Here is a 72,089-nt window from a genome sequence, read left to right as displayed (position 1 = left end):
TTTGCCATAGTACTGATGAAGAAATTTGTTCGTAAACACTTAGTTTAAGCCGTGGCACTGTAATGCAGTTTTATGCTGTTTTTGAGCTTCTCTCGCTGAGATAAGGCTGTTTTTGAAACATTGTGTTTCCTGTGAAATTGTCCACACAAAGTGACTTGAAACCACTTTGCCCATGTAGTTTATCCCCTTTGCCAAAGTTCTAAGTATGACACTTGTTTGTAAACACTTAGTTTAAGCCGTGGCGCTGCGATGCAGTTTTACATTAGGCTGAGAAAGTGAGACTTGAAACGCTGTTTTCTGTGTAATTGCAGATACAAAGTGAAGCCACTTTGTCCATGTAGTGTATCCCATTTGCTGATAAAGAAATTTGTTCGTAAACACTTAGTTTAAGCCGTGGCACTGTAATGCAGTTTTATGCTGTTTTTGAGCTTCTCTCGCTGAGATAAGGCTGTTTTTGAAACATTGTGTTTCCTGTGAAATTGTCCACACAAAGTGACTTGAAGCCACTTTGTCCAAGTAGTTTATCTCATTTGCCATAGTACTGATGAAGAAATTTGTTCGTAAACACTTAGTTTAAGCCGTGGAATTGTAATGCAGTTTTATGCTGTTTTTGAGCTTCTCTCGCTGAGATGAGGCTGTTTTTGAAACATTGATTTCCTGTGAAATTGTTCACACAAAGTGTCTTGAAGCCACTTTGTCCATGTATTTTATCCCATTTGCCATAGTACGTCTGAAAAAATTTGTTCGTAAACAATTAGCTTAAGCTGTGGCACTGTAATGCAGGTTTATGCTGTTTTTGAGCTTCTCTCGCTGAGATAAGGCTGTTTTTGAAACATTGTGTTTCCTGTGAAATTGTCCACACAAAGTGACGTGAAACCACTTTGTCCTTGTAGTTTATCCCATTTGCCATAGTACTGATGAAGAAATTTGTTCGTAAACACTTAATTTAAGCCGTGGCACTGTAATGCATTTTTATGCTGTTTTTGAGCTTCTCTCGCTGAGATAAGGCTGTTTTTGAAACATTGTGTTTCCTGTGAAATTGTCCACACAAAGTAACTTGAAACCACTTTGCCCATGTAGTTTATCCCATTTGCCAAAGTTCTGAGTATGACACTTGTTTGTAAACACTTAGTTTAAGCCGTGGCGCTGCGATGCAGTTTTACATTAGGCTGAGAAAGTGAGACTTGAAATGCTGTTTTCTGTGTAATTGCAGATACAAAGTGAAGCCACTTTGTCCATGTAGTGTATCCCATTTGCTGATAAAGAAATTTGTTCGTAAACACTTAGTTTAAGCCGTGGCACTGTAATGCAGTTTTATGCTGTATTTGAGCTTCTCTCGCTGAGATAAGGCTGTTTTTGAAACATTGATTTCCTGTGAAATTGTCCACACAAAGTGACTTGAAGACACTTTGTCCAAGTAGTTTATCTCATTTGCCATAGTACTGATGAAGAAATTTGTTCGTAAACACTTAGTTTAAGCCGTGGCACTGTAATGCAGTTTTATGCTGTATTTGAGCTTCTCTCGCTGAGATAAGGCTGTTTTTGAAACATTGTGTTTCCTGTGAAATTGTCCACACAAAGTGACTTGAAGCCACTTTGTCCAAGTAGTTTATCTCATTTGCCATAGTACTGATGAAGAAATTTGTTCGTAAACACTTAGTTTAAGCCGTGGCACTGTAATGCAGTTTTATGCTGTTTTTGAGCTTCTCTCGCTGAGATAAGGCTGTTTTTGAAACATTGTGTTTCCTGTGAAATTGTCCACACAAAGTGACGTGAAACCACTTTGTCATTGTATTTTATCCCATTTGCCATAGTACGTCTGAAAAAATTTGTTCGTAAACAATTAGCTTAAGCTGTGGCACTGTAATGCAGGTTTATGCTGTTTTTGAGCTTCTCTCGCTGAGATAAGGCTGTTTTTGAAACATTGTGTTTCCTGTGAAATTGTCCACACAAAGTGACTCGAAACCACTTTGCCCATGTAGTTTATCCCATTTGTCAAAGTTCAGAGTATGACACTTGTTTGTAAACACTTAGTTTAAGCCGTGGCGCTGCGATGCAGTTTTATATTAGGCTGAGAAAGTGAGACTTGAAATGCTGTTTTCTGTGTAATTGCAGATACAAAGTGAAGCCACTTTGGCCATGTAGTGTATCCCATTTGCTGATAAAGAAATTTGTTCGTAAACACTTAGTTTAAGCCGTGGCACTGTAATGCAGTTTTATGCTGTATTTGAGCTTCTCTCGCTGAGATAAGGCTGTTTTTGAAACATTGTGTTTCCTGTGAAATTATCCACACAAAGTGACTTGAAGCCACCTTGTCCAAGTAGTTTATCTCATTTGCCATAGTACTGATGAAGAAATTTGTTCGTAAACACTTAGTTTAAGCCGAGGCACTGTAATGCAGTTTTATGCTGTATTTGAGCTTCTCTCGCTGAGATAAGGCTGTTTTTGAAACATTGTGTTTCCTGTGAAATTGTCCACACAAAGTGACTTGAAGCCACTTTGTCCAAGTAGTTTATCTCATTTGACATAGTACTGATGAAGAAATTTGTTCGTAAACACTTAGTTTAAGCCGTGGCACTGTAATGCAGTTTTATGCTGTATTTGAGCTTCTCTCGCTGAGATAAGGCTGTTTTTGAAACATTGTGTTTCCATTGAAATTGTCCACACAAAGTGACTTGAAACCGCTTTGCCCATGTAGTGTATCCCATTTGCCAAAGTTCTGAGTATGAAACTTGCTTGTAAACACTTAGTTTAAGCTGTGGCGCTGTGATGCAGTTTTACATTAGGCTGAGACACAGACTTGAAATGCTGTTTTCTGTGTAATTGCAGATACAAAGTGAAGCCACTTTGGCCATGTAGTGTATCCCATTTGCTGTTGAAGAAATTTGTTCGTAAACACTTAGTTTAAGCCGTGGCACTGTAATGCAGTTTTATGCTGTATTTGAGCTTCTCTCGCTGAGATAAGGCTGTTTTTGAAACATTGTGTTTCCTGTGAAATTGTCCACACAAAGTGACTTGAAGCCACTTTGTCCAAGTAGTTTATCTCATTTGCCATAGTACTGATGAAGAAATTTGTTCGTAAACACTTAGTTTAAGCCGAGGCACTGTAATGCAGTTTTATGCTGTTTTTGAGCTTCTCTCGCTGAGATAAGGCTGTTTTTGAAACATTGTGTTTCCTGTGAAATTGTCCACACAAAGTGACGTGAAACCACTTTGTCCTTGTAGTTTATCCCATTTGCCATAGTACTGATGAAGAAATTTGTTCGTAAACACTTAATTTAAGCCGTGGCACTGTAATGCATTTTTATGCTGTTTTTGAGCTTCTCTCGCTGAGATAAGGCTGTTTTTCAAACATTGTGTTTCCTGTGAAATTGTCCACACAAAGTAACTTGAAACCACTTTGCCCATGTAGTTTATCCCATTTGCCAAAGTTCTGACTATGACACTTGTTTGTAAACACTTAGTTTAAGCCGTGGCGCTGCGATGCAGTTTTACATTAGGCTGAGAAAGTGAGACTTGAAATGCTGTTTTCTGTGTAATTGCAGATACAAAGTGAAGCCACTTTGTCCATGTAGTGTATCCCATTTGCTGATAAAGAAATTTGTTCGTAAACACTTAGTTTAAGCCGTGGCACTGTAATGCAGTTTTATGCTGTATTTGAGCTTCTCTCGCTGAGATAAGGCTGTTTTTGAAACATTAATTTCCTGTGAAATTGTCCACACAAAGTGACTTGAAGACACTTTGTCCAAGTAGTTTATCTCATTTGCCATAGTACTGATGAAGAAATTTGTTCGTAAACACTTAGTTTAAGCCGTGGCACTGTAATGCAGTTTTATGCTGTATTTGAGCTTCTCTCGCTGAGATAAGGCTGTTTTTGAAACATTGTGTTTCCTGTGAAATTGTCCACACAAAGTGACTTGAAGCCACTTTGTCCAAGTAGTTTATCTCATTTGCCATAGTACTGATGAAGAAATTTGTTCGTAAACACTTAGTTTAAGCCGTGGCACTGTAATGCAGTTTTATGCTGTATTTGAGCTTCTCTCGCTGAGATAAGGCTGTTTTTGAAACATTGTGTTTCCAATGAAATTGTCCACACAAAGTGACTTGAAACCGCTTTGCCCATGTAGTGTATCCCATTTGCCAAAGTTCTGAGTATGAAACTTGCTTGTAAACACTTAGTTTAAGCTGTGGCGCTGTGATGCAGTTTTACATTAGGCTGAGAAAGTGAGACTTGAAATGCTGTTTTCTGTGTAATTGCAGATACAAAGTGAAGCCACTTTGGCCATGTAGTGTATCCCATTTGCTGTTGAAGAAATTTGTTCGTAAACACTTAGTTTAAGCCGTGGCACTGTAATGCAGTTTTATGCTGTATTTGAGCTTCTCTCGCTGAGATAAGGCTGTTTTTGAAACATTGTGTTTCCTGTGAAATTGTCCACACAAAGTGACTTGAAGCCACTTTGTCCATGTATTTTATCCCATTTGCCATAGTACGTCTGAAAAAATTTGTTCGTAAACAATTAGCTTAAGCTGTGGCACTGTAATGCAGGTTTATGCTGTTTTTGAGCTTCTCTCGCTGAGATAAGGCTGTTTTTGAAACATTGTGTTTCCTGTGAAATTGTCCACACAAAGTGACTTGAAGCCACTTTGTCCATGTATTTTATCCCATTTGCCATAGTACGTCTGAAAAAATTTGTTCGTAAACAATTAGCTTCAGCTGTGGCACTGTAATGCAGGTTTATGCTGTTTTTGAGCTTCTCTCGCTGAGATAAGGCTGTTTTTGAAACATTGTGTTTCCTGTGAAATTGTCCACACAAAGTGACTTGAAGCCACTTTGTCCAAGTAGTTTATCTCATTTGCCATAGTACTGATGAAGAAATTTGTTCGTAAACACTTAGTTTAAGCCGTGGCACTGTAATGCAGTTTTATGCTGTTTTTGAGCTTCTCTCGCTGAGATAAGGCTGTTTTTGAAACATTGTGTTTCCTGTGAAATTGTCCACACAAAGTGACTTGAAACCACTTTGCCCATGTAGTTTATCCCATTTGCCATAGTACGTCTGAAAAAATTTGTTCGTAAACAATTAGCTTAAGCTGTGGCACTGTAATGCAGGTTTATGCTGTTTTTGAGCTTCTCTCGCTGAGATAAGGCTGTTTTTGAAACATTGTGTTTCCTGTGAAATTGTCCACACAAAGTGACTTGAAGCCACTTTGTCCATGTATTTTATCCCATTTGCCATAGTACGTCTGAAAAAATTTGTTCGTAAACAATTAGCTTCAGCTGTGGCACTGTAATGCAGGTTTATGCTGTTTTTGAGCTTCTCTCGCTGAGATAAGGCTGTTTTTGAAACATTGTGTTTCCTGTGAAATTGTCCACACAAAGTGACTTGAAGCCACTTTGTCCAAGTAGTTTATCTCATTTGCCATAGTACTGATGAAGAAATTTGTTCGTAAACACTTAGTTTAAGCCGTGGCACTGTAATGCAGTTTTATGCTGTTTTTGAGCTTCTCTCGCTGAGATAAGGCTGTTTTTGAAACATTGTGTTTCCTGTGAAATTGTCCACACAAAGTGACTTGAAACCACTTTGCCCATGTAGTTTATCCCCTTTGCCAAAGTTCTAAGTATGACACTTGTTTGTAAACACTTAGTTTAAGCCGTGGCGCTGCGATGCAGTTTTACATTAGGCTGAGAAAGTGAGACTTGAAATGCTGTTTTCTGTGTAATTGCAGATACAAAGTGAAGCCACTTTGTCCATGTAGTGTATCCCATTTGCTGATAAAGAAATTTGTTCGTAAACACTTAGTTTAAGCCGTGGCACTGTAATGCAGTTTTATGCTGTTTTTGAGCTTCTCTCGCTGAGATAAGGCTGTTTTTGAAACATTGTGTTTCCTGTGAAATTGTCCACACAAAGTGACGTGAAGCCACTTTGTCCAAGTAGTTTATCCCATTTGCCATAGTACTGATGAAGAAATTTGTTCGTAAACACTTAATTTAAGCCGTGGCACTGTAATGCATTTTTATGCTGTTTTTGAGCTTCTCTCGCTGAGATAAGGCTGTTTTTGAAACATTGTGTTTCCTGTGAAATTGTCCACACAAAGTAACTTGAAACCACTTTGCCCATGTAGTTTATCCCATTTGCCAAAGTTCTGAGTATGACACTTGTTTGTAAACACTTAGTTTAAGCCGTGGCGCTGCGATGCAGTTTTACATTAGGCTGAGAAAGTGAGACTTGAAATGCTGTTTTCTGTGTAATTGCAGATACAAAGTGAAGCCACTTTGTCCATGTAGTGTATCCCATTTGCTGATAAAGAAATTTGTTCGTAAACACTTAGTTTAAGCCGTGGCACTGTAATGCAGTTTTATGCTGTATTTGAGCTTCTCTCGCTGAGATAAGGCTGTTTTTGAAACATTGATTTCCTGTGAAATTGTCCACACAAAGTGACTTGAAGACACTTTGTCCAAGTAGTTTATCTCATTTGCCATAGTACTGATGAAGAAATTTGTTCGTAAACACTTAGTTTAAGCCGTGGCACTGTAATGCAGTTTTATGCTGTTTTTGAGCTTCTCTCGCTGAGATAAGGCTGTTTTTGAAACATTGATTTCCTGTGAAATTGTCCACACAAAGTGACTTGAAGCCACTTTGTCCATGTATTTTATCCCATTTGCCATAGTACGTCTGAAAAAATTTGTTCGTAAACAATTAGCTTAAGCTGTGGCACTGTAATGCAGGTTTATGCTGTTTTTGAGCTTCTCTCGCTGAGATAAGGCTGTTTTTGAAACATTGTGTTTCCTGTGAAATTGTCCACACAAAGTGACTTGAAACCACTTTGCCCATGTAGTTTATCCCATTTGTCAAAGTTCAGAGTATGACACTTGTTTGTAAACACTTAGTTTAAGCCGTGGCGCTGCGATGCAGTTTTACATTAGGCTGAGAAAGTGAGACTTGAAATGCTGTTTTCTGTCTAATTGCAGATACAAAGTGAAGCCACTTTGGCCATGTAGTGTATCCCATTTGCTGATGAAGAAATTTGTTCGTAAACACTTAGTTTAAGCCGTGGCACTGTAATGCAGTTTTATGCTGTATTTGAGCTTCTCTCGCTGAGATAAGGCTGTTTTTGAAACATTGTGTTTCCTGTGAAATTGTCCACACAAAGTGACTTGAAGCCACTTTGTCCAAGTAGTTTATCTCATTTGCCATAGTACTGCTGAAAAATGTGTTCGTAAACACTTAGTTTAAGCCGTGGCACTGCAATGCAGTTTTATGCTGTATTTGAGCTTCTCTCGCTGAGATAAGGCTGTTTTTGAAACATTGATTTCCTGTGAAATTGTCCACACAAAGTGACTTGAAGCCACTTTGTCCAAGTAGTTTATCTAATTTGCCATAGTACTGATGAAGAAATTTGTTCGTAAACACTTAGTTTAAGCCGTGGCACTGTAATGCAGTTTTATGCTGTATTTGAGCTTCTCTCGCTGAGATAAGGCTGTTTTTGAAACATTGTGTTTCCATTGAAATTGTCCACACAAAGTGACTTGAAACCGCTTTGCCCATGTAGTGTATCCCATTTGCCAAAGTTCTGAGTATGAAACTTGCTTGTAAACACTTAGTTTAAGCTGTGGCGCTGTGATGCAGTTTTACATTAGGCTGAGAAAGTGAGACTTGAAATGCTGTTTTCTGTGTAATTGCAGATACAAAGTGAAGCCACTTTGGCCATGTAGTGTATCCCATTTGCTGTTGAAGAAATTTGTTCGTAAACACTTAGTTTAAGCCGTGGCACTGTAATGCAGTTTTATGCTGTATTTGAGCTTCTCTCGCTGAGATAAGGCTGTTTTTGAAACATTGTGTTTCCTGTGAAATTGTCCACACAAAGTGACTTGAAGCCACTTTGTCCAAGTAGTTTATCTCATTTGCCATAGTACTGATGAAGAAATTTGTTCGTAAACACTTAGTTTAAGCCGTGGCACTGTAATGCAGTTTTATGCTGTTTTTGAGCTTCTCTCGCTGAGATAAGGCTGTTTTTGAAACATTGATTTCCTGTGAAATTGTCCACACAAAGTGACTTGAAGCCACTTTGTCCAAGTAGTTTATCTCATTTGCCATAGTACTGATGAAGAAATTTGTTCGTAAACACTTAGTTTAAGCCGTGGCACTGTAATGCAGTTTTATGCTGTATTTGAGCTTCTCTCGCTGAGATAAGGCTGTTTTTGAAACATTGTGTTTCCTGTGAAATTGTCCACACAAAGTGACTTGAAGCCACTTTGTCCAAGTAGTTTATCTCATTTGCCATAGTACTGATGAAGAAATTTGTTCGTAAACACTTAGTTTAAGCCGTGGCACTGTAATGCAGTTTTATGCTGTATTTGAGCTTCTCTCGCTGAGATAAGGCTGTTTTTGAAACATTGTGTTTCCATTGAAATTGTCCACAGAAAGTGACTTGAAACCGCTTTGCCCATGTAGTGTATCCCATTTGACAAAGTTCTGAGTATGAAACTTGCTTGTAAACACTTAGTTTAAGCTGTGGCGCTGTGATGCAGTTTTACATTAGGCTGACAAAGTGAGACTTGAAATGCTGTTTTCTGTGTAATTGCAGATACAAAGTGAAGCCACTTTGGCCATGTAGTGTATCCCATTTGCTGTTGAAGAAATTTGTTCGTAAACACTTAGTTTAAGCCGTGGCACTGTAATGCAGTTTTATGCTGTATTTGAGCTTCTCTCGCTGAGATAAGGCTGTTTTTGAAACATTGTGTTTCCTGTGAAATTGTCCACACAAAGTGACTTGAAGCCACTTTGTCCAAGTAGTTCATCTCATTTGCCATAGTACTGATGAAGAAATTTGTTCGTAAACACTTAGTTTAAGCCGTGGCACTGTAATGCAGTTTTATGCTGTTTTTGAGCTTCTCTCGCTGAGATAAGGCTGTTTTTGAAACATTGTGTTTCCTGTGAAATTGTCCACACAAAGTGACTTGAAGCCACTTTGTCCATGTATTTTATCCCATTTGCCATAGTACGTCTGAAAAAATTTGTTCGTAAACAATTAGCTTCAGCTGTGGCACTGTAATGCAGTTTTATGCTGTATTTGAGCTTCTCTCGCTGAGATAAGGCTGTTTTTGAAACATTGTGTTTCCTGTGAAATTGTCCACACAAAGTGACTTGAAGCCACTTTGTCCAAGTAGTTTATCTCATTTGCCATAGTACTGATGAAGAAATTTGTTCGTAAACACTTAGTTTAAGCCGTGGCACTGTAATGCAGTTTTATGCTGTTTTTGAGCTTCTCTCGCTGAGATAAGGCTGTTTTTGAAACATTGATTTCCTGTGAAATTGTCCACACAAAGTGACTTGAAGCCACTTTGTCCAAGTAGTTTATCTCATTTGCCATAGTACTGATGAAGAAATTTGTTCGTAAACACTTAGTTTAAGCCGTGGCACTGTAATGCAGTTTTATGCTGTATTTGAGCTTCTCTCGCTGAGATAAGGCTGTTTTTTAAACATTGTGTTTCCTGTGAAATTGTCCACACAAAGTGACTTGAAGCCACTTTGTCCAAGTAGTTTATCTCATTTGCCATAGTACTGATGAAGAAATTTGTTCGTAAACACTTAGTTTAAGCCGTGGCACTGTAATGCAGTTTTATGCTGTTTTTGAGCTTCTCTCGCTGAGATAAGGCTGTTTTTGAAACATTGATTTCCTGTGAAATTGTCCACACAAAGTGACTTGAAACCACTTTGCCCATGTAGTTTATCCCATTTGCCAAAGTTCTGAGTATGACACTTGTTTGTAAACACTTAGTTTAAGCCGTAGCGCTGTGATGCACTTTTACATTAGGCTGAGAAAGTGAGACTTGAAATGCTGTTTTCTGTGTAATTGCAGATACAAAGTGAAGCCACTTTGGCCATGTAGTGTATCCCATTTGCTGGTAAAGAAATTTGTTCGTAAACACTTAGTTTAAGCCGTGGCACTGTAATGCAGTTTTATGCTGTTTTTGAGCTTCTCTCGCTGAGATAAGGCTGTTTTTGAAACATTGTGTTTCCTGTGAAATTGTCCACACAAAGTGACGTGACACCACTTTGTCCTTGTAGTTTATCCCATTTGCCATAGTTCTGACGAAGAAATTTGTTCGTAAACACTTAATTTAAGCCGTGGCACTGTAATGCATTTTTATGCTGTTTTTGAGCTTCTCTCACTGAGATAAGGCTGTTTTTGAAACATTGTGTTTCCTGTGAAATTGTCCACACAAAGTGACTTGAAACCGCTTTGCCCATGTAGTGTATCCCATTTCCCATAGGTCTGAGTATGAAACTTGTTTGTAAACACTTAGTTTAAGCCGTGGCGCTGTGATGCAGTTTTACATTAGGCTGAGAAAGTGAGACTTGAAATGCTGTTTTCTGTGTAATTGCAGATACAAAGTGAAGCCACTTTGGCCATGTAGTGTATCCCATTTGCTGTTGAAGAAATTTGTTCGTAAACACTTAATTTAAGCCGTGGCACTGTAATGCAGTTTTATGCTGTATTTGAGCTTCTCTCGCTGAGATAAGGCTGTTTTTGAAACATTGTGTTTCCTGTGAAATTGTCCACACAAAGTGACTTGAGGCCACTTTGTCCAAGTAGTTTATCTCATTTGCCATAGTACTGATGAAGAAATTTGTTCGTAAACACTTAGTTTAAGCCGTGGCACTGTAATGCAGTTTTATGCTGTTTTTGAGCTTCTCTCGCTGAGATAAGGCTGTTTTTGAAACATTGTGTTTCCTGTGAAATTGTCCACACAAAGTGACTTGAAGCCACTTTGTCCATGTATTTTATCCCATTTGCCATAGTACGTCTGAAAAAATTTGTTCGTAAACAATTAGCTTCAGCTGTGGCACTGTAATGCAGTTTTATGCTGTATTTGAGCTTCTCTCGCTGAGATAAGGCTGTTTTTGAAACATTGTGTTTCCTGTGAAATTGTCCACACAAAGTGACTTGAAGCCACTTTGTCCATGTATTTTATCCCATTTGCCATAGTACGTCTGAAAAAATTTGTTCGTAAACAATTAGCTTCAGCTGTGTCACTGTAATGCAGGTTTATGCTGTTTTTGAGCTTCTCTCGCTGAGATAAGGCTGTTTTTGAAACATTGTGTTTCCTGTGAAATTGTCCACACAAAGTGACGTGAAACCACTTTGTCCTTGTAGTTTATCCCATTTGCCATAGTACTGATGAAGAAATTTGTTCGTAAACACTTAATTTAAGCCGTGGCACTGTAATGCATTTTTATGCTGTTTTTGAGCTTCTCTCGCTGAGATAAGGCTGTTTTTGAAACATTGTGTTTCCTGTGAAATTGTCCACACAAAGTGACTTGAAACCACTTTGCCCATGTAGTTTATCCCATTTGTCAAAGTTCTGAGTATGACACTTGTTTGTAAACACTTAGTTAAAGCCGTGGCGCTGCGATGCAGTTTTACATTAGGCTGAGAAAGTGAGACTTGAAATGCTGTTTTCTGTGTAATTGCAGATACAAAGTGAAGCCACTTTGGCCATGTATTTTATCCCATTTGCCATAGTACGTCTGAAAAAATTTGTTCGTAAACAATTAGCTCAAGCCGTGGCACTGCAATGCAGTTATATGCTGTTTTTGAGCTTCTCTCGCTGAGATAAGGCTGTTTTTGAAACATTGTGTTTCCTGTGAAATTGTCCACACAAAGTGACGTGACACCACTTTGTCCTTGTAGTTTATCCCATTTGCCATAGTTCTGATGAAGAAATTTGTTCGTAAACACTTAATTTAAGCCGTGGCACTGTAATGCATTTTTATGCTGTTTTTGAGCTTCTCTCACTGAGATAAGGCTGTTTTTGAAACATTGTGTTTCCTGTGAAATTGTCCACACAAAGTGACTTGAAACCGCTTTGCCCATGTAGTGTATCCCATTTCCCATAGGTCTGAGTATGAAACTTGTTTGTAAACACTTAGTTTAAGCCGTGGCGCTGTGATGCAGTTTTACATTAGGCTGAGAAAGTGAGACTTGAAATGCTGTTTTCTGTGTAATTGCAGATACAAAGTGAAGCCACTTTGGCCATGTAGTGTATCCCATTTGCTGATGAAGAAATTTGTTCGTAAACACTTAGTTTAAGCCGTGGCACTGTAATGCAGTTTTATGCTGTATTTGAGCTTCTCTCGCTGAGATAAGGCTGTTTTTGAAACATTGTGTTTCCTGTGAAATTGTCCACACAAAGTGACTTGAAGCCACTTTGTCCAAGTAGTTTATCTCATTTGCCATAGTACTGATGAAGAAATTTGTTCGTAAACACTTAGTTTAAGCCGTGGCACTGTAATGCAGTTTTATGCTGTTTTTGAGCTTCTCTCGCTGAGATATGGCTGTTTTTGAAACATTGATTTCCTGTGAAATTGTCCACACAAAGTGACTTGAAGCCACTTTGTCCAAGTAGTTTATCTCATTTGCCATAGTACTGCTGAAGAAATTTGTTCGTAAACACTTAGTTTAAGCCGTGGCACTGCAATGCAGTTTTATGCTGTATTTGAGCTTCTCTCAGTGAGATAAGGCTGTTTTTGAAACATTGTGTTTCCTGTGAAATTGTCCACACAAAGTGACTTGAAGCCACTTTGTCCAAGTAGTTTATCTCATTTGCCATAGTACTGATGAAGAAATTTGTTCGTAAACACTTAGTTTAAGCCGTGGCACTGTAATGCAGTTTTATGCTGTTTTTGAGCTTCTCTCGCTGAGATAAGGCTGTTTTTGAAACATTGATTTCCTGTGAAATTGTCCACACAAAGTGACTTGAAGCCACTTTGTCCATGTATTTTATCCCATTTGCCATAGTACGTCTGAAAAAATTTGTTCGTAAACAATTAGCTTAAGCTGTGGCACTGTAATGCAGGTTTATGCTGTTTTTGAGCTTCTCTCGCTGAGATAAGGCTGTTTTTGAAACATTGTCTTTCCTGTGAAATTGTCCACACAAAGTAACTTGAAACCACTTTGCCCATGTAGTTTATCCCATTTGCCAAAGTTCTGAGTATGACACTTGTTTGTAAACACTTAGTTTAAGCCGTGGCGCTGCGATGCAGTTTTACATTAGGCTGAGAAAGTGAGACTTGAAATGCTGTTTTCTGTGTAATTGCAGATACAAAGTGAAGCCACTTTGGCCATGTAGTGTATCCCATTTGCTGATGAAGAAATTTGTTCGTAAACACTTAATTTAAGCCGTGGCACTGTAATGCAGTTTTATGCTGTATTTGAGCTTCTCTCGCTGAGATAATGCTGTTTTTGAAACATTGTGTTTCCTGTGAAATTGTCCACACCAAGTGACTTGAAGCCACTTTGTCCAAGTAGTTTATCTCATTTGCCATAGTACTGATGAAGAAATTTGTTCGTAAACACTTCGTTTAAGCTGTGGCACTGTAATGCAGTTTTATGCTGTTTTTGAGCTTCTCTCGCTGAGATAAGGCTGTTTTTGAAACATTGATTTCCTGTGAAATTGTCCACACAAAGTGACTTGAAGCCACTTTGTCCATGTATTTTATCCCATTTGCCATAGTACGTCTGAAAAAATTTGTTCGTAAACAATTAGCTTAAGCCGTGGCACTGTAATGCAGTTTTATGCTGTTTTTGAGCTTCTCTCGCTGAGATAAGGCTGTTTTTGAAACATTGTGTTTCCTGTGAAATTGTCCACACAAAGTGACGTGAAACCACTTTGTCCTTGTAGTTTATCCCATTTGCCATAGTACTGATGAAGAAATTTGTTCGTAAACACTTAATTTAAGCCGTGGCATTGTAATGCATTTTTATGCTGTTTTTGAGCTTCTCTCGCTGAGATAAGGCTGTTTTTGAAACATTGTCTTTCCTGTGAAATTGTCCACACAAAGCAACTTGAAACCACTTTGTCCAAGTAGTTTATCTCATTTGCCATAGTACTGATGAAGAAATTTGTTCGTAAACACTTAGTTTAAGCCGTGGCACTGTAATGCAGTTTTATGCTGTTTTTGAGCTTATCTCGCTGAGATAAGGCTGTTTTTGAAACATTGATTTCCTGTGAAATTGTCCACACAAAGTGACTTGAAGCCACTTTGTCCATGTATTTTATCCCATTTGCCATAGTACGTCTGAAAAAATTTGTTCGTAAACACTTAGTTTAAGCCGTGGCACTGTAATGCATTTTTATGCTGTTTTTGAGCTTCTCTCGCTGAGATAAGGCTGTTTTTAAAACATTGATTTCCTGTGAAATTGTCCACACAAAGTGACTTGAAGCCACTTTGTCCAAGTAGTTTATCTCATTTGCCATAGTACTGATGAAGAAATTTGTTCGTAAACACTTAGTTTAAGCCGTGGCACTGTAATGCAGTTTTATGCTGTTTTTGAGCTTCTCTCGCTGAGATAAGGCTGTTTTTGAAACATTGATTTCCTGTGAAATTGTCCACACAAAGTGACTTGAAACCACTTTGCCCATGTAGTTTATCCCATTTGCCAAAGTTCTGAGTATGACACTTGTTTGTAAACACTTAGTTTAAGCCGTAGCGCTGTGATGCAGTTTTACATTAGGCTGAGAAAGTGAGACTTGAAATGCTGTTTTCTGTGTAATTGCAGATACAAAGTGAAGCCACTTTGGCCATGTAGTGTATCCCATTTGTTGATAAAGAAATTTGTTCGTAAACACTTAGTTTAAGCCGTGGCACTGTAATGCAGTTTTATGCTGTTTTTGAGCTTCTCTCGCTGAGATAAGGCTGTTTTTGAAACATTGTGTTTCCTGTGAAATTGTCCACACAAAGTGACGTGACACCACTTTGTCCAAGTAGTTTATCTCATTTGCCATAGTACTGATGAAGAAATTTGTTCGTAAACACTTAGTTTAAGCCGTGGCACTGTAATGCAGTTTTATGCTGTATTTGAGCTTCTCTCGCTGAGATAAGGCTGTTTTTGAAACATTGTGTTTCCTGTGAAATTGTCCACACAAAGTGACGTGAAACCACTTTGTCCTTGTAGTTTATCCCATTTGCCATAGTACTGATGAAGAAATTTGTTCGTAAACACTTAATTTAAGCCGTGGCACTGTATTGCATTTTTATGCTGTTTTTGAGCTTCTCTCACTGAGATAAGGCTGTTTTTGAAACATTGTGTTTCCTGTGAAATTGTCCACACAAAGTGACTTGAAACCACTTTGCCCATGTAGTGTATCCCATTTGCCAAAGTTCTGAGTATGAAACTTGTTTGTAAACACTTAGTTTAAGCCGTGGCGCTGTGATGCAGTTTTACATTAGGCTGAGAAAGTGAGACTTGAAATGCTGTTTTCTGTGTAATTGAAGATACAAAGTGAAGCCACTTTGGCCATGTAGTCTATCCCATTTGCTGATGAAGAAATTTGTTCGTAAACACTTAGTTTAAGCCGTGGCACTGTAATGCAGTTTTATGCTGTATTTGAGCTTCTCTCGCTGAGATAAGGCTGTTTTTGAAACATTGTGTTTCCTGTGAAATTGTCCACACAAAGTGACTTGAAGCCACTTTGTCCAAGTAGTTTATCTCATTTGCCATAGTACTGATGAAGAAATTTGTTCGTAAACACTTAGTTTAAGCCGTGGCACTGTAATGCAGTTTCATGCTGTTTTTGAGCTTCTCTCGCTGAGATAAGGCTGTTTTTGAAACATTGATTTCCTGTGAAATTGTCCACACAAAGTGACTTGAAGCCACTTTGTCCATGTATTTTATCCCATTTGCCATAGTACGTCTGAAAAAATTTGTTCGTAAACAATTAGCTTAAGCTGTGGCACTGTAATGCAGGTTTATGCTGTTTTTGAGCTTCTCTCACTGAGATAAGGCTGTTTTTGAAACATTGTCTTTCCTGTGAAATTGTCCACACAAAGTAACTTGAAACCACTTTGCCCATGTAGTTTATCCCATTTGCCAAAGTTCTGAGTATGAAACTTGCTTGTAAACACTTAGTTTAAGCCGTGGCGCTGTGATGCAGTTTTACATTAGGCTGAGAAAGTGAGACTTGAAATGCTGTTTTCTGTGTAATTGCAGATACAAAGTGAAGCCACTTTGGCCATGTAGTGTATCCCATTTGCTGTTGAAGAAATTTGTTCGTAAACACTTAGTTTAAGCCGTGGCACTGTAATGCAGTTTTATGCTGTATTTGAGCTTCTCTCGCTGAGATAAGGCTGTTTTTGAAACATTGTGTTTCATGTGAAATTGTCCACACAAAGTGACTTGAAGCCACTTTGTCCAAGTAGTTTATCTCATTTGCCATAGTACTGATGAAGAAATTTGTTCGTAAACACTTAGTTTAAGCCGTGGCACTGTAATGCAGTTTTATGCTGTTTTTGAGCTTCTCTCGCTGAGATAAGGCTGTTTTTGAAACATTGATTTCCTGTGAAATTGTCCACACAAAGTGACGTGAAACCACTTTGTCCTTGTAGTTTATCCCATTTGCCATAGTACTGATGAAGAAATTTGTTCGTAAACACTTAATTTAAGCCGTGGCACTGAAATGCATTTTTATGCTGTTTTTGAGCTTCTCTCGCTGAGATAAGGCTGTTTTTGAAACATTGTGTTTCCTGTGAAATTGTCCACACAAAGTGATTTGAAACCGCTTTGCCCATGTAGTGTATCCCATTTGCCAAAGTTCTGAGTATGAAACTTGCTTGTAAACACTTAGTTTAAGCCGTGGCGCTGTGATGCAGTTTTACATTAGGCTGAGAAAGTGAGACTTGAAATGCTGTTTTCTGTGTAATTGCAGATACAAAGTGAAGCCACTTTGGCCATGTAGTGTATCCCATTTGCTGATGAAGAAATTTGTTCGTAAACACTTAGTTTAAGCCGTGGCACTGTAATGCAGTTTTATGCTGTATTTGAGCTTCTCTCGCTGAGATAAGGCTGTTTTTGAAACATTGTGTTTCCTGTGAAATTGTCCACACAAAGTGACTTGAAGCCACTTTGTCCAAGTAGTTTATCTCATTTGCCATAGTACTGATGAAGAAATTTGTTCGTAAACACTTAGTTTAAGCCGTGGCACTGTAATGCAGTTTTATGCTGTATTTGAGCTTCTCTCGCTGAGATAAGGCTGTTTTTGAAACATTGTGTTTCATGTGAAATTGTCCACACAAAGTGACTTGAAGCCACTTTGTCCAAGTAGTTTATCTCATTTGCCATAGTACTGATGAAGAAATTTGTTCGTAAACACTTAGTTTAAGCCGTGGCACTGTAATGCAGTTTTATGCTGTTTTTGAGCTTCTCTTGCTGAGATAAGGCTGTTTTTGAAACATTGATTTCCTGTGAAATTGTCCACACAAAGTGACTTGAAGCCACTTTGTCCATGTATTTTATCCCATTTGCCATAGTACGTCTGAAAAAATTTGTTCGTAAACAATTAGCTTAAGCTGTGGCACTGTAATGCAGGTTTATGCTGTTTTTGAGCTTCTCTCGCTGAGATAAGGCTGTTTTTGAAACATTGTGTTTCCTGTGAAATTGTCCACACAAAGTGACGTGAAACCACTTTGTCCTTGTAGTTTATCCCATTTGCCATAGTACTGATGAAGAAATTTGTTCGTAAACACTTAATTTAAGCCGTGGCACTGTAATGCATTTTTATGCTGTTTTTGAGCTTCTCTCGCTGAGATAAGGCTGTTTTTGAAACATTGTGTTTCCTGTGAAATTGTCCACACAAAGTGACTTGAAGCCACTTTGTCCAAGTAGTTTATCTCATTTGCCATAGTACTGATGAAGAAATTTGTTCGTAAACACTTAGTTTAAGCCGTGGCACTGTAATGCAGTTTTATGCTGTTTTTGAGCTTCTCTCGCTGAGATAAGGCTGTTTTTGAAACATTGATTTCCTGTGAAATTGTCCACACAAAGTGACTTGAAGCCACTTTGTCCATGTATTTTATCCCATTTGCCATAGTACGTCTGAAAAAATTTGTTCGTAAACAATTAGCTTAAGCTGTGGCACTGTAATGCAGGTTTATGCTGTTTTTGAGCTTCTCTCGCTGAGATAAGGCTGTTTTTGAAACATTGTGTTTCCTGTGAAATTGTCCACACAAAGTGACGTGAAACCACTTTGTCCTTGTAGTTTATCCCATTTGCCATAGTACTGATGAAGAAATTTGTTCGTAAACACTTAATTTAAGCCGTGGCACTGAAATGCATTTTTATGCTGTTTTTGAGCTTCTCTCGCTGAGATAAGGCTGTTTTTGAAACATTGTGTTTCCTGTGAAATTGTCCACACAAAGTGACGTGAAACCACTTTGTCCTTGTAGTTTATCCCATTTGCCATAGTACTGATGAAGAAATTTGTTCGTAAACACTTAATTTAAGCCGTGGCACTGTAATGCATTTTTATGCTGTTTTTGAGCTTCTCTCGCTGAGATAAGGCTGTTTTTGAAACATTGTGTTTCCTGTGAAATTGTCCACACAAAGTGATTTGAAACCGCTTAGCCCATGTAGTGTATCCCATTTGCCAAAGTTCTGAGTATGAAACTTGCTTGTAAACACTTAGTTTAAGCCGTGGCGCTGTGATGCAGTTTTACATTAGGCTGAGAAAGTGAGACTTGAAATGCTGTTTTCTGTGTAATTGCAGATACAAAGTGAAGCCACTTTGGCCATGTAGTGTATCCCATTTGCTGATGAAGAAATTTGTTCGTAAACACTTAGTTTAAGCCGTGGCACTGTAATGCAGTTTTATGCTGTATTTGAGCTTCTCTCGCTGAGATAAGGCTGTTTTTGAAACATTGTGTTTCCTGTGAAATTGTCCACACAAAGTGACTTGAAGCCACTTTGTCCAAGTAGTTTATCTCATTTGCCATAGTACTGATGAAGAAATTTGTTCGTAAACACTTAGTTTAAGCCGTGGCACTGTAATGCAGTTTTATGCTGTATTTGAGCTTCTCTCGCTGAGATAAGGCTGTTTTTGAAACATTGTGTTTCATGTGAAATTGTCCACACAAAGTGACTTGAAGCCACTTTGTCCAAGTAGTTTATCTCATTTGCCATAGTACTGATGAAGAAATTTGTTCGTAAACACTTAGTTTAAGCCGTGGCACTGTAATGCAGTTTTATGCTGTTTTTGAGCTTCTCTTGCTGAGATAAGGCTGTTTTTGAAACATTGATTTCCTGTGAAATTGTCCACACAAAGTGACCTGAAGCCACTTTGTCCATGTATTTTATCCCATTTGCCATAGTACGTCTGAAAAAATTTGTTCGTAAACAATTAGCTTAAGCTGTGGCACTGTAATGCAGGTTTATGCTGTTTTTGAGCTTCTCTCGCTGAGATAAGGCTGTTTTTGAAACATTGTGTTTCCTGTGAAATTGTCCACACAAAGTGACGTGAAACCACTTTGTCCTTGTAGTTTATCCCATTTGCCATAGTACTGATGAAGAAATTTGTTCGTAAACACTTAATTTAAGCCGTGGCACTGTAATGCATTTTTATGCTGTTTTTGAGCTTCTCTCGCTGAGATAAGGCTGTTTTTGAAACATTGTGTTTCCTGTGAAATTGTCCACACGAAGTGACTTGAAACCGCTTTGCCCATGTAGTCTATCCCATTTGCCAAAGTTCTGAGTATGACACTTGTTTGTAAACACTTAGTTTAAGCCGTGGCGCTGTGATGCAGTTTTACATTAGGCTGAGAAAGTGAGACTTGAAATGCTGTTTTCTGTGTAATTGCAGATACAAAGTGAAGCCACTTTGGCCATGTAGTGTATCCCATTTGCTGTTGAAGAAATTTGTTCGTAAACACTTAGTTTAAGCCGTGGCACTGTAATGCAGTTTTATGCTGTATTTGAGCTTCTCTCGCTGAGATAAGGCTGTTTTTGAAACATTGTGTTTCCTGTGAAATTGTCCACACAAAGTGACGTGAAACCACTTTGTCCTTGTAGTTTATCCCATTTGCCATAGTACTGATGAAGAAATTTGTTCGTAAACACTTAATTTAAGCCGTGGCACTGTAATGCATTTTTATGCTGTTTTTGAGCTTCTCTCGCTGAGATAAGGCTGTTTTTGAAACATTGTGTTTCCTGTGAAATTGTCCACACAAAGTGACTTGAAGCCACTTTGTCCATGTATTTTATCCCATTTGCCATAGTACTGATGAAGAAATTTGTTCGTAAACACTTAGTTTAAGCCGTGGCACTGTAATGCAGTTTTATGCTGTTTTTGAGCTTCTCTCGCTGAGATAAGGCTGTTTTTGAAACATTGTGTTTCCTGTGAAATTGTCCACACAAAGTGACGTGAAACCACTTTGTCCATGTATTTTATCCCATTTGCCATAGTACGTCTGAAAAAATTTGTTCGTAAACAATTAGCTTAAGCTGTGGCACTGTAATGCAGGTTTATGCTGTTTTTGAGCTTCTCTCGCTGAGATAAGGCTGTTTTTGAAACATTGTGTTTCCTGTGAAATTGTCCACACAAAGTGACGTGAAACCACTTTGTCCAAGTAGTTTATCTCATTTGCCATAGTACTGATGAAGAAATTTGTTCGTAAACACTTAGTTTAAGCCATGGCACTGTAATGCAGTTTTATGCTGTTTTTGAGCTTCTCTCGCTGAGATAAGGCTGTTTTTGAAACATTGTGTTTCCTGTGAAATTGTCCACACAAAGTGACGTGAAACCACTTTGTCCTTGTAGTTTATCCCATTTGCCATAGTACTGATGAAGAAATTTGTTCGTAAACACTTAATTTAAGCCGTGGCACTGTAATGCATTTTTATGCTGTTTTTGAGCTTCTCTCGCTGAGATAAGGCTGTTTTTGAAACATTGTGTTTCCTGTGAAATTGTCCACACAAAGTGACTTGAAGCCACTTTGTCCATGTATTTTATCCCATTTGCCATAGTACTGATGAAGAAATTTGTTCGTAAACACTTAGTTTAAGCCGTGGCACTGTAATGCATTTTTATGCTGTTTTTGAGCTTCTCTCGCTGAGATAAGGCTGTTTTTGAAACATTGATTTCCTGTGAAATTGTCCACACAAAGTGACTTGAAGCCACTTTGTCCATGTATTTTATCCCATTTGCCATAGTACTGATGAAGAAATTTGTTCGTAAACACTTAGTTTAAGCCGTGGCACTGTAATGCAGTTTTATGCTGTTTTTGAGCTTCTCTCGCTGAGATAAGGCTGTTTTTGAAACATTGTGTTTCCTGTGAAATTGTCCACACAAAGTGACGTGAAACCACTTTGTCCATGTATTTTATCCCATTTGCCATAGTACGTCTGAAAAAATTTGTTCGTAAACAATTAGCTTAAGCTGTGGCACTGTAATGCAGGTTTATGCTGTTTTTGAGCTTCTCTCGCTGAGATAAGGCTGTTTTTGAAACATTGTGTTTCCTGTGAAATTGTCCACACAAAGTGACGTGAAACCACTTTGTCCAAGTAGTTTATCTCATTTGCCATAGTACTGATGAAGAAATTTGTTCGTAAACTTTTAGTTTAAGCCGTGGCACTGTAATGCAGTTTTATGCTGTATTTGAGCTTCTCTCGCTGAGATAAGGATGTTTTTGAAACATTGTGTTTCCTGTGAAATTGTCCACACAAAGTGACTGGAAGCCACTTTGTCCAAGTAGTTTATCTCATTTGCCATAGTACTGATGAAGAAATTTGTTCGTAAACACTTAGTTTAAGCCGTGGCACTGTAATGCAGTTTTATGCTGTATTTGAGCTTCTCTCGCTGAGATAAGGCTGTTTTTGAAACATTGTGTTTCCTGTGAAATTGTCCACACAAAGTGACGTGAAACCACTTTGTCCTTGTAGTTTATCCCATTTGCCATAGTACTGATGAAGAAATTTGTTCGTAAACACTTAATTTAAGCCGTGGCACTGTAATGCATTTTTATGCTGTTTTTGAGCTTCTCTCGCTGAGATAAGGCTGTTTTTGAAACATTGTGTTTCCTGTGAAATTGTCCACACAAAGTGACTTGAAGCCACTTTGTCCATGTCTTTTATCCCATTTGCCATAGTACGTCTGAAAAAATTTGTTCGTAAACAATTAGCTTAAGCCGTGGCACTGTAATGCAGTTTTATGCTGTTTTTGAGCTTCTCTCGCTGAGATAAGGCTGTTTTTGAAACATTGTGTTTCCTGTGAAATTGTCCACACAAAGTGACTTGAAACCACTTTGTCCTTGTAGTTTATCCCATTTGCCATAGTACTGATGAAGAAATTTGTTCGTAAACAATTAGCTTAAGCCGTGGCGCTGTGATGCAGTTTTACATTAGGCTGAGAAAGTGAGACTTGAAATGCTGTTTTCTGTGTAATTGCAGATACAAAGTGAAGCCACTTTGTCCATGTAGTGTATCCCATTTGCTGATAAATAAATTTGTTCGTAAACACTTAGTTTAAGCCGTGGCACTGTAATGCATTTTTATGCTGTTTTTGAGCTTCTCTCGCTGAGATAAGGCTGTTTTTGAAACATTGTGTTTCCTGTGAAATTGTCCACACAAAGTGACTTGAAGCCTCTTTGTCCAAGTAGTTTATCTCATTTGCCATAGTACTGATGAAGAAATTTGTTCGTAAACACTTAGTTTAAGCCGTGGCACTGTAATGCAGTTTTATGCTGTTTTTGAGCTTCTCTCGCTGAGATAAGGCTGTTTTTGAAACATTGATTTCCTGTGAAATTGTCCACACAAAGTGACTTGAAACCGCTTTGCCCATGTAGTGTATCCCATTTGCCAAAGTTCTGAGTATGAAACTTGTTTGTAAACACTTAGTTTAAGCCGTGGCGCTGTGATGCAGTTTTACATTAGGCTGAGAAAGTGAGACTTGAAATGCTGTTTTCTGTGTAATTGCAGATTCAAAGTGAAGCCACTTTGTCCATGTAGTGTATCCCATTTGCTGATGAAGAAATTTGTTCGTAAACACTTAGTTTAAGCCGTGGCACTGTAATGCAGTTTTATGCTGTTTTTGAGCTTCTCTCACTGAGATAAGGCTGTTTTTGAAACGTTGTTTTTTTTCTGTGAAATTGTCCACACAAAGTGACTAGAAGCCACTTTGGCCATGAAGTTTATCCCATTTGCCATCGTTCTGAGTATGTAACTTCTTTGTAAACACTTAGCCGTGGCGCTGTGATGTAGTTTTACATTAGGCTGAAAAAGTGAGACTTGAAAAGATGGTTTCTGTGAAATTGCAGACACAATGTGACTTGAAACCACTTTGGCCAGGTAGTTTATCCCATTTGCCATAGTATTGATGAAGAAATTTGTTCGTAAACACTTAGTTTTTAAGCCGTGGCTCTGTGATGCAGTTTTTCATTCGGCTGAGAAAGTGAGATTTGAAATACTGTTTTCTGTTAAATTGTAGAAAGAAAGTGACTTGAAGCCACTTTGGCCATGTAGTTTATCCCATTTGCCATAGTTCTGAGTAGGAAACTTGTTTGTAAACATTTAGTTTAAGCCGTGGCGCTGTGATGCAGTTTTTCATTCGGCTGAGAAAGTGAGATTTGAAATACTGTTTTCTGTGAAATTGTAGACAGAAAGTTACTTGAAACCACTTTGGCCATGTCGTTTATCCCATTTCCCATAGTATTGATGAAGAAATTTGTTCGTAAACACTTAGTCCAGTATTTGATTTTGAATTGTCCTGAGGTGTTTTCTTGTTCCATTTCAGTCTCTGTTCAGCTGGTTTTCCTGGTTTGCTGGCTCTTGTAAACTTATAGGGTGTGAAAATGTAATGCAATGCAATCACATTCAATCATGCCCTCAACTCTTCATTCACGTGATTCGCTGGATACAGAGAGACACCTACAGGTATACCCTTCTTGAAAAAAATGCATTTGTGTATTTGGTCACATCAGGGGACTCTGCACACATATGCAGGGATGTTCGGAAAATAAAACATTGTGTAAATGTAACAACATACAAAAATGTCATAGTTGTCAGCTAAGGGCTTTTTTGACGTCCCTTTACCTTTGTTTTCATGAGGGTGTGACAAATCTCCAGGCTCATTCCTGTCACATGCGGGGTTGAACAATTTATCTCATGAATATGAAGAGGTGATGGGATTAAATGTTTTCAGAACAACCTTGCATGGGGTAATTCTTTAATAGGGCTGAATGTCACCTGGGAATGCTTACAAGTAACTCAACCTTAAGTTCAGCGCAATGGGACACCTACCTAATTTGGAACAAGAAAAGCCACTCAGCTTTTGTGTAACTGCCTGTGTTTTTTTTGAAAATTCAATAACACAAACAAAAGGAATTTCACATGCTCCTTTGCGCCTGCTGAAACACCCACTGTGCATTGTTGGAACGAGATCAATAGATTAGAGTATAATTATTCTGGCTATTAAATATTTAATTTGTCAGCTGTCTTGGCACTGTGTCAGGAAATGTTTGACTGAATGACCCCTGGGCTCAGCAGGAGAGTGATTTGAAGGGAGGGTGTATAAATGTCCAGCCAACAACATGGGGCCACAGTCCACTAGCCTGAGGAGACTGTCACATACTACTCTTGCAGAGAAAAGGTAAGACGAAGGTACTTTAAGTACATATTCGTGGGAGATGGGAGATGTTACACAGCAAATTTCTGGAGTGAAATATCCTGGAGTTAAACAAAGAGTTTGATTTGGGGAGTTTATTTTCTAAGTCCAGCTTGTGTTCAGTGTTACTCTCTGGTGGGGTAATATTTTAGGGTTCATTCGCTGAGTGTTGAGGAGCATGATTCAACACTACTCCCGGTGTTGCTTTGTTGCTGTATTAGCATTTCCCAGCATGCCTTAGTTATTTCTTCATAACTTTTGAGAATAAAGCAACCAAATTAAATCTAAGTGATGGGCAGAAATTACATTTAGTTTTGTTAAAACATGCTGTTTATCAATATTTCAATGAAGACATAATAACAAATAAAAAGCGGGATATCATTCAAAACTATAAGTGTACGAGGTAGGAACGTAACATATCTTCCAATCACAGTCACATGACATTGGTCAGTTTGCAACTTCTTACACAGTTTTCATGCAACATTAATTGTGCAGACTACATATAATCACACTGTGTATAATTGTTAAATATACATTTGTGATGATTATGTCATCTTGTAGTCAGTATTACCTGAAACCTTTATAGTGTGATGAAATTTTAACCCCATGAATGTCAAATAATTCACTCTTCTAAATGTTGACTGTAAAAAAGTTCACATTCAAGCAGCTCAAGGTTAAAGTAAAATGTACTCTTCGTGAGAGTTGAGTTTTAACTCCCAAAGAGTTCAGGTTCAACAAAAGTGTTAAAATTCAACTCCAAGAAAAGAGTTACTTTCACTCTGCTTGAGAGTGTATCCGATGGTCTCATATGTACAAGCAAAAATAGTTGATTTGAACTCAGAGTTTATTCCAAAGAACTTTCCATTTACTGTGTAAATTGATGGGGAGGTCAGGATTACAGAAAACTTACTTCCCCAGACTAAATAAGACAACATATTCACAAGTTTATATATATTCAATTTTGTTTTTGTTTTTATTGTGTTTGGGGTACTCTGCACCCAACCACTGGACTCTTGTCATGGCCCTGGATGTGTTACTGTGGGAACATTCTGAGTAGTCAGATATACTAATGACCTATTTATACAAATATCTGCAGTATCACCCATTCAGTTTCTGACTCTCTTAACAGATGAATCCTGAAGTACTGCCTTCCATCCTGCTGGTCATTTGTACTGCCCATGCTTTCAAGTACACGGAGCTGGCTCAATACGTCAACAGCCACCAAGAAGAATATGTGGAGGTACAAAACATTCTACTCCTTACTTTAACAACCCTTAGCCCTGGAACTCACTCTCCTGTGCTGCGCAGGTGCCGCTCGGTTTCTTGTGTGTCCACACCGTCTACATGTCACCAGAGGTGCTGCGGCCGTAAATCCTATCATTGAATCAATAAGTATTATCTTGATAATGGCCATCAGTATTGAATTTTTGAGGTTTGACAAGTGAGGAGTTGCAACCAAAAAGGAAGCATGTGATTTCTGTTTACCCCTTGGGGATTAATAAAGTATCTATCTATCTATCTATCTATCTATCTATCTATCTATCTATCTATCTATCTATCTATCTATCTATCTATCTATCTATCTATCTATCTATCTATCTATCTATCTATCTATCTATCTATCTATCTATCTATCTATCTATCTATCTATTCAGAATGAGACAAACAGACACACAACCAACTTTATGTTTTAGCTACTAACTCAATAGATATTATTCATAACAGTCTCCATAGTCATAGCTCTCAATTCTTGAAGATTGTTGAGCCAGGGGAAATAAGCACACTATGTCACCTTTGAATAATTTCCTTTCACTTTGCATCAACACGGAAACACAGGACTGTCAGATTGTCCGTGTTTTCAAACTTGGTCCCTTTCAGTCCTGCAAATGAACTCGGACTGATTAGTCAGTGACAGTCCAACTGAACAAAGATCCCTCAGAAGTGAACCACTTATCGGGGTGTTTTCACATTTGGTCCTCTTTAAATGAACGAAACTCAGTTCCCTTACACTGGACCAAAAAGTGGACAAACAGAAAAGGGACTCTGAGAGGACTCACCTCTCTTTCTGGTCCACTTCAGCTCTGATAGGGCTTCAGTCCTCTTTCTGTTCACTCTCTACACCAATCAGCCATCCCAGGGAGTTTTTTTGTTTCATAAATGTTCAGAAAATATTGTGCCTTAGTTATGCTATGATCAGGAAGTATGTTTTATTTTTTGTTCCAGAAATGTTCTTCTTAACTCTACGAACATTCCAAAAATATCGTGTGTAAACATTCCTGAAATGTTTTTCATGACATTGTCACAACATAGGTGACATTGTGCCCCAAGTCAAATTTTTTGGGGGAAATTTTTATTTCACTGCCACGTTTTCAATGTACCCAAAATGTTATTATTTAATTGTAGGATAACATGCTATAAAAACGATAAACAAATGTTTTTGCTAACATTTTATTTATATGTTTAGGATGTTTTTAAAGATGTTAGAACATATTAAGGATGAGACAGCTGAAACAATTATCTGGTATGGAGCACGACCTTCATACGAGTAAAAGTGTCAATTTAGTGTCAACACTAGCTGTGTCCACACATCGAAAACAGCTAAAGATAGAGTCCCGCCTCTTCATTTACACAGACTTCTGCAGCTCTCGTCACAGGCACACACAGAGCTGTCAGTATCCAAAGGGATTAACAACAACTTGCGACTCTTCTGGTTAATTTCTGGCACTGGCTCGTTTCAATTCGATTTGTATATAATACCACTTGGAGAAGTTTGCTCATAGCAGATGTATCGCAAGTTACAGCTTGTGACGTACCACTGACCGGTTATTTACCTCCATCGGCTCACTCCTACCTCGTTAAACTATCTTCACTCAGCTGAGCGCTTTCAGCAGGAATATAATGCAAGACCGAATGCATATTTCAGCCTTGCTGGGTCATATGGACCAAAATTAATATCCCAATATATTTTTTTCTCTGAATTTTGATGTCAAAATAGCGAGATATATACAGTGGTGTGAAAAAGTGTTTGCCCCCTTCCTGATTTCTTATTTTTTTGCATGTTTGTCACACTTAAATGTTTCAGACAATTAAACAAATTTAAATATTAGTCAAAGATAACACAAGTAAACACAAAATGCAGTTTTTAAATGAAGGTTTTTATTATTAAGGGAGAAAAAAAAAATCAAACCCACATGGCCCTGTGTGAAAAAGTGTTTGCCCCCTAAACCTAATAACTGGTTGGGCCACCCTTAGCAGCAACAACTGCAATCAAGCGTTTGCGATAACTTGCAATGAGTCTTTTACAGCGCTGTGGAAGAATTTTGGCCCACTCATCTTTACAGAGTTGTTGTAATTCAGCCACATTGGAAGGTTTTCCAGCATGAACTGCCTTTTTAAGGTCATGCCACAGCATCTCAATAGGATTCAAGTCAGGACTTTGACGAGGCCACTCCAAAGTCTTCATTTTGTTTTTCTTCAGCCATTCAGAGGTGGACTTGCTGGTGTGTTTTGGATTATTGTCCTGCTGCAGAACCCAAGTTGGCTTCAGCTTGAGGTCACGAACAGATAGCTGGACATTCTCCTTCAGGATTTTTTGGGAGACAGTAGAATGCATAGTTCCATTTATCACAGCAAGTCTTCCAGGTCCTGAAGCAGCAAAACAGCCCCAAACCATCACACTACCACCACCATATTTTACTATTGGTATGATGTTCTTTTTCTGAAATGCGGTGTTGCTTTTACGCCAGATGTAATGGGACACACACCTTCCAAAAAGTTCAACTTTTGTCTCGTCAGTCCACAGAGTATTTTCCCAAAAGTCTTGGGGATCATCAAGATGTTTTCTGGCAAAAATGAGACGAGCCTTAATGTTCTTTTTGCTCAGCGGTGGTTTTCGTCTTGGAACTCTACCATGCAGCCATTTTTGCCCAGTCTCTTTCTTATGGTGGAGTCATGAACCTTAACTGAGGTAAGTGAGGCCTGCAGTTCTTTGGATGTTGTTGTGGGGTATTTTGTGACCTCTCGGATGAGTCGTCGCTGCGCTCTTGGGGTAATTTTGATCGGCTGGCCACTCCTGGGAAGGTTCACCACTGTTCCATGTTTTCGCCATTTGTGGATAATGGCTCTCACTGTGGTTCGCTGGAGTCCCAAAGCTTTAGAAATGGCTTTAATAACCTTTTCCAGACTGATAGATCGCAATTACTTTCTTTCTCATTTGTTCCTGAATTTATTTGGATCTCAGCATGATGTCTAGCTTTTGAGGATCTTTTGGTCTACTTCACTTTGTCAGGCAGGTCCTATTTAAGTGATTTCTTGATTGAGAACAGGTGTGGCAGTAATCAGGCCTGGGTGTGGCAAGAGAAATTGAACTCAGGTGTGATAAACCACAGTTAAGTTATGTTTTAACAGGAGGGGGCAAACACTTTTTCACACAGGGCCATGTGGGTTTGGATTTTCTTTCTCCCTTAATAATAAAAACCTTCATTTAAAAACTGCATTTTGTGTTTACTTGTGTTATCTTTGACTAATATTTACATTTGTTTGATGATCTGAAACATTTAAGTGTGACAGACATGCAAAAAAATTGGAAATCAGGAAGGGGGCAAACACTTTTTCACACCACTGTATATCTCAATATTTTCGGCTGGATTGTTTGCTTATAGCGCAAAGCCCCATGTGAGACGTGTAGCACTTTGAAACAGATTTTGATCAAAATTAAATCCAAGGGCACGGTTTCCTTCTTGTTTGAAAATATACAGCTGCAAAACATGTAAATGAAAGATTATATATAATAATTACCTTATATTTGATAAAATAGAGCCATCTCTGAGATGCTCCTTCAGTTTTTTCACCATCAAAAAGACGGACGTGGTTGATATAATTTCTATGTTGATTTTAGTTTGAGGAGCTGTTGAACAGTACTGAGAGGTGTTCCTAATATTTTCTCCAGCATTAGGTTGACAAAACATTGGGAAGCAGCAACACAGATTACAGTCTCAAATTAAATCTGCAAGCAGTGATATGTGGGCCCTCGCATGTTGCACGTTGGGGAACCAGCGGGTCGGGGGTGGAAGCGGCCACGGAGTTTACCACGCCTGATGCTTGTGCACAGTTTTGTGAGGTTTGGAGCATCCCTGGACCTTAAACATCAACTCCGTGTCATGGCGCAACATCAATCGCATCGCCCTGGTGATGCACTTTCACAAAAAAATTATTGTTGCTAGCAGGGGGCGCTATGACTATTCAATTCAATTAAATTTTATTTATATAGCACCAAATCACAACACACGTTATTTCATGGCACTTAACACATTAAAGTCCTTACAGCAGAACTTTACAATATTAGACAGAGAAACCCAACAATTCCCACATAAGCTAGGAGGGAAAAACTCCTCTTTAACTAGCAAGGACCTCCACCTCGATTGGGTATGAACATAATTTATCGATTATGGTACAGTGGTATTCGTTGGAGCTGAGCAGGACATGCGGTTTGGGGAAGGCTCAGCTGAGAATCCACTGCGGCTCTCGGGCCTTGCAGATCCCCAAAAAGCCTTGATGAAGCAGTGAAGACCAATCCATGCACAGCTCCTGGAGCCATGACGAGTGAGGAGCAGCTTGGAAGCCAATCTGAACATGGCCCAGGATGACCCAGAACGAATTGATTGACGAGAGTTGATTCAGCCTTTCACAGGACACGGAAGAAGGAGCAAGAGCATTGGTTCCTGGGCACGCAGAAAGTAGTTTAAAGGAAGGGTGGCAATGCAGCAGTGGAATACATCGAAGGCGTGAAAAAGGTCGAGAACATGTTCGACTCGGGCATGAAAAGTGAGCAGGTAACGGCCGCGCGAGACAACGCACGGAGGACGTGAAGGCGAGGGAGGCGCCTCTTCTCTGCCATTGATGTTGACGACAGGGAGGTCACCAGAATGGATCATGGATCATGGCCCCTACTCCCATGAAAGGAAGCGATGATGGTTCTGTTGCGTCAGGGTATGATGGAGGGAGTTTTGGAAAAACTGCTTAATAAGATGGCTATTTGGCGGAGAAAATCCGCCACCATGAGGAGCCCCAAAGATTGGCAGAAGGAACGGCAGCCGTTCGGAACCGAAACTCGGCTGGGTGGTACGGTTAATCGCAGAGGTGACACCGTTACAGTTGGCAATGAGATGTAGGGATGTAGATGACACAAATGAGAGCGAGTGGCGGAAAGGAATGCCCAAAGCTAACTCCGTTTTCAAGCGATATAAGTTCCATGAAAAGATACAAAGGGCTGTGAAATTTTCGACCAGTTTGTGACTGAACTAGAGCTGCAAGTAAAAGACTGCAACAACCCTAATGGGGATGAGATGATTAGAGACCAGATGTTTTCGGTACGAGCTCTCCAAGAGTCCGGGAGAACTACTCCGTCGCGGTCCAGATTTGACGCTCGAGAAAGCGATTGACATTGCACGCTCACGAGTCATCGCAGCAGCAGCTAAAGGTAATGGGTTGCCCTGCTGCTAATACAGCCAGTCAGTTAGCAGAAAGCTGTTCAGTTCCAAACAAAGATACCACGGTCGCAAGATAACTGTCGGGAACGATAGCAGCGGTGCCATGCACAGCAAGAAGTGTGGGGCATGCGGAAGAGAGCACAGTTGCACGGACGAATGCCCTGCAAAAACGTCATAAGGGTGTAATAAATGCAAAAAGCCCAACCACGTGTTGGACAAAAGCACAGTATCAGCCAACAAAATATGAGCTCAAGAAAGTCCATGCTATCTCAGAAACACAGAACAGGCATCAATGGATCTGTACACTGACGCTATTATAAAAAGCTTAAAAATACAGCAAGGGAACAGCCATTCGCAGGGGTGGAAATAGGAAAAGTGAGGCACAAACTAAAGTTCAAAATCACATACAAGTGCCCAGGCTAACGTGATACCAGTGAACATGTTTCACAGAATATTAGGAAGTGTTGCATTAGGTCTGTCAGGCAGCAACATCTCGAGATATGGTGGACAGAGACTTGGTCGGTATCCTTTGTTTTGCTTGGACGATTAAATGTTGGTAGAACCACGGAATAACCCGAACCCGGCATCTCTGTGCCCAAACCTGGCATCTCGGTGCTTGGACCAAGTGCTGCAATCTGAGAAAATGGAAGGACTGACTAATTCAACCTGGCCCTCTAGAGCCCGAATGAGACCTGTAGTTGGGTGAAATGAGGGATGGCCAACTCTGGAACCGGCATTTTGGTGAATGAATGGCCTCTGCGGACTGATGGGATGGGGGAACAGGCGAAGCAGAATGGGAACGGCATCTCGGTGCCCAACAGGAACTCTGCAATTTTGATGAAACGGGGGATGGCCGAAGCTGGACGGAGACAGGCATCTCGGTGCCCGACGCTTCTCGGTGCCCGACGGGAACTCTGTGGTTTGATGAAACGGGGACAGACGAAGCTGGACAGAACCAGGCATTTCGGTGCCCGACAGGAACTCCGCGGTTTGATGCAACGGAGGATGGACGAAGCGGAATGGAAACGAACATCTCGGTGCCTGAAAGGAACTTGAACCAGGAACGGGCCTGCTGGTGCCCAAACTGAGTGCTGCAGCCCAACGAGATGGGGACAGACGAATCCGGACAGGCATCTCAGTGCCTGCATAAGTGCTGCAGTTTGGTGAAGTTAGAGGACTGGCGAGTCCGAAGGTGGCCCTCGTGAGACCTGTAGTTGGATGGAATTGGGGATGGCCAAGTCTGGAATGGGCATCTCGGTGCCTGAATGGCCTCTGCAGCCCAATGAGATGGTGACGGACAAATCCGGACAGGCATCTCGGTGCCCGCATGGGTGCGGCAGTTTGATGAAGTTAGAGGACCGATGAATCTGGGAGCCCTGTTCCCTAAATGGGCACAGCTGATCGATAAATTGGGGGGATGCACCGATCTGGAGCTGGTTACTTAAGCCCTTGAATGAGCATCAGAATTAGGGGAAAAATGTGGAGATTGCTGATTCCTTTTTTTTAAAATTAGTTTTTAATATATGTTATTATATATACGTTTTTTTTTTTCGAGTCTCCAGCTGCGACGCTGCCACCGGAGGGGATGATTCTGTTGATTACACCTGTGGGAAAACGCAAACAAACGACAACGGTTTAGCATCAGTGGTTTGTGAAGTTGGGTTTTGACTGCGAGTTTTGAAGTTAGAAGAAATTCGGATAACTTATCTCGTAATCGGAGTGGTGGTAACGGTCCCTCTTTCTGATGGGACTTTTGCTGACAGTTCGTTTGGAAATTATTTTTTCCAACGGGAGCAGCGCATGTACACCAGTAGCAGACAGATGTGCCGGATAGGCAGGTATTTGTAGGCACATGGCCGGAAGGGGAGTGTTTGAGGTGTGGTCCTGCTCCTTAAATTCAGATAAACTTTATCTCCAATTAAGGGCGAAAAACCTCCAACAGAGGGAAGGAAAAACTCCCTTTTAGTAGGAAGAAACCTCCGACAGAACCAGGCTCAGCGGTGGGCGTCCATCTGCCTCGACCAGTTGGGGTTGAGGGGAGAGCCGAGAGCCGAGAGAAAAGGACAGCATAGAGATACAAGACATGAACTGTTGGTGGGGCCGACAATCACAGAGCAGAGAAATTAATCTCCATGGCCGGAGACAACTGCAAAAGAAAGAACAGGAACTACGCGAGCGAGGGAACTGAATGGAGAGGCAACAGACAATAAGCAAAAACTATGGGAGAGAAACTACATGAAGTTAATGAGATGTAATGGTCAGATATGAGTTATAGAGAGTGAAAGAGTGAGAGGAAAGAAGCTCAGTGCATAACAAGGTCCCCCAGCGGCCGAGGACTATAAGATCATAACTAAGGAATGGTTCAGGGCCACCTGAGCCATCACTAACTATAAGCTTTATCAAAAAGAAAAGTTTTGAGTCGAACAGCTTTGGGTTTCTGCCCCTCGAACACAAACTGGGAGCTGGTTCCACAGGAGAGGAGCCTGAAAACAGAAGGCTCTGCCTCACATTCTACTTTTGGAAACTCTGGGAACCTCAAGCAGGCCAGCGTTCTGAGAGCGAAATGCTCTGTCAGGATGCTATGGTTCTATAAGATCTCTGAGATGAGATGGAGCCTGGTCATGAAGAGCTTTGTAAGTCAGCAAGAGAATTTTAAATTATATTATTGATTTAACAGGAAGCCAATGAAGAGAAGCTAAAACAGGAGAAATATGATCTCTCTTGCTAAATCCCATCGATACTCTTGCTGCAGCATTTTGGATTAACTGCAGGATTTTTAATGAGTAATTTGGACATCCTAACAACAATCTAGCCTAGAAGTTACAAACGCATGAATGAGTTTTTCTGCATCACGCTGAGGAAGGATTTTCCTGATTTTATTAATATTACGTAGATGAAAGAAGACAGTCCTGGAGACTTGCTTTATCTGGTGGCTAAAGGACAAATCCTCATCAAAGATGACTCCACGGTTTCTCACAGTGGTGCTGGAGGCCAAGACAATGTCCTCTAGAGTAACTAAGTGATTACAGAAAGAGTTTCTAAGGTGTTTAGGACCATGTACAATAACTTCCGTTTTGTCTGAATTTAGAAGCAGAACATTTTGGTCATCCAGGCCTTTATGTCTTTCAGACAGTCTTCAAGTTTTACTAACTAATTTGTTTCGTCTGGTTTTATAGAAAGATACAGCTCCGTGTCATAACAATGGAAGTTGATGCAGTGCTTCCTGATGATATCTCCTAATGGAAGCATGTACAGAGTGAAAAGTATTGGGCCTAGCATTGAGACTTGTGAAACTAAACTAACTCTTGATTGTCTGGAAGACTCATTGTTTCCATGAAAAAACTGAAATCTATCTGATAAGTAAGATTTGAATGGGTCTGATGCAGTTCCTTTGATCCGTGTAACATTTTCCAATCTCTGTAATAAAATCGTGAGATCAATTGTATGAAAAGCAGCACTGAGGTCCAGAAGAACAAGTATAGAGACAAGTCCATTGTCTGAGGCTATCAGAAGATCATTTGTAACTTTCACCAGTGCTGTTTCTGTGCTATGATGTACTCTAAAGCCTGACTGAAAATCTTCAAACAGACCATTCCTCTGTAAATGATCCCAAAGTTGATTTACAACAACTTTTTCAAGGATTTTTGAAATAAATGGCAGGTTGGAAATTGGTCTGCAGTTTCCTAAAACAGCTGGATTAAGAGTAGGCTTTTTAAGTAAAGGTTTAATTACAGCCACTTTAAAAGCCTGTGGTACATAGCCGGTTAAAAGAGATAGATTGATCTGATCTAATATGGAAGTACTAATTAAATGACAGATTATTACCATACAACTGTCTTCAGGGTGGAACTATTATCAAACATGTAATGTTTGAGGAAGAGCAACTTGTAGTTTTATGGTGAGACGCTCAAAATGGCCGCCATGCCACAGCCGCCACGCCACAGGCGTTCGACGAAAACAAATTATTTTGATAACTTTTCATCTCACAGGACATGGTGCAATGGAACTATTTTGTACATCTAGATGTGATACACATGTCCACCAAATTGCGTGCATGTTGGTAAATGTAGCCGCCGCATCAGTTTAGGGGGCGCTAGCGAGCCATTTGGCCACGCCCACACGCGTAACCACAAAAATACGTAATTTTTTGTCGGGACTTACGTGTTTACCAACTTCCATGACTTTTTGAGAATGTTAAATATGTTATGTAACTCCTTGCACTACAATAGGGCTTTCGCACCATTCAGTGCTCGGGCCCTAATGATGAACTAGAAATTATAAAGGGGTCCAAGCACCCCCACACAGAAGCCACATCAACCTCAGCCAAGCATCTTCACGTAAATCCCAACTGAAGCTATACCCACCCAAGGGAAGCATCCCTTTGAAACTCCAACTTCAGCAAGCAGTGAAAAAGGCCAAGAGGATTTTCCAGTAGGATGTTAACCAGTCAATTGATACACAGTGACATGATGTCTAGAAAGAAAGTGAACAGACTTTCTAGCAAGCCTTTGACCTTATCTTCTGACTTCAGAAGATCTTGATTAGAACTGGTGTCACCTGTGTGGCAACCCAAAGCTTATTGCAGTGGGTTAAACCTGGAGACAAAGCACTTTAGGGAAGTCCCTGGATATGTGTACTCATCAAACATTGTTTAGTAACTCTCAAACTCATCCTTGACAGGGGTTCTCAAATCTCACATGGGTAGTTTTTCAAAGAAGAAAACTTTGAGGATCTCTGATATTTACAAAACAATATTTATTCATACAAATAATAAAAATACATGGATCTTGGTGCATTAAAAAACATGGATATTTACAGCTCTGCTGAGGCACAGAAGCAGAGACACGCTCTGGCTCAGGCAGTGTCTACAGAAATTAATAACAACACTGGCAACTCTGGCAGCAACTAGTTTTAAACAGGTTTGTATAAAACATCTTTGACTGAGCCGATTTGCATCAAACTTTATATTGCAGTTCCAGACTACCTATATTATAGAACCCACTAAGGGTTGACATATGTCATGTCTTTTCAGAAGAGAATTTTCAGTTCTATGTTCCATCAAAATGTCACCTTTACACCAGGTACTGTTTCTTTGTTTAAGCAGGAAGTCATTCCTATGAGTGTCGTTTTCAAACTTTTGAAGAAAACGGGCTACCAAAGCCTTATAATTTACAGTCTTTATTGCATTAAACAAAAACAAACAAACCAAAAGGTGGCACCTATCGTGTCCACTTGCTTCCAGTCGGGAGGGCAACTCGACCGACAGATCCGGGGAGACACGGCAGGCAGGGCAGCTGGCAGACCAGCGGAAGGAACGGCGTCAATAATCCTCCGAGTCGGGAGGGCAACTCTACCGACTGGTGACTTTGACAGGGAGCTCCGCGGGAGGAACAGGACGGACGGAGCACAGACGGAGGACGGACGGGTGGCTAACAAAAATGAACCGACAACCAGAGGAGTGCAGGGGCAGGGTACATATAGTCCGGGGAGGTGATCAGGGAGATGCAGCACACCTGCAGGTGGTGATCAGGGGTGAGTGGCTGCATCTGCTGGGACTGGTGAGGGGCGTGGCCACAGACAAGCAGACAGGGGACTGAGGGGACACAGGAGGAGAGGTGATCAGGGGCAAAACAGAGGGAAAAAAACAGACTCCTGACAGTACCCCCCCCCTCAAAGGGAGCCTCTGGACAACCAAAACTGGACCGGACTGGGTGGGAGGAGGGGGGACGGAGGACCACAACAACACAAGACACGAGAAGGGAAACCTAGATGGACGGAGGACGGCCACGGGGGAGGACGGACTGGGGTGACCGCTCCGGAGGACGACCACGGGGGAGGACGGGTTCGGGTGACCGCTCCGGAGGACAACCACGGGGCAGGACGGGCTCGGGGGACCTCTCCGGAGGATGCCCATGGGGCAGGATGGGCTCGGGGGACCTCTCCGGGGGATGATGACAAGGCAGGGCTTCGACCCACCCGAAGGCAGCAGGAGCCGGAGGCGGGACGTCGGCCGCGCCGGAGGACGGAGCAGGAGGCGGGGGCGTCGACCGCACCAGAGGACGGAGCGTCGACCGCGCTGGAGGATGCAGGAGGATGCAGGAGCTGGAGACAGGACGTCGACGACCCGTCCAGTGACAGGAAACGGAGGAGCAGCGTTACTGCCGCGTAGGCCACGCTGCAGGCACTTGCGGGCCAACGCCCGGGCCCGGATGGCATCTGGATCATTGGCCGCAGCTGGAGGCAGGGCCTGCATGATCCTGCGGACCAACTCCTCGTCCCAAATGGCGTCTGGATCGCTCGCCGGCACTGCGGGGGTAGAGAGTCCGTAGTGGCGACTGACTGGGCTGTAGGCTCACTCGTGGTGACCGACTGGGCTGTAGGCTCGCTCGTGGTGACCGACGGGGCTGTAGGCTCGCTCGTGGCGACCGACGGGGCTGTAGGCTCGCTCGTGGTGACTGACGGCTACACGTCCAGAGACCAAGGGCGTAGCAGGACCGGATGGCCGGTGACCCCGGCGTCACTGCCTCCTTCTGGGGGGGCGCCAGAAGGTAAGGCGGGTTCCCTCGAACCCAGTCCTGGGTTCAGCGGAAACAGTATCATTCCGGCGGGCCTGACTGGCAAAATATTGAAACAAAGTCAAGTACCTTGGACTCGAGTCTGTGGCTGCTGGGTCCTTTCTTGGTCGGTTCATTCTGTCATGTGGTGGTGTTTACAAGGACCCAAATGCAAGCTCACAGACTTAGGTATCAGTTCCAAAATACAGTCTTTATTGCATTAAACAAAAACAAACAAACCAAAAGGTGGCACCTATCGTGTCCACTTGCTTCCAGTCGGGAGGGCAACTCGACCGACAGATCCGGGGAGACACGGCAGGCAGGGCAGCTGGCAGACCAGCGGAAGGAACAGCGTCAATAATCCTCCGAGTCGGGAGGGCAACTCTTCCGACTGGTGACTTTGACAGGGAGCTCCGCAGGGGGAACAGGACGGACGGAGCACAGATGGAGGACGGACGGGTGGCTGGCTAACAAAAATTAACCGACAACCAGAGGAGTGCAGGGGCAGGGTACATATAGTCCGGGGAGGTGATCAGGGAGATGCAGCACACCTGCAGGTGGTGATCAGGGGTGAGTGGCTGCATCTGCTGGGACTGGTGAGGGGCGTGGCCACAGACAAGCAGACAGGGGACTGAGGGGACACAGGAGGAGAGGTGATCGGGGGCAAAACAGAGGGAAAAAAACAGACTCCCGACAAGGTTGTTCTGCTGAATCATAAACTTAACTTGAAAGTCATTCAATTTGAAGTTCATATGAAAAAGCTAAAGTTTTTTTTCAAAAAATGCAAAATTTGTCATGATTTTGCATAACAAAATTATAGGCGGAAAGGGGCATGGCCCATATTAGCAGATGCAGTGCATGTAAAGAATATGTGGGTATAAAGCATTTGAATGTGTGACCTTTGTTATAGTGCCCCCTAAAGGTTGACATGTGCCATGTCTCTGGACAATTCTCTGGGCTCACTATCTCGCATCAAAATTTCCACCACCGTTGGTGCTTGGACCCCTAATTAAACATATCAGCTCCTCTCTTAATCAGATTAAATAACAATTGAACATTATAATCCTCATGAAAGGGAGAATTTATTGATGGACTGTTGTGTTATGTTATGCTTCACCTGTCAGTGGTTGTTATGTTATCCCACCTCGAAATGCTAAAATCTTTAAGTGTTTTCAGCAGTGTTTTACCAGAATCTTCTTAAAGCTAGGAAAAACTTCTCTTAAAACATTCTAAACATATGTATAACATGTTTTGTTGTTTTTAAAGCATGTTTTCCTACTCTGAAATAATAACATTCTGGAAACATTAAAAACATGCTACTAAGAACATTTTAAGAATTACGGCATAATGTTATGACAATGTTATGAAAAGCATTTTAGGAATATTCACACAAAATATTTTCAGAATATTTTTACGAGAACTTAAAAAACAACAACACTAAAACTTCCTGCTGATAACATACAGAGGACATAATATCCTCAGAACATGTTTGGAACAAAACATTCTCCCTAACAGAAGTGAGTCCTCTAACAAATTAACTCACAATGTGACTGCAAAAAAGTTTGTCCACTTTAAGGGGACTGAGCTTGGTTCATTTAAAGAGGGCCATATGTGAAAACAATTGCAATTTTCTTCTGTTCAGCAAAAGCTAGTACTGTAGGAACTAAAATTACCTTGAGGCAAAGTGTGGCGCGTTCCAACAAAATTAATGTTGTGGAGTTTACAGCTACACCTGTATTCCTGGGCTGCCTCTGACAGTATCCTCATTTATATAACAATAATCCGAAACATTGTGGACTATTATCGGGTCCGTCGTGAGTGGAATATGTTCTTCCTCGCCATCCTCCAACTAACTCTCACCGTCATGACTTGCACTCGCATTCGCTGAGTCATTAAAGAGGATGAGCTGCTGTCAGATTCCAGAATTAGCTCGGTCCAATCCCCATGACATCTTTTGAATTGAATCTGTGCAATTTTTACCAACTGATTTGTTTCGTCAGGTTTTATAGAAAGATATAGCTGTGTCATCTGCATAACAATAGAAGTTTATGCAATGCTTCCTGATGACATCTCCTAATGAAAGCATGTACAGAGTGAAAAGCATTAGGCCTAACATTGAGCCTTGTGGAACTCCATAGCTACAGTAACTCTTGTTTGTCTGGAAGAGTCAGTCCTGACATGAACAAATTGAAATCTATCTGATAAGTATGATTTTAACCGGTCTAATGCAGTTGATTTGAACCTCGTAACATGATCAAATATCTGTAATAAAATCGTGTGATCAATTGTATCAAAAGCAGCACCGAGGGCCAGAAGAACAAGTCCATTGTCTGAGGCTATTAGAAGATTATTTGTAACTTTCACCAGTGCTGTTTCTGTGCTGTGATGTACTCTAAAGCCTGACTGAAAATCTTCAAACAGACTCCAAATGATCACAAAGTTGATTTGCAACAACTTTTTCAAGGATTTTAGAAATGAAAGTTAGTTTGGAAATTGGTTTGTAATTTCCTAAAACAGCTGGATTAAGAGCAGGCTTTTTAATTAAAGGTTTGATTATAGACACTTTAATAGCCTGTGTACCACCATAGCCTGTTAAAAGAGATAGATTAATCTGATCTAATATGGAAGTACTAATTAAATAGAAGACTTCTTTGAGGAGTTTAGTTGGGATGGGATCCAAGAGACAGGTAGGTAATCCAGATGAGGAAATAATTGCAGTTAGCTCGGAGAGATCTGATCTCGCGGTTGCTTCCAGGGCTGCTGTGCTTTGCAACACATCAGTGACAGTGGCAGGAAGGATCTGCCCAATTCTTTTCCCCAATGGTAACAATCGTATCAGTGAAGAAGTTGATGAAATCATTACTCCTGAGAGTTAAAGGAATAGATGGCTCAACAGGATGAAAAAAACAGAGTAGCACTTTAGTAGCACTTAAATGGCACTTATTTACAGCACTTTGTAGTTTGGCTTTCTTGAAGAAAATTGTACTTTCTTGATTCTTGTTGTCCTCATGGTTGAATGCACTCATTGTAAGTCGCTTTGGATAAAAGAATGAAATGTAATTTTCAAATGCAGGCCTTTTATTTGTAGTGGAGTATTTTCAGTGTTATTATTACTTTTTACTTCAGTAAAGGATCTGCATACTTCAACCGCCACGAAAAAACAAATTTTACTTTGATATTTGTGCAGTATGTTTTTTTATTTATTAATCAGCAAACAAGGATTGAGTATCAGCAGCCCAGACCTCTGCACTTATTTAACAAAAAATATTGTTTTGAAGCTGCAATAAAGATGTTTACAGCAGAAGTCAGTATCAACTCAAAAATATCTCACTGACGTCAAAATACAGAGTGAAGTTAAGACAGGATAAAAAAAAAAAACAGACATCAGTCATCATTTTCAGTCATTACACAGTCTATGGTCACTCCTCTGTCCTCCTGCTATACAGCAGGTACAGGAATGAGGGGACAGTTTGGGAGGACAGCAGACAGACTTTGACCAGTTTTAATAAACATTACAAACAAATCTGAACTCAGCAGGAAAATGTCTCTGTTCTAGGGTTCAAAATGCACAATGGCTTTTGGGGGAGCTCTGCTCTCTAGTGCACATGCACACTACTAAACATGTCATGTGCATGCGCACATGGAAGTGTGCGACAGAGCAGTCAATTGCAGGGTTACTGCAAAACATGTTTTCTCTCTTTCTCTTGTTGGCTGCTTCTTCACATCTCTTGTCATTTCCGCTTTGGAATTAGGGTCTAAGGTTCTGTTTACAAGCATCTAAGTGACTGTCTATCTTTCATCAATCCATTTTAGTAACATGTTAACAGCTTTGGAAACTTGGTGGAGCTGTTGCTTTCTAGTCTTTCATTTTTGTACTAAACTGTTAAAATCCCTTAAATCTTTGCACACCATGTGTGAATTCAGTGGATTATGGCTTTTAGACACAAACCATTTTTGTTTTATCAGTTTTAACAGGCTGATGGAAATACTGATTAAAACATTAACACATATTGTCAAATCTGCAGGGAAGCAAGGGGATTTGATCAAGTTCAGTGAAGGTGTTTTGAAATTTGTATGTTTGTATGTGTGTTTCAGGCTCTGAGAGACTGGGTTGCAATCGAAAGCGACTCCAGCAATGTGCTGAAGAGACCAGACCTACACCGTATGATGGAGACGGCAGCTCAGAAACTGAGGCTCATGGGAGGGACTGTGGAGTTAGTGGACATTGGAGAACAAGAAGTTAGTGAGATAGTTGTCTCTCAACAAATTCAGCCCCCTTTCTGCCTTTCATAAACACTGTTCAAGATATTAAAGCTTTTTAATGAATTACTAACCTATCTGTTAGTAATTATTCTGCATGTCAAAAAAGGGTAGCTTTCATGGAGGGTGACAGTGGCAAACGAGCTGTTAAACTTCAGAAAAGGAGCAGAGCGGTCAGGACTCAATCTACCTCCTCATTACTGACTGAGACATATCTATGCTGCTTCCAAACTCAGTAAACCTAAAGGGCTCTATTTTTTGTCAAACTAGGTGCAGTGCAAAAGCAGGTGTAAATTCTGTGTCCTGAGAGTACATAGAGGTGTGGCCAACTCTTTTGGTAATTTTGTGAACACAAACACAAGCATGGCGCAGTGTTAAAGTAGAAGGAAGGTGTGTCATTTTGTGTCAATTTAATAATGACCAATCAAATCAGCCCTTGAATGCATCAACAACCAAGATACTCACCCCAGCGTAGAGAGCCTCAAAAGTCTCAGCTGTGAGCGTCAAGGGTTTTGGGGTGTCAAGATCGGCATATCAGATGATGCACTGGAAATGTGAATAATCAATCAAAACTTTATTTGCTACTTCATCATTAATTAAATGTCAAAGTGAACAAAGAACACTCATCCACTGTACGGAAATCAGATGCTGGAACAATGTTTAGGAGTAAAAAGTAAGTAAATGTGCATACACAAAGCATATGCATACAAAGCTTCCGGTGCAATTCATTTATTAACAATGCTGATGAAAAGCAATATGCTCTTAACTTCACAGATGTTGGGGTATGAATAGATTAATCGCATTGTGAGCTTTGGATATGCAGTGTGTATAATGTACTTTACAATCATTAATTAAATGACCTAAGATGCAATGAATGCATGAATTTGTTAACCTTTCATGCATGAATTGCGCTAACCAATCATGCATAAATGATGCAGTGTCACATTCTGTGATCTTGCATGACACCAAAATTGCACTACACAAGCTATCTTTACTGACACACCCCTTGTGCCATTCCACCCATCTTGGCGCAGCCGTGTTAATGTTGAGCCATGAAAATAGCAATTTGATGATAACGTGGAAAAAAGCCCCTTGCACAGTATTAAATCCGGATCCACGATGAGACAACCTTTGCACTGGTATGAAAATAGGGTCCATACTGTGTTTGACGTCAACTAGAGGTTAACATCCTCAGTTTCTCACTAATAATTAGAAGCAACATACAATTAAAAGGTTTGTTGTCTTACTGAATGGTAAAAACAAAAGTTGATGATCGTTCTACTTTCTACATTAAACTGCAGTATAGTGATATGTTTATCTAACAAAAACAGAGCTGAAACATATTACTATAGATTTGCCTTCTTGTAAGATTATCCCTCATAATATTAAAAACTGTATAGCATTGGCATTCCTTTGATATTTGAGGAAAATAGCTACTTAATACTGTTCTGTACCATTTCAACCCATAAAAGCAAAGCACTTGCTGCAGGGTTGCAAAGAAGTTAAGACCTTCAAATCAAAATGATTGAGGAATTGAAAAAGTAAATTATGTGACTGTGCAGCAGCTTGTGCTAATCTTAACCCTCCTTTTCTATCTGCAGCTTCCAGACGGACAAACTTTGGCGTTGCCTAAAGTGGTGACAGCTCAGTTTGGCATTGACCCCAGCAAGCACACAGTGTGTGTCTACGGTCATGTAGATGTCCAGCCAGCGAAGCTCGAAGATGGTTGGGCAACAGATCCTTATAACCTAACTGACATCAATGGTAACAGCCTTTAAACTTTTCAGTTACAAACTCATTGTGCAAAGCCAAATGCTGTTTAAAAAAAAAAATCATTTAAAATTCTTGTGGTTTACGTGGTTCTAAAAATGCCAAATCTATTAGACGGAATTTGTGAAATTCATATAAAATTATGCACAGAACATCTGGAATATTTTCAACTGATGGAATGAATCAGCAATAAACAACATTAATTGGAAATTTGTATTCAAAATCATATACAACAGCCGTGAAAGGGCTTGAGTAGAAGAAAAGGGTCAGTAAGTTAATTTTATAAGCGAATAGTTTACTTATTCATCATTTAGAAGACTTGAGTTTCCTTAATAGAGAAAGTATCTACAAATACAGTATAATTAAGTATAACTGAGTGTCTTGTCTGGGAGAGGCCAGACTAACAGTGGTTCAAAACACCCAAGATGAGAAGCAGCTCACAGGATACACCCACCTTGCCAAGATGAGGGAAATGGCGGCATTCTTCTTGAGCCAGACCTGGGAGAGGAGCTCACCAGTGAGCGTCTGGTGGCTGAGCCTTTGCCAATGCGCCCCGGCCGGACAAATAACATGAAGTGCAACCCTGTGGATTCACCACCCACAGGGAGAACCATCGGTGTGGGATGCAATGCCAGCCAGGCGGCAGACCAGGCCGGGGCCAAACCCGGAACATGGAACGTCACCTTTGTAGCGGAAAGATAGGGAGCAGGTGCGGGAGGTGGAGCGGTACCAGCTAGATATAGTTGAGCTCACCTCCACACAGCACTCACTCTGGAACCAAGGTCCTAGAGGGGGGCTGGACTCCGTCCTTTTCAAGATTTGCCCAGGGTGAAAGGCGCTGGGCAGGTGTGGGAATACTCACAGGGCCCCAGCTGACCACTGCTGTGTTGGAGTTTTTCCCAGATAGTGAGATGGTCACCCTCATGGCCTGCGGGTTGCTAGGAGGAAGACTCTGACTGTTTTTTTGTGTGTATGCATCAAACGGCATCTCAGAATATCCGGCCTTCTTGGATTCGGTGGGGGGAGCCCTGTAAAGGGCGCCACCTGTGGACTCCATAGTTCTTGTGGGGGACTTCATGTGACCAACGATGGACAAACCTGGCAGGGGGGACCTCCTTCCGGGACGTCTTCAATGCCCACTTCAGGAAAAGCTGCTAAATTCAGTATAATTTTATTTTATTTTATTTAGCCAAATCACAAGTCATCCGGAATACACCCCCGTTATCTGATTTGAATGTAACTATGACGTGAATTTCCAAAAAGTTTACAAAGTGGTTTATAAAAGACATTAAATCAAGTTTATACATAGTTTATATGGCAGAGTTGTGTTATTAGATTGTATTTGATTGGTTTTCTCTGGAATTTGTCTCGCATCAAAGTTAACACTGTCGCACACTCAACAACAACAACAACAACAACAACAACAACAACAACAAAAGAACTGGACATCACTCAGCTTTACATTCAGTGCTTGACCTGCACAGATTCACAGGTCTTTAAATATACCTGTTGGGTGAATTACATCATATTCTATGGAAAAAAATTAGCAGAGACCTATTAAGAACTCATACTCTGATTTACCAGTGTTTTAAAAAAAAAATTAAAACACTAAGGTAAATATGAATGCTACATCTGTAACAAAAAATAAAAAGAATGATTTTTGTGTCATTGTACTTTTAGGTAACCTTTATGGAAGAGGAGCATCAGACAACAAGGCCCCAGTTTTAGCATGGATTCATGCTGTAGAGGCCTATCAAGGCCTTAATATGGTGAGAGAAAGAACACTCAAAACTGGATAAGTTTACATGCCCAGATAGATAAAATCAAATGTGCGAGGAAGTTGGAGCTGCAGAGGCACCAAACCTCAGTTTAGAATAAAGGTCAGGTGAGAGCACTAAAATATTTGAAATACAAAAAGCGGCAACGGAGAGAGACACTGGCAAAACAGATTTTAAAGAAACAAGTTGTTTTAGTTGAGTTACTCTGAGATTTCACTGCAGCAGTCCATTCCTGCCATCCTTGATGCTACTGTGTCTTGGAAGAAAATACACTGTTGGCCTCAGAGACACCTCAGACAGATGCTGGATGCTTTGAAGGGAAAAGAACTGTGCTGGTGTGGGTGTTGTAAAACCAGCCTCAAACAAAGCTATTGGCTCCTATTTCTAGAGTCTGCAAAAATGGATGAAAAATTGTTACAATTTCAAAATGGCTCGTTCAAATATTAAGTTGTTTTTCAGGTAATATTTTCCTCCAATAGCCTATCCTCCATCTCAACCACTTGCTGTTGCTCTTAGTTACAAATCTAATGGAGTTGTTATTACTATCCACCAGGAGCTGCCGGTGAATGTGAAGTTTGTTATTGAGGGCATGGAGGAGACAGGCTCCAACGGCCTGGATGCCATGATCCTGGCCCAGAGAGAGACTTTCTTCTCAGACGTGGATTACATCATTATCTCAGACTGTGGCTGGCTCAGCAGACGGCCTGCCCTTACCTATGGTACCAGAGGCAACTGCTACTTCTTTGCTGAGGTTGTGTATAACAATAAATGCCTAGTTTATTTTTTATTGAAACCCACACTCTGCACCTGTGTGCTCCTGTACAACTTCATGATATTCCATGGCAAAAGTTTTCTCTGATGTGTTTGCAGGTTGAAGGACCTAAACAGGACTTACATTCTGGTGTTTATGGAGGTACTTTGATTGAACCAATGACTGACCTCATTGGCATTCTTGGTGAGTCTTATTTTTCAGTGTTCATCTAAAACAGTGCTGGGCAATATGGACTAAATGTCATATCCAAAAATGTTTTGTCTGAATGGAGTCTCACTATATTATACAAAATGGGTTAAATAGTCATTTTTACAAATGTCACAAACACAAGCATTATATTTTAATTTGATAAAACAAGCAGTGTTGGAACACTTTAATAAAGACAAACAATACATAAAATAGCCATTGGTTCAAAATCATAAGTGTACATGATAGGAACTTAATATATGTATAAGGAATAGGTTGAACATGGCAATAATAGTTACACTCAATAGAAATTATATAATCTTAATCCATTTCTTTGAAGGAAAAATATTGACAGAGTCAAAACCAGGTATATTGTCCAGCCCTAATTCACATTGAATATTATTATTAAGGTGGGTGCTTGCAGACAAACCTTTTTAGTCTACCTTTACTTCACCCAAAATTCTCCTGAGATACGTCTGTATATCCTAAAACCCACACAGTGATATTTGGAATTGTCAGACGCTTTAACACATATTTCTTAAAGTCATTGGTACAAGGAATAAAAGTCAATATTTGAAATAATCAGCAGAAATAATCAAATAATCAGCACATTTGTGTCAGTCTTATTAAGAAGAAAAATTCACATGGAATAAAAAAAAAATTATAATTGTTTTGCCTTCTTTAATGATTTTAAATCCAAAGTAATAATGTACACAAATGACATACATTTTACAAAAAAGTTTAGAAAAGACAATACTGGAATTGCCTGAAAATGTCACTCCATCAGCTGTCACTCCACACAATACAGCAATCAGCGGTCTCTACAAGAAGATCAAAGTCTTCTTGTACAGTTAGGACTGGTTTGATCTGATACTTCTGCTCAATACAGACTCAGGTCGGCTGATGTTGGCTGGGAACAGGGTATGGAAGCTCCTATTGGCTCAGTGAGATGCCAATCAAACCAGCAGTGTAAAGACCAAGATGCTTTCTGACTTTACTGCTAGCTATGTGGAAAACTAAGAACGCCTGTTGGTATTTTTTCAAATGATGCAACAGTGGATAATGTTTATTATGGGTGACCTCTCACATGAGTATACACATCAACTTTATGCAAATTTTCTTAAAACCCAGTTTTCTTAAAACGCAAGTTGGCCAACTGAACCTCGTGACAAAAAAAAATAGATCTCTGAATATGTGAATCGATAACGGATTATTCAAGCAAAGAATGATTTAATTCGGAAAATCAATTTAAAAAAAAAAAATCCAGTCCGAGTAAATGTGTCATAAAACATTGTATAATAGGGCGATTTACACTCATATCCATGCCCAGGGGGGAATCAGGCTGAGTTTGCTTCCCTTGGTAAAAAAATAATTGAATGATGAACCAATCAGATGAGACGACAGTCATGCCATAGGACAGGACAATGCTTAGGGAAGCCAGAAGCCCTTTGGCATCACACCAATGACATCACAGCATGTCATCAACGTTGTTGAATAACGGAAGGTAAACATTAGCCAGTTTGTATTGATAATCCATTAATGGATGGACATGGATTAATATCAATACAAACTGGCTAATGTTTACCTTAGCAACATTAGCAAGTGCAGTTATGGAGGGCAGAGATAAGGAGTTTTTATTTAAAAAAAAAAAAAACAGTTTTACTAGACTACCATTAGAGCAGTTTATAATTAATTTATTAATAACTTAGAATTACATTTGGCAGTAGGCCAACATCAGAACTACCCCTGCACACAGAAAGAAATAAGGGAAGTCAATGTGGAAAATGATGTCACAGAGTGGCTAGCTGGTAGCTCTAAACTTCAGCTCCTATTTTGCTTGTCTTGTCTTCTTTTTGAGAAGGATTTATGCTCACTTAACAATCCGTGGACCACTCCAGGTTTCATTGACTTGGCCAACCTGTCACAAGCAATTAAGAAGCACATCAAATTAAAACGTCACATGAATTGTGCCGTGAAATTAAAGCTTTTTGGATGCATCAGGATCGACGGGGCTCTGGACTTGGCAAAAATCACGAATGCAAAAAGCACAATGAAAAGGTAAAAAATAACCTCGATACTTTTGCTCACTGTTTCAGCCTTGTACTTTATGCGCCAAGAACAAGATTTCAGGGGACACAATGAGGACACTGGCAGCTCAAACAGGGGCAATTTTGTGTAGCTGGTACATGCAACATGAGACTTGCAGAGCACTTGGAGTCATCAATAGTTTTCAGCAGTATGTCAAATACCCTACAGAATGACTCCCTGCAAATGACTGTTGACAGCTCATGTTGTGCAGGACGAGACTAATAAATAAATAAACATGTCTCCTCTTTTTGCTGTTGAAGTGAATGAAACAACAGACATTTCCAGCAAGTGCCATATTTTTTTATATTAGCTCTGATATTGATGCAAAAACTGGAACAGGCTTTAGTAAAATCCCTCTTTCCAATGCGCCGGTCATCAACTGCTATCCTCATAGGTTATATATCTTTTAAGCACAAGGCACAAATAACATTCAAGTACCAAATTGTTTTTTTTTAACAGTATTGATGCCTTTTACAATTTTTCCTCATGTCCATGTAAGAGGTCGGCATTACTGTGTGAAGTAGATCTAGCTGTGCATGTACCAGGGGGTCTGTTGTGGGGTGAAACTTCAAAAGCTGCGCGGTACATGCCATCTAGAAAGGACGCAACATTATCAGAAATAATTATTAATGTTCATTAAACTATGGCAATTTATTTAAAATAATGGGGCACCACCCTGGTAACAGGGACCAATAACCAAACTGTAAAATCAGTCTCATGAATGTGTATTCAGCATTAAGTGAACAGTGAAGTTGTGAATCCGAGCACTGACTTGCCATCGAGCTATTATTAAAATAAATATGCACAAATAATCACAAACAAGCACTTTGTACGTTAAACAGAATTTATGAAGATCAGCTAAATTAATGAATGATCAATATTCTTCTTCAAGGATAAATTACTTAAGAACAGCAATATCAATGTGGCATCAACATTACTACCACTCTTCCAATAGTATAAATAATTATCATCAATCAACATTACTTTAAATTAATAAGTCAATCCAATCTACAGGCAAACACAAATATATACAATTAATATACAAGTATGTGTGTGTGTGTGTCTGACAAGGCCAAGAGGGACCACGTGGGTGGACACTTCTAAAATGGAGGATGTTACCACGTGAGGAGTAACACAATGGCGTCCCTTGTAATGAGGGGGTGTGGAGCAAGGCTAAAATTGTCATTGTTAATACTTAAACTCCTTTACAACTTCTTGAATTGGGACGGTCCAAAGACAGCACTCCAGAATTTTCTGGAAGAGAACGATAGCCTCAGACTTGGAGGTGCTGACTCTCATCCCAGCTGTTTCACACAACACATGCTGAAGGCAATGGTCTGATGAAACCCCAAAAAACACACCATCTGCAAATAGCAGAGAAGCAATTCTCTGGCTCCCAAACTGAAAAAAAAAAACAGGTTTGATGACAACTCCTGGCAGAGGCCACCACCAGGAAGATGTTTGACATCATACCAAGAATTCAGGCACAACTCTCGTGCCGATTTTAGAGGGACCAAATGTCTAGTAGTAACCTGAAATTTCCACAGTTCCCCCCACAAGATTGTCTGAGCACCCCAATCATAGGCCTTCACCAAGTCCACAAAGCACATGTAGACTGAAATGGTAAACTCCCATGACCCCTCAAGTAGCCTTGCAAAGGTAAAGAGTTAATCCACTGTTTCGTGGCCACAACGGAATCCTCATTGCTCCTCCTGAATCTGAGGTCTGATGATCAGTTAAAGCCTCCTATTCAGCTCCGAGAGGCTGAGCAATGTGATACTCCAATAATTTGAGCACACCCTCTGGTCCACCTTTGTAAAAATGGGAGACACCCTGGTCTGCCAGTCCACAAGCACTTTTCCAAATCTCCATGCGACACTGAAGAGGCATGTCAGCCAAGACAGCCTAACAATGTATAGTCTTCAGCATCTCAGGCTTAATCTCATCCACTACTGATGCTTTCCCACTGAGGAGCTTATTTAACCCTAAGAGCCTGATGGACCAAACTGCGTCCAAATTACCAACGATTCTTATTGGTTAAATAGCACGGCTTAAGTTTTCCAACAATGTCAGTGTTATGTGGTGGGTGTTTTTCCAGGACCCAAATGCAAGTTCACAGACTCGAGGTATAAGTTCCAAAGTACAGTCTTTATTGTAAAAAACAAACAAAAAACAACAAACCAAAAGGTGGCACCGATCGTGTCCACTTGCGTCCAGTCGGGAGGGCAACTCGACCGACAGCTCCAGGGGAACACGGCTGGCAGGGCAGCCGGCAGACCAGCGGAAGGGATGGTGTCAACAATCCTCCAAGCCGGGAGGGCAACTCCACCGACTGGTGACTTTGACAGGGAATATCCGCAGGAGGCACAGAGACCGGAGGAACGGGAACAGGACTGACGGAGAGCTGACAGAGAGCAGACGGAGGACGGACGGGTGACTAAACAAAAATGAATCAACAGCCAGAGTTGTGCAGGGGCAGGGTACATATAGTCTGGGGAGGTGATCAGGGAGATGCAGCACACCTGCAGGTGGTGATCAGGGATGAGTGGCTGCATCTGCTGGGACCGGTGAGGGGCGTGGCCATGGGAGGTGAGGGGCGTGGCCACAGACAAAGACAGGGGACAGAGGGGACACAGGAGGAGAGGTGATCGGGGGCAAAACGGAGGAAAAAACTAGACTCCTGACAGTCAGTGCCTCCTGTTAAATTTAGTCTTTGTTACACTCTGCATGAAGTGCTCCGTCCATCTCCACACCCAAGAGTAGCTCTTGTTCAAATGTTAGGTTCAGAACCGTAACATAGCGCTGATAGCATAAGAATCAAACCCACAGTCAGACAAACACAAGGCTCGGCACCATATCCTTGCAGCAAAGGAAGTCCGTGCAGGGTCTTAGAGTTGTAAGCTCTTCACCTGGCATCAGCCAACTCCAACACAGACTTCCCTCTTTGCTCCTTTTATTGTATACATGGGGTTATAAAACAGCATGTGATTACATTCCTACAGATAAGGTCACATGTTGTGTAACGTGAGTGCATAGGGGTTCAATGCTCTTTGCACCCTATATGTGTATGTTTGCTTTTAATCAATGTGTGTGCTAAACTAGATAAGCCAGTTCCTGTGTTGAAAGAGAGGAACTCGTGGTTTGTGTATGTAGTAGTGACCTTTCAACTACAGTTGTCTACATAGACTAACGGAAACTTTTTACACATAACAGTAACTTAATTTACACACTGACAATGAGTTACTATTTTTCCTAACATCAAATCATGCCTAAAGTCCCAATTGCTTCCCAACGCACTGCATACCCTAATCTTTCTCATGATACCCATTATCTCTCTGTACAACTAAGCTTAGCTAAACCAGTTTTGAAATCACAGCTGACTTCTGGCATTGTCGCTAACATAGGGCTAACATCCCGCTTTGTATGAAAAAAGAAAGAAAAAATGTATTTGCAGGCCTACCACACAGCTGAGTTTTTAGAACATATCACATGGGCATATGCCATGAGTGTAAGTTCCTTGTTGGGCTTCTGGTCACCCAGACTCATTTATGATATTTATTTTCCGTGAGCACTAAACACTTTATTTTTTCAAATTGCTAAGTCACACATATTGCTAGATTGTACAAAATCTCATCTACACAATTATAAAAAGATATCTCCACTGACAATATTTTCTGGCGAGGTACATGTAAAAACATATCTTTGATATAAAGACCAGTATAAAAAACTCTTAAGTTTTATCAAATTAAATGATGAAAAATGTTGATAGCTTAGACTGTTCTGAAAATCACGATATATAATTTATGGTTAGCCAATGTAATAATTAAGTTTTAAGCTTAAAAGTGAATTTAGTGACATTTCCTTGAAAAAAAAGCCAAGGATTCATAGGGTTAACAACCCACGAGACTTCCTACCAGAGATATGAGTGAGACTGCCCTAAGTATTCAAACTCTGCGTCTTACCCCTCGGTGGTTCAGGAGTTCCTCAAAGCTCTCCTTCCACTGCCCAAATATATCCCAAGTCCGCTTTCCGTCACTGAGGCACAGGCTGGATTATCAGAACTTCCCCAAGATTAACCGCAAGTCTTTCTTTGTGGGCTTAATGTGTCATTAAACTGCAGATTTGTTATATTGACAATTTCAATTGTCCTCGTAAGTTGAAAGTGCGTTCCAGTTGTTCCTAATTAGAATAAGTAAACACCCTGCTGATTACCATTAAAATGACATGAGATGGCAGGGCCATGTGTGCACGGAAGTGAAGGTACTGCTGCAGGAAGTGAGCAGTAAAAGAGCTGTCATGCTTAGTAGCGTCAGTTGGCTCCTAGGCAATATTCACAAACACTCTTAGGATCCTCTCAGAGAGCTCCTAACTTAGCCTAAAACTTCTGGCAAGGAGTTTTAGCTCAGGAGTTATTTAGGAAATTTTTCAGAGCAACTCTGAGCAAGGAAGGGACAGAAACCCTTATCCTAGTGAGGAGGTTGGACATGTTTTAAAAGATGTGATTGGCTGATCAAGAAAATGCACTCTGTGAGAAAAGGCCCAGAATGGACTGTGATATCCAACTGCATCTCAATATGAGGCTGTGAAAGTGCTGTTACTGTTTGTGAACACTCTGCTGATGAAAGTTGCGACAGACTCGAGTCATCGCTGCTGCACTGTCCCAGTTTTACCATTGCCAAATATCTACATGCTCCGTTTACTTTCATTTTTGGCATTATTGCGTTATGGCATTGAGTGGGAGATATGAGCGTGTCTTTAATGAAATCAACTACAAACAACATCGGTGCACGATATAATTTGTCTGCTTTTGAAGAATATTACTCCTACCTTGTTCAACTTCTGCAATTTTCTCCTCTGCTTAAGAAAACCTTAAGCCTCTTAAAAGTCCTAGTCCCTGCCCTAACAGTTTTTCCACCTTTAGAGCTCTCTTAAGGGTTAAGAAGTTTTGTGAATGACTATTATCTTTACAAGCACAAAGTCTTAGAAAAATAATTTTCTTAGAATTTCATCACTTGGAGTAACTTTTAGTCCAAGCAATCTTTGTGTATATGGCCCCTGGAAATAAATATACAGTGGGTACGGAAAGTATTCAGACCCCTTTACATTTTTCACTCTTTGTTTCATTGCAGCCATTTGCTAAAATCAAAAAAGTTCATTTTATTTCTCATTAATGTACACTAAGCACCCCATCTTGACAGAAAAAAAGAGAAATGTAGAAATTTGTGCAAATTTATTAAAAAAGAAAAACTGAAATATCACATGGTCATAAGTATTCAGACCCTTTGCTCAGTATTGAGTAGAAGCACCCTTTTAAGCTGGTACAGCCATGAGTCTTCTTGGGAATGATGCAACAAGCTTTTCACACCTGGATTTGGGGATCCTCTGCCATTCTTCCTTGCAGATCCTCTCCAGTTCTGTCAGGTTGGATGGTGAACGTTGGTGGACAGCCATTTTCAGGTCTCTCCAGAGATGCTCAATTGGGTTTAGGTCAGGGCTCTGGCTGGGCCAGTCAAGAGTGGTCACAGAGTTGTTCCGAAGCCACTCCTTTGTTATTTTAGCTGTGTGCTTAGGGTCATTGTCTTGTTGGAAGGTGAACCTTCGGCCCAGTCTGAGGTCCAGAGCACTCTGGAAGAGGTTTTCTTCCAGGATATCTCTGTACTTGGCCGCATTCATCTTTCCTTCAATTGCAACCAGTCGTCCTGTCCCTGCAGCTGAAAAACACCCCCATAGCATGATGCTGCCACCACCATGTTTCACTGTTGGGATTGTATTGGGCAGGTGATGAGCAGTGCCTGGTTTTCTCCACACATATCGCTTAGAATTAACGCCAAAAAGTTCAATCTTGGTCTCATCAGACCAGAGAATCTTATTTCTCATAGTCTGGGAGTCCTTCATGTGTTTTTTGGCAAACTCTATGCGGGCTTTCATATGTCTTGCACTGAGGAGAGGCTTCCATCAGGCCACTCTGCCATAAAGCCCCGACTGGTGGAGGGCTGCAGTGATAGTTGACTTTGTGGAACTTTCTCCCATCTCCCTGCTGCATCTCTGGAGCTCAGCCACAGTGATCTTTAGGTTCTTCTTTACCTCTCTCACCAAGGCTCTTCTCCCACGGTTGCTCAGTTTGGCTGGACGGCCAGGTCTAGGAAGAGTTCTGGTCGTCCCAAACTTCTTCCATTTAAGGATTATGGAGGCCACTGTGCTCTTAGGAACCTTGAGTGCTGCAGAAATTATTTTGTAACCTTGGCCAGATCTGTGCCTTGCCACAATTCTGTCTCTGAGCTCCTTGGACAGTTCCTTCGACCTCATGGTTCTCATTTGCTCTGACATGCACTGTGAGCTGTAAGGTCTTATATAGACAGGTGTGTGCCTTTCCTAATCAAGTCCAATCAGTTTAATTAAACACAGCTGGACTCCAATGAAGGAGTAGAACCATCTCAAGGAGGATCAGAAGAAATGGACAGCATGAGTTAAATATGAGTGTCACAGCAAAGGGTCTGAATACTTATGACCATGTGATATTTCAATTTTTCTTTTTTAATAAATTTGCACACATTTCTACATTTGTTTTTTTCTGTCAAGATGGGGTGCTTAGTGTACATTAATGAGAAATAAAATGAACTTTTTTGATTTTAGCAAATGGCTGCAATGAAACAAAGAGTGAAAAATGTAAAGGGGTCTGAATACTTTCCGTACCCACTGTACATGGGATGCTATTGCTCTTTCAACGGACGCTTTAGCAGGAGAATGGTGCACAACTGATGATGTAGAAAGAAAGCAACTATTCCTTGAGGCAGTGTCAGAAATTGATAATTCCTACCTTTCTATAGCAGCACCGTCATACACGCACCCAAATCCTATTCAACTGCCCCACGTCTGATCTCAGATGCGATCCAGACAACCATGAGTAAATGGCCCAAATACTGACACAGGCAGTGGTTACAACCTCTGAAACACTTCAAGAAATGAATACAATCTTAATATAATAGTAAAATACACTGAAACCTGTTTTTTTCATGATCTGTTTCTTTATTGAAATGAATTGTAAATTATAAATATTCTCACTGAAAGTCAAACTAATGTTAAAGCCTTTATTTACAATCAGCAATTCATCACTGTCAAACGTGGACAGCAAGTCTGTTGTCCGGTCCTCAGTGTTAGTGTAGTGTTAAATTCAAACCATATAATTCTTTGAATAGTAATGAAAATAGCCTATTTATTGAAGAATATTATGAATATAAAAAATATCATTGTAAATAAAATATATATCAAACAACTGCAGAACTCAAACTTATGCTATAACCATTTATTTTTTACAAACGTGTTAGCATCCTTGAGTGTGCGTAGATCTGTTATTACCCAAGAACAAAATCCGAATAAGAAATGTTTTCTTTGTAAAACAAGTAAGTGTTTGTTTTTTGTTTTTTTCAAAACAATGGTTGCTAAACATTTCTTGGCATGCATAAGATCTTCTGGGTGGTGAAATGAAGTTACTGAGGGGTAATACCTTTCATACTACACTGAAAAAAATTATACTTTGGACCAACTTTAAAAAAAAAAAGCTAATTCTTTACAGCTAAATTTATTACTTTTTCTCGAATTGCATTTTTTATTTGATTTAAACCTAAAATATTAATTTAATATGAATACAAATTTTTTTTACCCAAGATAAAAATTTACTTTTATACAAAGTAAAAAGATAATTTTTTATCAAGACCGTACACCATTTTTAGCTTTCTTACAACTTGATTTTTTCATTTTGGAAAATCCCAGTATTTAATATTCCATCCAAGTAAAGTTTTTTACTTTAGTATAAACTAGTTAAAATGCTGTAATTTTTCACATGCAAATTTATCAGCTTTCATCAAGTTAAATTTCTTATTCAGTACAAACTAAAATTTATAATTTTGTTACAAGCAAATTTATCAGCTTTTCTCAAGTTAAATGTCTAATTCAATAGAAACTATAAAAGTTACAATTATACCTTAATTAATACATTTTCTTTAGTCACAAGCAAAGACATCACTTAATGTAGTCCAATACAATTATATGTTTTGCTTTTTACAAATAAAATTTCACAACAAACAGTATTTTCTGTGATATGAAAGTAGAATTTTCACTTAAGCTAAAACTGAAAACATTTAGTCACTGTCAATGTTTGATCTTGTTTACATAATACAAATAAAGACAGGACAATTCTCTTCAAAAGACCTTCAGGTTTATTGTGATGGCTTTTAAAAAAATGCATCACCTTTGATCAAGTACTCAAAAAAAAAATTATAAAATAAAAAATACATAAATAAAATCTTCCATTTGAAGCCTGTAAAGCTAGCAGTATGTGTTCTACACGTTAATAATTTAAAAAATTAAATAAAAATAAAGTAAATTCTGGTCTTTTTATCTGCATTAAGTTTCTGCAACAACATCCACATAAATGCTAAGATGGAACAAATGTTTATCTCTCAAACATGTAACATGCAATGTAAAAGCCACAACTGCAAAATAGTGTTTCCAAAACTGTTAAAACTTTGCAATATGGTATTTAAACCTTTTGCAACTATTCTGTTATGTTAACCACATACAGTGCATCCGGAAAATATTCACAGCGCTTCACTTTTTACACATTTTGTTATATCACAGCCTTATTCCAAAGTGGATTAAATTCATTTTTTCCCTCAAAATTCTACACACAATACCCCATAATGACGTGAAATAAATATTTTTGAAATTTTTGCAAATCTATTAAAAATCAAAAATGAAAATATAACACGTACACAAGTATTCACAGCCTTCGCTCAATACTTCGTTGAAGCACCTTTGGCAGAAATTACAGCCTCAAGTCTTTTTGAGTATGACGCTACAAGATTGGCACCTATTCTTGGGCAGTTTCTCCCATTCTTCTTTGCAGGACCTCTCAAGCTCCATCAGGTTAGATGGGGAGCGTCGGTGCACAGCCATTTTCAGATCTCTCCAGAGATGTTCAATCAGGTTCAAGTCTGGGCTCTGCCTGGGCCTATCAAAGACATTCACAGAGTTGTCCCGAAGCCATTCCTTTGTTATCTTGGCTGTGTGCTTCGGGTCGTTGTCCTGTTGGAAGATGAACCTTCGCCCCAGTCTGAGGTCCAGAGCGCTCTGGAGAAGGTTTTCATCAAGGATGTCTCTGTACATTGCTGCATTCATCTTTCCCTCCATCCTGACTAGTCTCCCAATTCCTGCCGCTGAAAAACATCCCCACAGCATGATGCTGCCACCACCATGCTTCACCGTAGAGATGGTATTGGCCAGGTGATGAGCGGTGCCTGGTTTCCTCCAAACATGACGCTTGGCATTCAGGCCAAAGAGTTCAATCTTTGTTTGATCAGACCAGAGAATTTAGTTTCTCATGGTCTGACAGTCCTTCAGGTGCCTTTTGGTAAACTCCAGGTGGGCTGTCATGTGCCTTTTACTGAGGAGTGGCTTCCGTCTGGCCAATCTACCATACAGGCCTGCTTGGTGGAGTGCTGCAGAGATGGTTGTCCTTCTGGAAGGTTCTCCTCTCTTCACAGAGAAACGTTGGAGCTCTGTCAGAGTGACCATCGGGTTCTTGGTCACCTCCCTGACTAAGGCCCTTCTCCCCCAATCGCTCAGTTTGGCCGGGCGGCCGACTCTACGAAGAGTCCTGGTGGTTCCAAACTTCTTCCATTTACGGATGATGGAGGCCACTGTGCTCATTGGGACCTTCAATGCTGCAGACATTTTTCTGTACCCTTCCCCAGATCTGTGCCTCGATACAATCCTGTCTCGGAGGTCTACAGGCAATTCTTTGGACTTCATGGCTTGGTTTGTGCTCTGACATGCACTGTCAACTGCGGGACCTTATATAGACGGTGTGTGTCTTTCCAAATCATGTCCAATCAACTGAATTTACCACAGGTGGACTCCAATCAAGTTGTAGAAACATCTCAAGGATGATCAGTGGAAACAGGATGCACCTGAGCTCAATTTTGAGTGTAGTGGCAAAGGCTGTGAATACTTATGTACATGTGATTTTTTTTTTCATTTTTGATTTTTAATAGATTTGCAAAAATTTCAAAAAAATGTATTTCACGTTGTCATTATGGGGTATTGTGTGTAGAATTTTGAGGGAAAAAATGAATTTAATCCCCTTTGGAATAAGGCTGTAATATAACACAATGTGGAAAAAGTGAAGCGCTGTGAATACTTTCCGGATGCACTGTAACTGTTAATATGTAAAACTGGTATGTAAATCCCTATTATGAAATATGTAATATAGCCATTAAGTGTATGAACATTATTAAAACTTGGCTGTCCTTACATAAAAGTTACGACAAGAAATGTCACATTATATTGAACCATTATAAACGTGAGATCAATGGATCAAAACAAGAACTGGAAAAATACAGTTCAATTGCTGTGGGACAATCTATGAGCAAAGGTTAGTCTTTTGTGAACAATTCAGTTCAACAAGAAATAGTACCACTACTGGTACAACTGAGCTGCAGGTCATTGTCAATTAAGCATTATTCACAGTGCTAATATAATACCTAAATATTGGTACCACAGACAGATTTCTGTTCAGAAAAAAAATCTAAACATAAGCCAATTTAGAGGTGACATCTGTCTCCATCTTTCATATACATTTAACAACTGCCTGTTCCATTAACCAGTAAGATATTTGAATCCAAGTTATAAAAACAGAACAAAGAACATGCTGTATCCAAATGTATTTTGTGGGTTATTCTAATGTTCAGAGCTTGACACTCAGACTGTACACTCTGCGTGTCATCTTTTTGGGTTCTATCTCCATAAATATTTTCTGCAGTGCATCAAAAGTGTACTTTAGCTCACTTGGATAGCTCAAGTTTAGAGCATAGATGAGACCAAATAACATGGCACATGCATGTGCAACCGATGGCAACTGATTAAGGACTTCCACACCTTCAATAACGATGCCGATATCCTGTGGTGGCTGGAGAGGATCCTCCTCTTCCCTGATGACAAACACTGCCATTTTGCACCTCTGAAGCTCTGTCTCAGCTTCATCCTTCTGAACAACGTGATAATAGACAAGACAATCATTAGAGTTATTCTGATCAAAACCAGTGTCTCGTACGAATATAAATAAATTAGCTACATAAACAATTCTCAGTCAAATCATGATGAACTTATATTGAGGTTGTAGTGATGCGAAAATGTCATGACTAAAAAGTACAGTATTTTTCTCATGGGAAACAAGTAAAGCACTGGTACAAGTATTAATGGTAAATGGTCTGTACTTGTATAGCGCTTTATCACCTTTCGGTCTCAAAGCGCTTTAACATGGTTTTCCCATTCACCCATTAATGAGACAGATCACCATGCAAGGTGCTGCCGTCAGGAGAGCATTCACACACCAATGATACACCATCAGGAGCAATTTAGGGTTCAGTGTCTTGCTCAAGGACACTTAGGCTTGTGGACAGGAGGAGCTGGGGATTGAACCACCAACCTTCTGATTAGTGTTCAACCCACTCTACCGTCTGAGCCACAGCCTCCCTAATAATTACTATCTCCCCAAAAATGATTGTATATGCTGTGGCAAAACATACTAAACAGTAAGATAGTGAAGTACACTCACTTCAATTAAGACACAATCATGTTAAAAGATACAGCTGCCAGAGAGCTCCACAATAATTAAAGTCATAGGCAAATGAACATGAATGTACAATTAGTCTGAATATGTTACTAAGACCTGAGGCCATGTATATGAGATTTAAAGTTTAAATAATCAATTCTTCATCTTGTCTTGAAATTAATTGATAAATGCAAAACTAGTTACCAGATACTCCTTGATAAGGTTTTCCACATCTTCCCCGAGGTACAGAATGATGCACTTCAGCAGACACTCCCTTTTCAGATTCACCTCGAGGCTCTACAGTGCAAACACACAGATAATGTAATGTTATACTGTCCAATTTTGCCACTTTACAAAAAAAATATTACATTTACTTACTACATTAAGTATGCATCTGTACCAAGTTCAAAGCTATTCTCTAGTGTTTCATTTCTATTTTGGGTTTGTGATTCCTATTTAAATACACAAGAAAATAATGTTCACAGTTGTTAATTTTGGGACTTACCAAATTCAGCAATATGGCCTTTTTAGGAAAAACAGTAAACCTGTAAACACAAAGGATATGGCCTTTCGTCTACCCCTTGGATTAATAGTTGATAATACGACCTATATATAATTAATATGATATGGCATACATATATGTTGTATTATTGTAAACATAACCTAGCACAGAATCGCACAGATTTCACATTTAGTTTTTTTAGTGGACAGTCAGCATTATCCATGATTGTCACTACAGACTAATTCATTGCCTAAGCCTTAGATATACTGGTGGTATTGTACTATACTGCATTATACTGACAAATGCAAGAATGAATATGAATTCTTATCACTCAGTACTTTAATCAGCCCTTTTTACAGTTATCAAAGAATAAAAATCGTATTCATATGTGGTCATCTAATTTTTACAATTCCTACAAAATGCTGTTTCAAGAGCAAAGACATTAAAACGTCTGTATAGAGGACAGAGTCAAGCACCTACCCCCTCCCTCTGCATTCTCAGTGCTCCACCTGCAGCTCCACCTGCACCCCCCGCCGCCGTTAGAGGTAGGAAAGGCTGAGGAGAAGCTGCATCGCTTATTTGCTGTTGCAGACAGGGGGAACGTAACCCCATAAGAAAATTGACCAGTGTGCATTTCATTAGACATGAAGCCGACACGTTAAACGACCGTCGGATAAACATAAAGTGGTGCATGACTGCAATGACACGACTCACATGCGGTAAACGGACACCAGGCTGCGGCTGCGTAAACTGTCAGCTGTGGGAGAGACACGGGAGGTGAAGCCGCCTCACATCTAACACATCACTGACTTCGTTAATTTTTTACAAAGTTATTTCGTTTTTACTCCGAAGGTTTATGCCACTTACAGTAACGTGCATTTTTCTCGTCATTTCAGTTAAATGTGTCCAGAGTATCACCCTCTGCTGCCGGCTCTGCTCCAGAGTGTGTGGCGGGAGAGACCAGCCCCTCCCTCGGCTAAAACGTGTCCGGGCACAGACCACTAATAAACTAGCAGAGGGCTTCAGCTAGTTTACTCAAGCACAGCTAACAAACAAGCTTTACCATACGACCACATTTTTTTCCCCTTCAGTGACATTACAAATTTGACTACCAACAAAGTTCACTTTGCACTTGTGAAATTGAGGCAACTACAGCCTTGCAGTTTGCATGAGCAAGCAATGCTAATAGCGTGCTTTAGCTAGCATTTGAATGGACATGAGCAAACCACAAAGGTAGTCTGTAAAGTATTTCTCCATGCTGCCACTAACCATACATGTTAACAGAAAACACACATTTATCTTTTTTTTTTTTTTTTTTTTTTTTTTTTAAATTCGAACTCTTACCTTTTTTTAAAGGAGTTTTTTTTTAGTCCTGCAGAAGGTGCTCAGCTTCCCGAAGCCTGGTAATGGCAGCCGGCAAAACTTGAGAAGGATGATTTGGTGACGTCATGTAGTCACGTGACATGAAAACCTCTAGTTTAAAGTAAAAATACCCTTTAGGTAAAAATATTGCTGTTCATTTACTCTAGGGGGCGTATGTTTTAGTTTTAGGCAAACTGAAAAACCCTGGTGTAAACCGAAAATCACAATTTTCACTTGGACTAAGGTACAAATTCACTTTAAGTCATGACACCGACTTTTGACTTTTTTCAGTGTACCTTTGCATATATTCTAATGCAAATTAATGTGCCAAACTCCTGCAAATAAGATGAAATATAGCAGGCATTTCTGGTGTCTGGTAGCCTTTGATGCTCCAACACTTGATTGCTTTGAAATGTTTCTTTATAACAAATCAAGAATTCCTGGCTGACTTAACTTCAAATGACATTACATTTTATTAGCACAATACCATTCAGTTGGCTAAAGATATTTCAGATCAGCCTCCCATGGGATTCTGTAATAATAATTGCCTTCAAGATCAGGAGGATGCAGTTTCATTGTCATGTGTTTAAAAGCATCTTCCCTGTCGTTGAGCAAGGTACTGATTCTCTCGAAGCTCCCACAACTGTTGTGTTCTGTAATGCATTCTAACCTTTGTAAAGTGTAAGGTGAGACCAATTAAAAAATAACACCAGGTTATTCTATTCAACCCCACAGACACATTGATCAGCCCCAGTGGAAATATCCTAATTCCTGGGATCAGAGAGGCCGTGGCTCCCCTTTCTGATGAGGAATGGAAAATGTACCAGGATATCCACTTTGACATGGACAATTACAAGGATAAGATTGGTGTCAACCAGCTCATGTACAGCAACAAGGTAGCAAGATTGTAATCTTAAAGGGGAGGGGGGTGACACAAAATATTATAGAAACAAGTGCAAACAACAGCAGAACTTGTCATTGTATCCCTGTCCCGCAGGTGGACTTGTTGGCTCACAGGTGGCGCTACCCCACTGTCTCCATCCACGGCATTGAGGGAGCCTTCTCTGACCCTGGCACTAAAACTGTCATCCCTGCTAAGGTTACTGCTAAGTTCTCAATTAGACAGGTTCCCAACATGGACCCCGCTATGGTCAAGAAACAGGTAAAATATATAATTAGCCCTTGTGTGTGTGTTCTTTTCTATTCCAGTTACTTTTTAAACATCCCCATGCTATTATCTTGTTTTATGCTTTAGGTAGCAGACTACCTCCACTCTGTATTTGCCAAGAGGAAGAGTCCCAACAAGCTGAAAGTTACTATGGTGATTGGAGCCAAGCCTTGGCTGGCTGACACTCAGCATCCTCTCTATGAGGCTGGAAAGGCTGCTGTCAAGAGAGGTACAGGACAATCCCATCACCTCACATTAAACTCACATCACTCCATCAAAATTCGTTATGTTAGTCATACTGTAAAGGTTAAGCAAACTGTAAGAAACTATAATTGGCACGGTCATTGGCATGGAAATGACCTAGAGAAGGATTTTCAGGTCCAAAAGAGGACAAGGTCTCATTGGGGAAAGTAAGGGAACTGCAGGTTTCTTGTTGTGGTTAGCAGAAGGTGACTATAGCTAAGGGCCTTAAAATACATAGAATAGGAGAGAACCTGCTTTATCAGAAGATATGCAAGGGGATTGCATTGACCAGTACTTCCTGAGAAGTCAATCAAGTTAGTCGACTTCCAGCGTCAGGTACAATGGCACAGTTCGGAGGATATCAGTCATACCTGTTATAGAGGATAGTGGTGCAAGCACTGAAGATGGGATGTAAATGAAGGCCAACAGTTGGCCTTCATTTAAAAAAGATTTGGTAGGGGTGTTAAAAGGGACAGTAGAGGCTAAATTAAGAGAAATTAAAACATGTTATGCACCAATATGGTGCTGATAGATTAGGGGGACATTAGGGGTACAGGCATACTGTATGTTATAGTAGTTATATACATCCTTCAAATTCTAAGAGACTGCACTTTGTTTTTGTGCAAACAGTGTGTGTTGAATTTGTAAACAGCATCTAAAGTGTTTATTTTTGACAGCAGATGTAGCCTTTCTATTCTATATCACAGTCACAGATTGTTCATTTTGTAAAGCTACATAACTTTTCAGAAGTTAGTCTAACTTTGAGCCCCATGGTTCTCTAGGGTCAACAAATAAATGAAAAAAATACTGAGTATAATATTTCTGTGATGTGCAACATGATTATCATCACAGGAAGTAATCACATAGTACTCTTTATCAGGCAGTGCTTTAAAAAAAATTATTTACCTCAACTTGCAATTTTTTTTATCATTTCTTAAATTTTACTGCAAAAAACTCACTTTAAATTTAGCAAATTACATCACAATTTTCCAGAAAACCTTCCAATAAATCAACCATTGTTTAGATAGATAGATAGATAGATAGATAGATAGATAGATAGATAGATAGATAGATAGATAGATAGATAGATAGATAGATAGATAGATAGATAGATAGATAGATACTTTATTAATTCCACAAGGGGAATTTTTTTTCCGCTGCAGCAGCATTTATAGATACAGGTAAAGCAATAGAAATAACAGAGTAAAAAATACTAATTATAAAAATGCACAATATATACAATAAAATAGAATAATATTAAATTAACTAACCAAACAGTAGTCCAAAGATTTAACCAACCTAACAAACAATAGTGTAACGGTGTTATAGTTGTGAGATTGATTTGGCCAGAGGTGATTTATTGTAAAGTCTTATTGCAGTGGGCAGGAATGATCTCCTGTATCTGTATCTGTAAAGAAGGTTGTTTTCTTACAAGCAACAAAAGCAATTTATTATTTTTGAGGTTTCCCCAGAATGTTATCTGACTTTGAATTTCAAGTTTTGTATTTGTAGTTTTATTGTATTATATTTTAAAAGTTCTTTTGACTACCCTGTTTACAGTTTAGCTACATGCCTGAACTGTATGGTGCTCTGTTGCTGCTTGAAAAGTATTTTTGCACATACACCTTGGCATGCTTTTGGTAATGTTTCTTATGTGACATAATAGGTGCCTTTAATGTTCATTTAATGTCCGTAATTCTTCAGTTTTCGACATGGATCCTGATCTGATTCGTGAGGGTGGGACCATCCCCATTGCCAAAACCTTCGAGGATGTGACGGGCAAAAGCATCATCATGATGCCCATTGGAGGCTTTGATGATGGTCTGCACTCCCAAAACGAGAAAATGAGCAGGTTTGACTCCACTGGCTTTACAATGAATTCTTTGCACTGTCTTTATGTACTATTTCACTGAAAGTTTTAAGTAAAGTTATTATTTCTTTCTGCTGAGGCTATTGGATTGTTGAGAATAACACAAGATATGAGGGAAAAGTTGGGATTTGATCAGGAAGAAGGAAGCTCATGTGTCCTATCTTCCTTTATACAACATCCACAACCTTGAACTGAAAAAAACATATAGGACTATAAGGTAATGGGGTTTAAGTTTAAACATGCAACAACATTAACAATGCCACAAAAACCCCACAGAATATTGGCTGTGATTTTAGCAGAAAGAGGAGTAATATTGAAACAAAACAACAGACAAGAGTAGACACATTTAAGAAGTTTCAGTTTAGTTTGTTTTTATATAACATAGATCCATAATATAACTTACAGCACCACAAAAAGAAATGGACAGTGTCAGGAGGAAGAACACAATAAAAGGCTGAAAACCTTAACAGCAGAAATTAAGATATTGTAAGGAGGTAAGGTATTGTAAGGAATATTCCTATATTCGGCCAAGAGATGAGATGAACTCTATTATAGTACAGATCCTGGGTTCCACTGTGCAGCTACAGGGTTGGCTGTTTATTTGGCTAGAGAAAATGCTGCTTCATTTCAACACACAAATACACACAAACCAGAGGTAATTACATTAATGCCCAACTCATGTCACTTATGGTGCCTAATATGAACATTCGAACAAACTCTGGGCATTCTGGGAAAAACTGTTACTATCCCACACAATGTTGATTCTAGAGAGCTTTGTAAGTATGGCAGCAGCTAAGTGAAACAGACATCAGATTTTTCAATGTTTTGGGCACTTTTAAGAATGTGTCCATATGTTATGTTTGAATAATGATGTGTTCTGATTAATTGTGTTTAAGTTGCAAAGCGGACTTACATGTTGCCCCTTACTTGGTTTTGTTTCTGTCCAGTTCAGACAACAGCTGACTCCATTCTTTTCTTCTTCTCCCAGGTACAACTATATTGAGGGAACCAAGTTATTCATTGCCTACCTGAATGAAGTGTCCCAGATTAAGAAGACTAGTGTGTGATGTTTTATGGGATGATTTCATTACCTCTTCAACAATCATTCCAGCTTCAGCAAAGTGTGATTTAATTCAGTATGCCATTATCTGTATTTCATGAATTGCTGTTTCTTTTGGTGAACAGCTGTATCTATCTCGCTATCTCTCTATCTATTGTATGATTTTTTTCCATTGTGATTGGATCAAATAACACATGCTACGATTTCTGACTGATTAATCTGGAGTCATCTCATGATGCTGTTTTCACATTTATATGTGGCATATTTTTATACTCCATATAAGGTCAGGCAGTACTGTGTCAATCTGTGTGCGTGTCTTGTAGTAAAAGTTGCACATTATAATAGTGCGCGTTGTTGTTTTTCCTTTTGATTTTGTAAGAAAGTCTCCTAATTAATGAGTTTTAATGATGACAAAAACACAGGTGTTGTTCCTATAATAAATTTATTCACCACTCAAACATGCAAACATTCAATTTATATATACACATAGCATTTATATATATATATATATACACATTTATATATATAAGTATGAGTATATATAAGGCTGGAGCACTGAGAGAAACTGCAGACCCCCAGCCGACAAACAGATTAAAACATTTCATTTCTGTTTACACTGGTTTCAATGGGGGTTTCAAACTGATTTTGAACTTTTCAAGTGATCGCATCTGCATACAACTATATAATATACTGCTCATAAATGTTAAATGCAATGGTAGTGGTGTAAAGTATTTTTTTTAGCAACATTCCTGAAGATGAAAAAAATCATATCCTGTTTGATCTCATCCCACTGACTATCATTTTTTCTTAAAAAAAAAATAAAATAAAATAAACTTGTTAGCAGTAAACAATAGAAGAAAGAAAAAAACATTCCAATGCTCTCAGACAAGAACAAACTTTTGTGCATAAATATAGCACACTAAAAAAATAATATTTTCAACAGCTTTGGACACACTAAAACTAATATAGAGATGTAATATTCATTTATTGAAAGCACACACATACTCTGTTATATTTTAATCTATAGCACCGTTGAGAGACAATACTGTTATGTTGCTGACGTATCACGTTTTCCAGAAGGAAGTAGTAGGAAGGAACCCTGGTGTTGTGAAGGAGCCGTATCTGAAACTTCAGCGGCCTGATTCACAACACCAGCTGATCCTCCCCACCCAACAAAACACACTCACCACAGTATTGGTGTACAGTACAGAGACAATGTGAAGGAAGTGCTTATTCTGTGACTCAGTTAGAGAAACAAGCCACTGTCAAGCCACCAGATAGTGTTGATGTTATTTTGATGTTCTCAGAAGGTGGCACACAGTAGGCCTAGCTCCACCAGACTACTGCTCACAGCTTCAGTTTTCTGCTGTGATTATAGTTGTATCGAGCGACAGCTCAGCCAATCTGAAGGGCAACCAATTAGCGGCCAGTTAACCAGTGGTTAATGGGGTTTGTTCCGCCCCTCCTTCACTGTGACTGAACTGCTGGTTTTAAAGTGACAGTGAGGAGCCCAGCGTTTTTCCCAAAGTCAAACATTTTGTAACTCTTCGTGACTGGAAAAAATACCAAACAATCAGGTCTCAGCACCAAATTATGGCTCAGTTGCTGGCATTTGAAAAAAAAAAACCCACTTCCATAAAACACAATTTAAAAAATATGATCTGTATAGGAAAAATGCTTTGGTGGACACCAGCTCTAGGTAGTTGCAGTGGTGCCAGGGTGTAGGCCCGTTTCGGTGCATTCTGATTGGTTCAAATTAACCCGGGGTCTATGCCAAGTAGGGTGGAAGGCTAGTGAAGCCAAAGGGAAAAAAGGTGTCAACCTGTTGTCCAAAGAAGCCTGTGTGTAACAAGTTTGTCAAGTGTAACTTGTAGGACTCATAACTCGCCGGGTGGGGCCACTCGCGGAGTTTGCGCCTGCGCAGTGGCTATGTAGTACAGGTGGCATGAACTGGTTGTGAACCCGGGAGAGGAAAAAGCTGAGTCGGCAGTCTTGAGTCAGGTGACCGGGTGGAAAAATCCCAAGGCTGGTCGTAACGGATTGTATCTCTGCTGGCTCGGCAGGTGAGGAAGGGCCCCAAGGAGTCGTAATGAATCGTATGTCTGCTGGCTCAGCAGGAAAACGACCAGATATGGGCACATCACCTGCGTACGTTGAACGAAGGGGGCCATGTTTTCGTGCCAGCGAAAATACAGATCAAGGGCAAGGGAGGTGCCCAGAAAAAAATATAAAAGCCTATGTATTTCAGAGTTAGGGAATTAGTTTGTTCGTTAGTTTTTGTTTTGTCTGTCCCGGGGGCCCGTGTCGTTTTAATGATGTTTTTTGCTCAATAAAATGCTTCATATCTGACTTTGAAGACTTCGCTGCCTTGTTTCAGCCTTGTCTAAAGTTTTTCGAGGAATGTTTTGACGACGTGTTTGGCAAGCCACCCCAAGCCTTCTTCCCGACCTAAGGCAGTAAAACTTATCTACGACAATAGCCAGAGCCAAATTCCCAGTGTGAATATTTGGGTCTGGGTACGCCAGGCTACACAGTTGAGTAGTGTTGCAACAGTAGTCAGTCTTTCACCTTATGATAACCATCTCAGAAAATATCATGGTAAACAGTATTTTTCAATAAATATCTCCATTTACAATGACACTTAAAGGAATGAAAAAAGAAGGGTTTATTTTAGTGAACAAACAACTTTTATGGTTTCACTTTTATTTTAAATTTAAAACTTTATAAAATTAAAGTATGTGTAAAAAGTCTTCCCTTTAACTATAAATAAAATACATTAATGTAAAAGCAAGACTTTACAATTTAGGTGGGCTTTCTTTTTTTTTATCCAACTGAAAATAATGATTATTTTCATTATAGATTAGTGTGCTGACTCTCAATAATTACTTGATTGTTTGGTTTGTAAAAAGTAGGAAAATAGTGAGAAATGCAACACAGCCAAACTGATCCGGTCGACACCTCACACACACAAACACAGTTACGTCAGTACAGAGTTGGGAGAGTCTGTGTGTTTGCTTCCTATGGGATGAGATTAGGATCCATGTGTGTCTGTTTGTAAATCAGAATTTTCCGAACAAACAAAGGATGTAGATGTAGCAACGAGCAGGGATGCAAAAGATTATTTTGATAGCCCATTTTATGATTGATGTTTAAACACTCACGTGTTTTAGTTATGAATTACTGTTATAAACAAGATACATACTTGTATGCATGGATGCAGATGCATGGAGGGATGAGTTCGCAAAGGTGGGAGAACCTATTTGATGTGTCTGTTGGCAGAAACTTTGCATCCACATTTCTTGCAAACTGGACAAACACGCTTATTTTTGGGATCACCAAAGTAATCCCACATCTGTGATGGACTGGCGACCTGTCCAGGGTGTACCCTGCCTTGCACAAAGTGAGCTGGGACAGGCTCCAGACCCCCCGTGACCCTGTTCAGGATAAAGCGGGTATAGATAATGGATGGATGGATCCCACATTGCTGATTGGATTACATTTTCAGGGGATGGAAATTTGATATAATCAGTCTCACTTCTGTGCTATTTTGTCTGCTGCAAGTGTGTGTGGTGTCAGTTACAAAGTCTGTCAGAAAGTGGAGAAGGGGATGTGCAACAAACATGTGAGATTCTCAGTCTGGTTGCATTTTTCTTCTTTTTTTTTTGCAGTATTGATAATGAGCGATTTTACATGTATGATATGACCATTCATTTTCATACTTTAGTCGTAAAGTATATTGGTATATTGGAGCAAGCCATAGACCCAACTAATATAAAAACTATATTTAAACAATTTAGACAGGGACCACAGATCTGCCTTAATGGCATTAAAAGTAATGGACTGAGAACTTTTCCTCTGCAGTATAGCATTAGTACTGGAGGGGGCTAACAGTAAGAAGCACTCTGACACCACAACAGTATCCATTTGTTCAATGCTTCCTATATTGCCTGTGCATGTAGGTTAAAAGCTTTCTCATGAGCCTTTCACAATAATGAGTATTATGGGCAGCACCCAGTTAGTCTCAAGATAACTGAAGAAACTTTGTTTGTGTTACAAGTCTGCAAGATGTAGTTTATTATTGGTCTAGTATGTGATAGACTGATGAAATCCTAAGGAAAGTAAATGGCAATGTGCTCTTCCTGCTTTATATTATTACAAATTTACCAAATAATTTTTTTTTTATATATCTTTCAAACATTTTCAAAGGTAATAGTTTAGTGGATTGTGATGGTTGTAAACACAGAGAAACAGACTAGTTCAGGTTCATCCAGCTGATCAGCTAGTTGCCCCATTTTAGCTAGCTTCCAGTCTCACACAGGTCGGTACAGAGAAACATGATGAACATGTCCTAAATGTTTGGTCCAACCCTCTCTCTTTTACATTTTTGTAGAGCATAACTTGGAATTATGCACAATCTAGTATTATGCATAGTTCTAAAGTCTGTTTGACTGATTCACATCCATCACAGTTGTTAAATTATGTACTGTAACATCCAACCATTTCTACTGCAAAGATAAGAGTATGTTATCACACTAACATCTTAACACATTTCAGATCAAGGGATTGCAAAGATTGTTGCTGTGTATCTTGTGGTTTTTCATGATAAGCAATGTTTCACCTGGCATGAATTGTACGTGATGAATGAATAAATGTGTGAGAGAGAATCACAGGAGTGTTTTGTCAGGCCACATTTGTCGTAAAAGAAATTAACACAATAAAACCAGTTCCAGTAATCAGAATGTGATTTAATCATAAAAGATAGGCATAAAAAAACAGCCGTAGCAATAAGAACAAAAGATAGTAATGAAAAAGGGGTGGTTTGGCCCAAGCTGACAAAAAATAGCCCCAATATCGAGGGAAGGGATCTTCAGAGTAAAAGCCCTGCAAGATTCCTCACTGTCCACTCCCTGTACCGGAAGTTGAATAGGCCCTCCATAATTTTCTTTTGTGCTCCTTATGAAAATGCTTTCCAGTTCACCTAAAGTCATGTGTCTTTGGAGAAACAACATTTTAACTGAGCTGATCTTTCCCTTAGTTAATCACCTTTTTCAGTGCTACCAAATGCAAGATACTCCAAGGAGTATTATTTTTTATTTTCACATTAGAGGTGGAATGAGAGAAAGACAGAGGGAGAGAAAAGAGAACTTCACACATATCAAGACCTAATTGTTGTGCCCACGGATTGAAAGACAGAGGGAAAGACACTTGAATTTACTGTTAAGCCAGCTGAAACAGCCCTCCTCTTGAAATGATTGCGGGATCACTATATTTCTGCAGGTTTTGTACATAATGTCTTAGGCAGCTGTATATATAAAATATGATTCAATATGATGTTCTTCAAGGCTTAATATTACCGTAGGTCTGCAGTGTCACCAAAACTAAAGTGAATTATAAATACATACCTGCAAAATACCAGTGACCAACTTCTCCTGAGATTTCAGCTCTGTATGATTCTTCTGGACCTAAGAGGAGTGAGATGCCTGACAAACTAAAACACACAAAACTGAGTACATATAGTGATTTCATGATCATGATTCTGTAAGTACAACTTGTTTATGTCTGTAAAATTTTGCCAAAAGTCAGTTTTTTAAAGATTACTTTAAAATAGTGATAATTGTAACTTTTTACACATCCTGGCTGGCATTTATAAATTTTGTACCATACAAATAGAAATAAATTTGAATTAAGAACTTGTCATAGTTTGTTTTTCTTGTGACAGCGTTCACGTTGACAATCTATAAATTACTTAATAAATAAAAAAGCTTACCATAAATAAGAAATAAAGAAATCAAATTCTAAATGAGCACATATTTTTGAGAAATCAATACAATTTCTCCGTTTCAACATTTGATATGTTGTCTTTGATATTAATTCAATTAAATATGGCTTTACATGATTTGCAAGTCATTGCATTCTGTTTTTATTTACATTTTACAGAGCATCCCAA

The 72,089-nt window shown here is 39.7% G+C and overlaps 2 protein-coding genes across 10 annotated transcripts; one reads left to right on the top strand and one right to left on the bottom strand.

Annotated features, from left to right (window-relative positions):
• Positions 1-24,365: 24,365 nt before the first annotated feature.
• cndp1 (carnosine dipeptidase 1) lies at positions 24,366-66,484 on the top strand. Its single transcript, XM_069143498.1, has 12 exons — positions 24,366-24,415; positions 25,560-25,670; positions 41,568-41,711; positions 43,334-43,496; positions 45,183-45,271; positions 45,834-46,031; positions 46,151-46,235; positions 62,537-62,697; positions 62,799-62,963; positions 63,057-63,198; positions 64,917-65,064; positions 66,071-66,484. The coding sequence occupies exons 2-12, from the start codon at positions 25,560-25,562 to the stop codon at positions 66,147-66,149; spliced, it is 1,485 nt and encodes a 494-aa protein (XP_068999599.1). The 5' UTR covers positions 24,366-24,415; the 3' UTR covers positions 66,150-66,484.
• On the bottom strand, positions 58,432-61,846 carry LOC138194604 (uncharacterized). Of its 9 annotated transcripts, none has more exons than XM_069143504.1 (5): positions 61,307-61,842; positions 61,154-61,196; positions 60,920-61,021; positions 60,142-60,234; positions 58,433-59,370 (listed from the first exon to the last, which is right to left on the bottom strand). In XM_069143504.1, the coding sequence occupies exons 1-5, from the start codon at positions 61,328-61,330 to the stop codon at positions 59,363-59,365; spliced, it is 270 nt and encodes an 89-aa protein (XP_068999605.1). In that variant the 5' UTR covers positions 61,331-61,842; the 3' UTR covers positions 58,433-59,362. The 9 variants fall into 9 exon arrangements, 6 of the variants coding, with proteins under 6 accessions (XP_068999605.1, XP_068999601.1, XP_068999602.1 ...); XM_069143503.1 differs by having other exon boundaries at positions 58,436-59,370; positions 61,784-61,832; XR_011177936.1 differs by adding an exon at positions 60,443-60,482 and having other exon boundaries at positions 58,435-59,370; positions 60,920-61,842.
• Positions 66,485-72,089: the final 5,605 nt, after the last annotated feature.

The sequence above is a fragment of the Embiotoca jacksoni genome, unplaced genomic scaffold (genome assembly GCF_022577435.1).
Source record: "Embiotoca jacksoni isolate LCO1_2020_lvr unplaced genomic scaffold, fEmbJac1.0.p SCAF_11, whole genome shotgun sequence".
NCBI classification, from domain to species: domain Eukaryota; kingdom Metazoa; phylum Chordata; class Actinopteri; family Embiotocidae; genus Embiotoca; species Embiotoca jacksoni.
Note: the sequence above shows the minus strand (reverse complement) of the source record. Positions and strands in the feature narration are given on the sequence as shown.

Excerpts from the sequence above, each read along its gene's own strand:
- cndp1 (XM_069143498.1), top strand. The coding sequence starts at position 25,560 with ATGAATCCTGAAGTACTGCCTTCCATCCTGCTGGTCATTTGTACTGCC. Across the intron at positions 25,671-41,567 it reads ACCAAGAAGAATATGTGGAG|GCTCTGAGAGACTGGGTTGC; the intron begins GTACAAAACATT and ends TGTGTGTTTCAG. Across the intron at positions 45,272-45,833 it reads CCTATCAAGGCCTTAATATG|GAGCTGCCGGTGAATGTGAA; the intron begins GTGAGAGAAAGA and ends ACTATCCACCAG.
- LOC138194604 (XM_069143500.1), bottom strand. The coding sequence starts at position 61,132 with ATGCACCACTTTATGTTTATCCGACGGTCGTTTAACGTGTCGGCTTCA. Across the intron at positions 60,235-60,919 it reads TGAGAATGCAGAGGGAGGGG|AGCCTCGAGGTGAATCTGAA; the intron begins GTAGGTGCTTGA and ends TTTGCACTGTAG. Across the intron at positions 59,371-60,141 it reads ACCTTATCAAGGAGTATCTG|AAGGATGAAGCTGAGACAGA; the intron begins GTAACTAGTTTT and ends CACGTTGTTCAG.